The sequence below is a fragment of the Phragmites australis genome, chromosome 21, assembly GCF_958298935.1.
Source record: "Phragmites australis chromosome 21, lpPhrAust1.1, whole genome shotgun sequence".
NCBI classification, from domain to species: Eukaryota; Viridiplantae; Streptophyta; class Magnoliopsida; order Poales; family Poaceae; genus Phragmites; species Phragmites australis.
Window position 1 is genome coordinate 2,727,782 of NC_084941.1, and position 72,089 is coordinate 2,799,870.

Here is a 72,089-nt window from a genome sequence, read left to right on the forward strand (position 1 = left end):
CGGTTTAGTTGGTGAGATTATAGTGTATATGATGATCCATTTATATTTATATGCATTTCATAAGTATTTAGATGAATTTGTGTATGTTTGAATTGGTTTAAATTCAAATTGAATTAAAAAGAAAATATCACATGAAATGATAAAAATACATATAAATGGAGCATTACAAAAGAACTTACTTTTCATCAAATAGTATAGGGTTGAAAATATTTTTATAAATTAGTACATCACATGAGAAGATTATTTAAGATATTAAAAATTATTAAAAGTTATAAAAGTATGATTTTTTTCAAAAATGTTAATTAAATAATGATGTGTGTTTTTTTTATCAAACTAATTAAAACAAGTTAGTGAACTCTAGTTTTCTCATGCAAATATTTAAAAATTTTAAACCACTTTTATATTTTAAATAAAATTAAGAGTTAAATAAAAATCACAAACTCACACGCACGGACACTAGTGTGGGAGCGAGCTGGATGGCTAGCTCCAACCGTTTTGCCGGATCGCTCCATCCCACGTCCCCAGCTAATATTCTATTTTGCCCGGATCGCTTTATCCGCATCCCACAACCAAACACCACGCTTCCGTGGATAGCCATCTCGCGGATGGATTCATCCATCGAACCAAACGGAGCCGAAAAGGACGAGCGCCGCGCTCCGCACGGCGCCGCGTGCCCGCGCGGGAGTGGTGCCCCAGCCGCGCCGCGCGGGGATGCCCCGAGCCCCAACGGTGGCGCGCGTCGGTAAGCTGCTGCCGGCTCGTAACACGGCGCGTACGGAGACACGAGCCTGGCAAGAAATCGTTGCGCCGCGATGCCGGTCCATGGAGGTTCCTAGGCCCGCCAGTGCGCTCCACGACCACGAGATGCAGTTCTGACTCGGCCCTACTGTGGTGGGCCTGATAAAACCCAGGAGTGCTACTGGCCCTCGGCAAGGATTCTGGTCGGGCTGGAAATGCGCATCTAACTCACCAAGCAAGTTTTGAGAAAAACGGGTTGGATATTATATATATAGTGAAATTACATCTAGCCCCTTAGCCAGGGGACCTTAAAAACAAAAATTACATTGAAGTCCTAGGAGGATCCGCCAGGCCATCTTCGTCGCCGCTAGTTGGACCCACCGCTGCTTGACGTCTCGCCACACCAAAGATTGGTGAATAGGAACGTCAAAGTTAAAGCCCCGAGTCAAATCTCGTCCCGACGAATAAGCTATAAATTTTTTCGCCGCCAACTGCAACACGTCGAACAAGTCGACACGGTCTTGAACCACTGAACGCCCCAACATCACTTCATGGCCAACGGTCGTATCTTCGTTGCTAGGGATTGGATCTAGCATCTCGAGCTCCAAGGGCAGATCCAAGCCGACGAACGCCAAAGAACCCCAAAAAGGGACAAAACCGCCGAAGCGGAAACCAAAAAACTCCAACTCGAGATACAAGAGATACAAGCGGAGTAGAACAAACCTCACCTTCGATCCACTAGGGAAACCGTTGTCACCAGCGTCGTCACCGAGGAAGAAAGGAAGGGAGCAGTATAACCCATACTACATACATGCCATGAGGATCCCTAACCTAACCTAACTATTAAGCTACAAAAACAAAATACTAACCTAGACACTGGATGATCGAGCCACCCTCCTTCTCCGGTGACTGAGGACAGATGGAGGCAAGGGGGCTGGCCAAATCGCCTCAGAGTCACCGAACGCTCACCTCTGGAGTCGCCTCTAGAACACCCCCCAGCACGGCTCCTCCCACGTGGTTCGTGACGCAAGACCCCATTACCCTATCTGTCCATAGCAAGACCCCACTACCCTATCTGCCCATGTCATCACCCATTCATCTACACCATCAACGCCAACGCCGTCATCGTGCAGGACACCATCAGCGAGAAGCTCGACAACCTCATCCACTACATGACCACCTTTGTCGCAGGCTTCGTCGTTGGACTCACCACCGCCTGGCAGCTCACGCTCATCACGCTCGTCGTCGTGCCGCTCATCGCCGTCATCGGCGGCCTTAGCGTAGCCGTGCTCGTCAAGCTCTCCTCCAGGACCACAGGAGCGAACTGGTAAGCTAGCAAGAAGGATAGGATATACTTGCATCGTTTTGTATGTTTGTGTTCTTTTTTACTTAACTTTTGATTTTTAAAATTCAAACCATGATAAAAAAAAACTATATGAATTTTTTTATAATACTTGGTGTGTTCAACAACTTGTTGCTAAATTTTGATGGCATCATCAGAGATGTGTTTCTGGTACGAAGGCCACCTCTTGCATCGCCACCACAAACAGCGGCCTCGTGGGTACGTAGGTATGCCCGTGGACAATGGATTTGGTATCCGCTCTTAGCACTAACCATATATGTCACATTTATTGCCATCTTAAGTAAGGGTGTTGTTATTTTATGGCCGCCTATTTTCTTTATTATGTATGTTGGTGTCACACTTATTGCCATCTTTAAGGGTGTTACTATTTTATGAACACCTATTTTCTTTATTGTATCGGTGATGGATCGTGACTGTTGGATGAAGATCAAAGATTGGGTTGTTTCTTCAACCTCCCAATGATCTCACGTTGCCCTGCCCTGCTCCTCCAACGGCATCTTCGGCGGCGTCGGATCGCGATGAAGGAAACCCATCTCATTTTCAGACGCATGATCATTAGCAGGCGTGGGGAAATAAACATTTCGCTTCGATCAATCCCGGGACCCTCGGCGTACGCGCACGATCACTACACGTGTCCGTGCGAGCACGACCGATCGGAGCATTTCGTCGCGGTTGCCGCGCACGCCAAAGGCACCATCATTTCGCACCGTACCTAATGAGCCAGGCCACTAGTGCCAACGAGCATCCCCGGGCATCACGGGCGCCTCTTCTCCGTTTGGCCATTTCTACCAGCCATTTTCCGCCCTCGTTCACTCCGTCGCCGACTCGCGAGGATTCATCGGTTCACCACTGGCTACAAACGACGTGCAGAGAAGAAAACGGGAAGTCTGGAAACAGCTTCGATAAGAAATAGCAGGACATTTGGAGGAGCCTTTCAGAAATCAACTCACACGAATGTCAGAATCTGATTTGATAAAGAAAATTTGAATATGTGAAATACAACTTAAAATCTAAATTCGATTTGAATTCAGAGTGTCTGATTTAGTAAAAGAAATTAGATAGAGGTGTTCAGATAACACTGATCGTTTGTACACAAAGCTGATGAAAGTATGGAACCAATATAGTGCGTGAAGAAATCAACAAAATCAAACCCTAGTAGCTAGAAACATTCTTCTCTCTCGTCCCATGAAGAAGAAAACGACGGCTGGGATGGACGGGAGCAACAAACGAATCAACCGCCACGCCTTGTGAGGTGCTTCTTCTTGCGGTGGGAGACGAGCAAGTCCGGCGTGCGCTCGTACCCGGCGAAGACCTCCTCCCAGATCTCGGCGAAGGCGCGGAGGATGAGGTGGTGGTGGTGCGGCGAGTTGAGGGACAGGAACCGGTGCAGCAGCTCCCGGAGCTCCGCGCCGCCCACGATCTCCTTCTCCACGATCATCTGCAGCATGGACCGCCGGAAGTCGGCCAGCGGGTCCGCCGACTCCTTCACCACCGCCACGCTCTCCTCCACCCGCCCGGACCCGCCGCCGACTCCCTCGCTCACGGTCCGACGGTGCCGCCTGCCCCCGCCGCCGACGCCATCGGGAGCCGCGGCATGCAGCAAGCGGACGCTGCGCTCGAGCTCGCCGAGCTGTCGCAGGAGCGCGGATAGGCTGGGCGTGCTCTCCATGCTGCTGCGGGCGTCGTCGGTGTCCGCGCAGTAGGACGAGGCCGAGAACGAGGAGGGCGCCTCCGCCGCCCGGTTTCCCGCTCTTCCCGCTGCCTTGGACGTCGTCGTCATCGTGGTCGAGGACATGGTGGCAGTAGGAGTGGTTGACACCGCGGTGGGCGGCGTGGCCATGGGGGACCTGTCGGAGCCGTCTGAGATGGAGACGGCCTTGGTGCCGCCGCAGCCGCACATGAGCCCGCGGGCCTTCTTCTTGATGCGCAGCCCGCCGGCCGCGCCGCGGCGGCGCGACATCAACGCCTTCATGGAAGGCTAGCTTCCGGTCTGGCGGGAACGTGCACGGTGCGGAGAGGCAGCCGGAGGCTGTGCTCGTGTGTGCGTTGGCAAGGAAAAGGCTGTGGAGATGGAGTGGTGTGTGCGGAGGCCTTAAAAAGAGCGACGACAGGATCAGCAGCCATGCAAAGTCAAACGGCTCTATTACTTTCGTCTTCTGCAATCAGGTGCTGGTGAAAAACGGTTAGATATATGAAGACTCGCCGCAAATTTATCTAAGAAAACGAATTGGTAAAATCCAGTGCTATAGTATCCGCTAAGTTCATACTACCTTAATAAGCAAATAAACATGCCAGAATCTGATAAATCTACACCGTCAGCCCTAAAAATTCGTCTTCCATGCTGGCCCTGGCGCCGGTGACCCCCTCAAGCGAGCGATGAATATGATGTCTATATAACATATATGTTCCAAAATTACAATGCACTCGATTTTATATTGTGAAATTTTATTTAAAGAGTAGTTCCAACACTCACACAATGGCATAAGCGCCTCCAAAAGAGCATCGGACCTCGGACCTCGAACCCAGATTGAGAACCCGAGAGGTGCCTCCGATTTTGCATTGTGAATTAAAGGTTGATCCGCATGTCAAATGAAGAGCCCGGCAAGACTCATGTTTTTTTTCTTCTTTTCTATGAATCTGCTCGTACTTAATCGTGTATTTTTATTGATGTCATGGGCTCTCACCGATTGACACGCCACACAAGTGTTGACATCTTGTATCGCAATTTTATATCCTAGTTTGCATCGGAAACGAAGACAAGTGACTGAAAGATGGCAAAAAATATATATTAAAAATACAGAGATTTCGGAATCGGAAGGCCCTACGAACATCTTGTTTAATTTGATCCGTGAATGGGAGATACCTTTTTGGAAAAAAAAACAACATATGAAGGAGCGTACATGGGCTACCTAGAGCGGCTTTGTCCCATTGCATCTGTTGACACATTTCCATCGCTTTAGGTAGGGTGTCATTAGGCCCTTTTGAAAAGATAACAGGTGAAAAGATAGCAACATGAAGGATCATCTGTTGAGAAGACAAGTGACATAAAATTCATACTCCATTTAAACACGCATTTATCCTAATGCTGCATGAACAGGTGCCCCTAAATATCGAAAATCCAGTTCTGAATGGGCGCGCTAGTGTACCGAGCGAGACAGCCTATCTTGATACAAAACTTTTTTTGTTATTTTTTAAAATAATTTCTCGCTAACTTTTTTTTAAAGAGAGGAAAGTGGATACGGGTCATCACATGACAGAGAGTTTTTTTTAAAAAACTAGGTCCTATAAAATTTGCTTAAATTTGCTTTCCGTGAATTAGCAGCGTCCCCTAAATATGTGGTAACGCCACCACTACGTTGCCCTATGTCTTGTTTTATGTTAAGTTGCATGATTTCATGCTAATTTAGGACGGCAAGTAACAACTCGTTAAGGAAAAGAAAGGTCAAAACTGAGTAGCGCATGAGCTAGCGCAACAATGCTATGTATACGTTTTACTAGCACGGCTGTTTGGTTAGTTGGTGGTCCTTGTATTAAGCATGGCATGCTCAAAGATTGTAATGTGCCTAATGGTTAGTTGATAAATCTCTTTTCCGATCCCTCTGGGAAAAAATATCGACATGATTTTCCTATAACATATAGTGATATTGTCACATCATATTTCCAATCATAACATCTCAAAATGGATTATCCATGCCAATATATTTGCACATCAATAATTTCTACGTAATTAAGCTAGCTCTACTAGTAATTAATTAATAACTTTGGTATGGGTCATCATCAACCCTTGTCTGTTTATTTAACGAGATGGTTTGGAGGCCGGGATCAGCTATACTTTGTACATATTGTACTGGTACCGGTGTCATCGTTGGATGGACAGGCTTGGAAATCATGTCGATCGAGCTGGGTCGTCCAATCAATCGTCCGGAAACCAATAAACAAACGAAAAGAAGGTGCCGCAGTGATAACAAGTGTCGCCTACAGAGGTTACAGGAGTGCTTAAATTATGTACTTGCGGTGGCGGACGTAGATCCAATTAGCAGGAGCACTCATTTTTTTTTTTCTTTTAGACTATCCTTAAGTATATTCTTTTCGTTTCATTTATTTTCCGATTCATCTTTCCGTTCTTATTCTTTTTATTTTCTCTCATCTTTAATAGCTTTTTTTCGAAAAGATTTATAAAGTGTAAGAAGAGAGAATTCCGTTCTAAAAGAAATAATCTCAAAAATCCTTTCATAACGAGAACCGTAAAAAAAACCTTTAAAACACTAAAATAAATAAAAATCTTTTTATAAAGGGATTTTAAATCCTAACAAATATCGATTAGAAATGATCTTACCTCTCCTCTCTTTCACCTCTAATCTTCCAACCCGTAGGGGTTGATGACTTGAAGCCCCATGTAGATCCGCCCCTGCGTATACGAACGGATTGCTTGTAGTAGTTTGTCTACTCTCTGTGCCGCTCTGACCCTGACCTGACCAGGTGGCTCAAACTAAAACCAACACTATTTCAAAACGGGATATGATGTACGGTTGTTAAACTTTATAATATACGGATTTGATTTCCATCTATATAAAAATACGTGTGGTATCGAGTTGGTTAAAAACGATTAACACTTTGTGTATAATATAGCTATCCATAGACAATTTTTATTAATATCTATCAATATCTCATGATTATCCTAGACAATTTTTTAATATCTGTTTGTGATACAATTTTTAGAAAAATAATATTTTAGAGGTAGAAAAAATAATAATAAAAATTTCATACCTAGGTCACGTTGTCACGCGACTCATGACATGTCATCACATAAGTCTTTTTCGCACGAAATACATGTGGATATGGTTTGAGGGCATCCAACTTGCGACCTCCATCTCGTGTGTAGATTCCTTATCATCTCACATATATATCATTGCCAATGACAATAGGATATTTTATCTTTTGACCATTATTATTCGCAGTTTTGGATAATTATTTAGGCATGACTTCAAATAAAAAGGTTATAAATTGTAAAGTTGTAGATCTCGTCGAGAGCTATAATTTTTAGATATTTTTTCATTTAACATAATTTAAAAATTCATAAAATATTTGTCCTATATTTACGTACTCTTTTCTTAATATTTATCTGTGTCTTATAAGTTATAACACATAACAAACGATTTTTCCTAATCATATATAAGATGGATTTCTTAATGCTCGTCTGTATCTTATAACGCATCACATACAATTTTTGTTAATATCCGCATATATCTTATGAAATATCGCATATGATTTTTCTTAATGTATTTGTATCTTCACATCACAAATAGTTTTTTTCTTAATGTCTATCTGTATAGCATCTAGATCTATAGGTAATTGTTTCAGTGATTAATAACAATCATATCATTATGACTAATAAATTTGTTTTGAAGGGCAATTAAATATTAGTTTACAATATTGTTAAATGATCTTAGTCCCTTAATTGAATGGTTGAGAGATCAATGGATATGAGCATCAAGATTAAGAACCTTCTAGTTCTAAGTGTCACAAGGAGATGAAGAAAATTTAGAGTAGCATAGAATTTCTTTTGTTCTTCGATCGTACTATAAAGATGGGCTAATAGTAGTAGCTTAATCTAGAGCCTGTTTGGTAGAACTCTTCCTGATTCAAATTCTCTGTAGGGAGTGATTCTCTGGAGGAAGTGATTCTGTGGCTGAAAGTGATTCTCTCGTAATTCTCTAAAATAAAATATATGAAGGAAGTGATTATCTGCGGAAAGTGAATCAAGGGAAGCTGCTTTTTTCAGCCCCCCAACTTCTAGTTTATTTCAGATAATCACTCCCACGGATTCTACTCAGGGAGCTAAAAGCTGAAAGCTGCTGTTTGGCAGAGTTCCCCCTGATTCCAGCCGGGAAGCTGCTCTGGGAGCTCTGCCAAACATGCCCCTAGTTGAGTCTAAATTTGGTTGGATATACACTCGTGAAATTTTAGCACTAGTTAGCTCAGAAAAACTCATGGATGAGTTGAAATGAAGATAAGATTTAAAGAAGTTTGAATTTGATAAATTCTGAAAACTCTATATACGCTGGATGATCCGGCGGTGAAGACGTTATACACATTGGAGCTTTTATCTTAGTGCTCTTATATACGTAGGATGATCTGTCAAAGAGAAGTTGACAATGCCGGGGTATTTTTCAAAAGAGAGATTTCAAGTTGAACACATCAGATGGTCTGATGTTCACTACAGATTCTTTTTGTTCATTGGAGGACGAACTTATACATACCGAATGGTCTAGCGCATATATTTGATGCTTCATTAGAGTAAAATCCAGAGGTTATGTTCACAGAAAAAATAGACTTATACACGTTGGATGGTTTGGTGTATGCATCAGAAGCTTCGCCAAAGCATTTAGAGCAGTAACGGCTAGTTTTGGGTAAACAATTCATACCGGATGGTCTGATGTTTAGAGCATGTGCATGCCGGATCATCTGGTGTTCACGAAAACGGTGGTTAATTGGGCAACAACTAGTTTAGGACCTCTAGCCTATATATACCCTTATTTCGTCTCTTTAGTAACCTTGCAATTCAGAAGAGTTGAAATACTTAATGTGTGATCAAGAGGTAAGAGAGTGCACTATAGTGATTTGTAAAGTTCTTAATTAAAGATTAAGGACATCATTAGTATAAAGAGAGTAGCAAGTGCGTATCTAGTTGTAGTTTAGGCTTTATTTGGGTTAAGTGAAGCTATTGGCTTGTTACTCTTGGTGGTTGTAAACACCTAGCCGGTCTTGATGATTGGAGGTGTGTTGGTGAGCTTTTGAAGTTTTTGTGGGAACGCCAAAAGAAAGCTTTGTGCTTGATTTGAAGCCCGCCAATTCAGAGATAGAAAAAATGGCTATCATTAGTGAGCACTTTGACTTCTGGTGACTCAAGTGTGAGTGATATTCTTGGTGAATGCTCCAATACGAATTATGGGAAATATCAAATCCTTGATACATTGGAAAAAAATTTGTGTGTTCTTGCTCATCATTTTACTTTCCCGCATTTACTTTCTTGCAAGCTAATATTTCACAATTCTCTTTTTATTGTAGCTTGCATGTTATCTTATTTAGTATTATATCAAATTTGATCATTGTAGTTGCTTTACTATTCATCTAGGATAATATTATTACTTGTTCTAGAGTTCGATTTAGTTTTAATTATGGTCCAATTCACCCCTCTCTTGAACCATTATTCGATCCTTTCAGTATGTGTCTTTCTATCATAGATGATTTTTTTAATGTCCGTCTGTGCCTCCACATCACAGATGGTTTTTTTAACATTTGTCTGTGTCTTCAAATCATAGGCGGTTTTTCTTAATATCCGTCTATATTTTATGATATATCATAGACATATTTTTTTAAATGTCTGTACGTGTCTTATGACATATCACAGACGATTTTTTTAATATCGGTCTGTAGCTTATCATAGACGGTTTCTATCGAAAATCGGTTTTGACTTCTGACAGACTAAGACGACCGGCTATGTTATAGACATATTTATTTTAGCAACCGTCTCTGAATAATTTATTAATATCGAATCTTACAAAACCGTATATGACAGCAAAATCATATTCTGTCTGCTTTTGCTGTTTGCTGTTTTTTTAGTGCGACTACTAAAGAGCCGCCTCCATTTGGACGATGCATGATGAGGCGACCAGCGCAGGCGCAGCCGCAGCCGACAGCCATCATTCGGTCTCGGTTCTCCTCGCTACGTTTGGCCGGCGGGGAGCGGCGTTCTCCTCGGTGCCCACGCTTTTTCGGTTCTTGACCGGCGTGTTGGCGACCTCGGCGGCTCGGCAGGCGCTTTTTCTCGCTGCCGCGCAGGCGCTTTTTGTGGCGCTAGTCTTCGGTTTGCTTTCTGGTCGCACTTGATTGAGTAGCCAGGCGGACCCGAGTGCCGATCCTAGTGTTTCCACTAGTGCAGTGGCCGCCAATCATACCGGCCGGTGAACAGAAGTGTTAGAGTGAAGCCTCAGCAGCTCAGTTCTGGAGGATTTGACATACGGAATAACGATGTGAACCAAAAATGGGAGGGCACTTCGCTATTTTATGGTTTTTGCTCGGTTCTTTTAATTAACCGAGCATTTAGCCCGTCAGGTTTTTCTATTAATGTAACAGGTAACTCTCTTGCTGTTTCGGTTTTAAAAAATGGTTGCGAAGCGCGAACACATGCGATCACTGCAATCATATTTGTAATGTCATTTTGCGTGGAAGCCTTGTACATGGTTGGTGTAAAGGTGCTTGCATTAGCCATTGGGCCCTCAAACTGGACTAGTGTGAAGCAAGTGTAAAGAAGCCCAAGTGCAAATTTTGCCCAAGTAGCATGAGGAACGTTGGAGCACTCAATTGCTCTTACTATGATCTCTGATCAGCCCAGTATATGAACCGTCTCCATGCAAATTTACTTGTCTAAAAGATCTAATACTGTACCTGTGATCTGCTGGAGATGTTTGATCTAATATGATCGCGTGGGATGTGTCGATGCCCCCCTTCTTACTTTATTTGTTTACTGTAGTTCGCAATTTTACAAGTGATAATTATTGTTGTCGGGTTGTTCAGATAGATTTCCACAAAAGGGAATACGTGTGCTGTAGTAGTACATAATTAATTTATTATATTATTTGTAATATATAGCTTGGATTGTGGTCTGAGAACGTATGGATTATACATGCGTTTCTTGGAACGTGTACGCATAAAAACTACATATATTGCTTGGTCATATATGCGGTGAGCAGAAGTATGTGTTTGCATGGTTCAAAAAAAAGAAGAATTATTCATGGTTTTAAAAAAGTAGTATTTGTTTGCATGCGTTTTACGAGTGATGGCCGGATGCCAGGGCGGTTTAAAAAAACTACTTCTACATTTTTTCCAAAGGGGAGGAGGTAGATGAAGAAAAGGACACGGACGTCAAGCCCCTTCTTCATTTTTTTCTTGAAGGTTCTAGTAAAATGGAGCGGAGTTACTCGATGCAATTTTCACCTTTTGATGGTCACTTTGCTGTCTTTTGTGCCCTTCATCTGAAATGATGCGTGCTTTGCTCCTAACACTCCCTATCTGACGTGAAAGGTAGAAGTAGTGCAATGTCACCGTCCACGTTAGAGTCACTGCATGCCTGCAGATCCTCAGCGTACATCTTTGCCTGCCTTGCTTCTCCACGTTCTCTCGCCTCGTGCTCCTACTCGACGACGGAAAACGATGCGCACGTACACGAGAAGGGAGGTGCACTGACCACTGAGGCACTGAGTGGAGCGATGTGCGACTGAGAGGCTCGCGTCCTAGCTGCTGAAGCAATTCTTACTGGGTTTTATATGTATCTTTCACAAGGATTTGCCATCCAGACTCGTGTTTGTTTGACGACGTGTTTGACAGGGATTATAGAGAGTTCTTCACGATACGGGTTCGCATACAATACTTGCGAGGTACCAAGATACGGTGTTAATTTTGGTACAATATCAAACAAACAAAATGAGAGTTATAGGTTGTGAGAAATGGCGGATAAGCGTGAGAATCCTGTAAAAACAAATGTAAAACAGTGGGAAGCACTAGGGAACTAGTGAAGTTGCACATAGACTCGTTCATTTTGCTTTACCAATTTGCACAGAGATGGAAGCTTAATTTCTTTCAACAAAAGGTGAAAGGACATTCAAAATCGTCAATCTAGCTAGACTATAAACTGCTCATATAGGTTGGTGTTTTTTCATCATTCGGGGTTGAAATGCAAGCAGACATAAATAATAGTGTATCAGAAAGGGGAGAGAGCTCGAGGCCACCGCCACCGCCATCGCCGCCACCAGCACCGCCGTAGCCGCCATCACCACCGTTACCGCCACTCCAACTGCCTCGTCCACGCGTGTTGGCGTTGCCGGCCTCTGCTCACGCGTCAGACGGAAGTGGGCTCGTGCACCGGTGGGGGCTGGGCCACGCCACAAGGAGTTAGGTGAGAGGATCGATGGGTGTGCGGCCATTGATGCACCTTCTCAGCACAGGGTTGGGGGCCCAAAAAATAGCCTGGCCAGCCCCGTCCAGCCTAGCTTCGCTCATGGCACGAGTATAAATGACATCTACAACCACACATGGTCCAACCCCACCGGGTACTGAGTCTGGGTGCGAAAGGGGAGAGAGCTCGAGGCGGCAAAGTTAGGATTTTAGGCGACTCAAGTGGAGATTCGAGGATTTGGCTCATCGGCGAAGAGAATCGTGAGAACAACCTCGCGTAGAGTGGATTCCCGCTCCTTTGCGTATGTGGTCCAAGGTACGATGAGTAGGGAGCAGATCAAGGAGACGGTGTCTGAGGGTTTGTCCTATCAATCTGGTGTTAGAGTGGATCCAGATCGCTGGGAGGGACACTAGGGTGGTAGAGATGGTGGTGGAGGGGGTGGCGACCGACGTTGTTTTGGAGGTCAACAATAGGGTAGAGATGGATCTCTACAACAGTATAGAGGAGGTGGATCTAACTTTAGCAGGGATGTAGGGATTGGCTTCAACAGAGAGAACAACCCCAACCTTACTAGAGATGCTCATGTCAATTCCAGTAATAGAGAGGCTGTCCTATGAAATGTAAATAGAGATGGTGGAAGAACTTTTGGAAGAGACAACTTTAGAAGCACTGCTCCCACAGATACAAGTTATGACCAAGGAAGCTAAAACTAGGGAGACATACAAAGCAACAAGAGAAGTCATGATGATAGAGATGGAGTGACCATAGAACAAGATCTCTGATGTAAATTGAGGAGAGAACAAGAGGAGAAAAAATAAATAGAGAGCAATGACAAGAGTATTAGAAAAGATGTTTATGAGAAGAGAGGAATGAAAGTATGTGGATTTGGTTTTCCTGGGATGGACTTTTATAGCATACATATTCCTTTAGCTAAGAAAGGTAGAGCTAAGAAAGAAGTTCTGGGTATGATGACTATAGAAAGAGGCAAAGCTACTGCATAGATCATTGATCAGAAAATGGTACATCTTTTTAGAGGTAAAAAGTATTGAAAGATCAGACATATGTCTGACAGAGAGTTCATGAACACTTTCCCTGATGAGGATAAGAGATATCAGCTGACTAGATTTGCTAGTTTTGAGTTCCAAACTATTGGCAAGGAGATTGTTAAGGCCAAAGTGTTACCTATTGAGATGTTTGCTGAGGCTACCAATATGTTAGAGGTGGTTTGGGTGAAGGCTGTTGGAATTCTCTCATTTGCTAGAACAGAAGAAGCAATTTCTGAAATTGCTTATTTAGCTGAAGACCTAAAAGTGATTGATGAGAAGTCTTTGAGTGGACTTGGACCAGTGGGGATCAAATTGTCTTGAAGAGACTCGTCACAGATTAAACGTGATACCGAAATCTTTATTAATGGGGAAGGACATAAAATTTCTTGGTGGGTAGAGGCTGCTGATAAGGGAAAGCCACCTCCTCTAGATACTTCTTCATCTAAATTTGACAGACATAAAGAAGATAATGAGGTAGAGGAAGGGGATGATTCTGGAGGGCCTTCTGATGGCAATCATGATTCTGGGTTTGCCAAACTTTTGCAGATGCAACAACAGAAAGATTCTATAGATAAAAAAAAATTGAAGGAGGTCCCAAAACCAGTAGAAAACACCAGGCCATGGAGAGTGACCCTACAAAAGAGGTGACTATTGAAGAGATGATAGAATCACAGGAAATCCAATCTGTGGATGATTATACTGCCTCCCAAGAAACCTAACTCGTGACTGATGCTTCTCAGGACACAATCACAGAGCCTAAAGAGACTTTTTCCTAGAGGCCTGATGAGGAACAAGAGGAACATATAGACTATGAGATGGATCCTATAGAGAAGGAAAAGGAGGAAATGCAATTGTTGGAGGCTAAAATTGATGAAAAATAAAACAATTGGCTCCATTAATGAATCTTGACCGTATAAAGGATAGTCAAATGATCCAAGTAGAGAAAGAAGTTGAGAAAGAGATAGCCAAGGAAATGAACTGGACTTCACATCTTAGGGTGGAGAACACAACACCTTTGACATCCATAGCAGATCAGAATCGAGATAGGGCTTCATTACAATGAAATCCAAAAATAGGAAGGATCCTATTGTGGCAAAAAAGGAAGAGGTCAAGAATTCATGTTGACATCAAAGCTGAGAGCATCAGGCAACAAAAGAATGACATCTCAAGTAATAAACATGTTTCTTTTCTGTTTTTAATTCTTTTGATCATCTTCATTTAGCTAGAGTAGCTAGTTCTTGCAAAATAAATGTAGGATCTAAAGAAGCTAAGATTATACATAACATATTCACTTTACAAGTAGAGAAAGTGGCTAGAGCAACTCTAGTAGTTGCCAGAGTTAGATTAGAAAATGCTAAAAAACAAATGTTAAATGTTGATGACCCAGATGCCACAAAGAGTGAAGTTGTGTTAGATGTCATGACAAATGGGTCTGAACTCCATCATGAAGTAGAAGATTTAGATGAACATTCCTCTCCTGACTCATATTCAAATATAGTCATGAAGAACAGGAAAATTGTGTGCAAGAAAAATGTGAGGGTGAGGAAAAAGGGTAAATCATGATAGTGCTTTTGTGGAACATTAGAGGTTTAGGGGACAAGGATAGGAAGAGATAGCTTAAAGATTTGATCTCTTCAAATAAAGTGGATATTATTTGTCTTCAAGAAAGCATTAAAGATGACTTCACTATTAGAGAGCTTCAAGAGTTAGTTAATGATTATCATTTCTCTTGGAATTGGACTGCAGCTAAGGGTCACTCTGGAGGGACTCTGGTTGGTGTTAGACAGGGTGATTTAGATGCTCTTGCAATGTACTGTGGAGAATTTTTCTCTAGTATCACTATATATAGTAGAAAAAATAAATCTCAATGGGAAGTTGTTAATGTGTATGGTCATGTTCAATATGAAAGAAAGTCTTCCTTATTACAGGAACTGTACAGGAAAGTAATCAATACTGAACATGATTTGTTGGTGGGTGGAGACTTTAATTTCATTAGATATGCTCATGAGAAATCATCAGACAATATAATTTTTTTCCTAGATGGACATGTTTAATAGCTTTATAGATGATGCCTCTCTTAGATAAATGCATAGAGGGGGGAGTAGATTTACCTGGACTAATAAACAAAGTAATCATGTTAGATGTAACCTTGACAGAGTTCTTACTACAAATGGATGAGACCAGCTATACCCTTTAGCTACCTGTAATGTTTTGACTAGAGTGGGATCAGATCATAGCCCTATTTTGGTAAATTCTGGAGAAGACAAGCTGGATAAACATCACATTTTTAGGTTTGAGAGTGCATGGTTGACACAAGAAGGCTTTAAGGAACAACTTATACTGAAGATTCCAGATAGAGGTGAACTAAATATCAAAGATTATTGGAAGTTGATGAAAAACACTTTGAGGAAATTTTGTAAAGGTTGGGGGACCAACTTAAGAAGTCAATTGAGGAAACGAAAAGATGAGTTGCTCATGCAGATCAAAGATTTTGATGTGAAAGATGATTAAGAGGATTTAAGGTCAGATGAATGGAATGAGAGATATTAGCTAGAGGAAGAGTTAGAGAAGATATATCAGTATGAAGAAATCTTATGGAAAGAAAGATGTGGAGAAAAGAGGTGTCTCAAAGGAGATGCTAATACTGGGTACTTTCTCTCTAGAAGATGGTGATAGAGAAATCACAGAGCTACAAGAACTGAAGGATCGTATAGAAAATTATTACAAGGGTTTATTTGGTAGTGAAGAGAGGGGTGGCCTAACTTTAAGTGAGGATATTTGGAGTGAATCTGGGTCATTGATAGATGGGGCAGCAACTTCTGCAACTTCTCATATACAACCTTTTACAAGTGAGGAAATTAGTAAAACTTTGAAGGAGATGAAAACAAATACTGCTCCTGACCCTGATAGCTTCTCTGTCTCTTTCTATAAAGAATTATGGAAAAGTTTAAGATCTCTCTTTCTAGAAATGTTTGAGCTCTTTCATAGAGATAAGCTCAACTTGAGCATGCTTAACTATGGTTTAATTACTCTCATTTCAAAACTCAAGGAAGCAAATAATATCAAGCAATTTTGACCAATTTACCTATTGGTTATGGATTATAAACTATTCACTAAAGCTATGACTATTAGATTGACACCTTTTGTTGACAAGTTGATCAGCAAAATTCAAACATCTTTTATACCCAGGAGACACATTTTAGATGGAGTGGTGATTTTACATGAAATTCTACATGAACTTAGAGTAAAAAATAGACTGGTGTGATTCTTAAACTAGACTTTGAAAAAGCTTATGATAAAATTTAATAGAGTTTTTTAGAGGAGATCCTGAGAAGAAAGAATTTCCCTGAGAAATGGATCTGTTGGGTTAAACAGGCTATGAAAGGAGGTAAAGTGGGGATAAACATCAATGGTTCTCCTAGGAATTTTTTAGAACCTATAAGGGCTTAGACAAGGGATCCTTTATCACCACTTCTGTTTAATTTGATTGGAGATGCCTTAGATGCTTTACTTACCAATGCAAAGAGAGAAGGGTGATTCCACATTAATCCCTGGTGGAATCACTCATTTACAGTATGTCGATGACACTATCATTTTTTTGGAATTAGATGATTAATCCATCGCATATACAAAATTCATCCTCTATTGTTTTGAGAGCGTGTTAGGCTTAAAAAGTAATTACCAAAAGAGTTATGTGATTGTTTTGGGATCTTCCAAATTGGAACAAAATAGATTAGTCAACATGTTCAATTGCAAAGTGGGTCTCTCCCCATTAAGTACTTCGGGATTCTTGTCAGTGATTGTAAGCTATATACAAAAGATCTGATGTTTGTTGGTCACAAAGTGGAGAAAAATAGGTACATGACAGTGTGCTCATTTATCTACTGGTGGGAAATCAATCTTGATAGAACCCAGTTTGAGTTCAATACCTACTTATACAATAGGGCTTTATCTTTTACCAGAAGCTGTCCACCAAAAAATGGAATCTGCAAGGTCTAATTTTTACTGGCATAGTCTAGGTAACAAGAAAAGGTACCATATGGTCAACTGGGAGACTTTGATTAAACCAAAGGAGTTTGGTGGTATAGGTTTCACAGAAACTAAAGTGATGAATGTTTGCTTGCTATCCAAGTGGATTATAAAATTAGAGAGAGGTGACTCCGACCCTTGCTATGATTTACTTCGAAGCAAATATTTTGGTGATGGAGGTTTCTATAATATTACAAGTATTGGTGGATCACAATTCTGAAAAGGTCTCCATTCCATCAAGGACTATACTGTTTTGGGCTTGGTGTATGTGTTGGGGGATGGGAAAAAATCAGATTCTGGTTCGATGTTTGGCTTGACCAATGTCCTCTGAAGATTAGATTTGAACAAATCTACAATGTCTATTATGAACAACATGCGACAGTTCACCAAGTTTTAGGGGTGGTAATATCAATCTATCTTTTTGTAGATCTTTTGGACCACAAGAGGTGTTGGAATGGGAATATTTGAATAACCTGCTTGAGATGGTGTCCCTAACTAATGGTTCAGACACTGTTAGATGGGTTTTTGAAAGAACATGAATGTTTTCAACCTCCTCCTTATATAGACATATTACTTTACCTGGTGTTAGAGATTTTAGAATGATGGAAATTTGGGATGTTAAAATTCCTCTAAAGATCAAAAACTTTCTCTAGTTTTTACATAAAAATAGAATCTCATCTGCTGACCAGTTAATAAAGAAGAATTGGAAAGGAAGTGAATGGTGTAAGCTATGTGGTATGAAAGAAACACCTCATCATATCATTTTTCAATATCCTTTAGCTAAGTTTTTATGTTGTGTAATTAGAGATGTTTTTCAATGGTGCCATGCACAAAATTCTTTGAGACTTTGTAGAGATGGTTCTTGTTCCAAATAGAGATAATAATTTAAATTTTAATAGGAGCTATGTGTTGGTCCCTCTGGTTAACTAGAAATAAATACATTGTTCATAATAAAATTTGCTTTTCTCCTAGGCTGTTATTTACAAGATGATCTCTTTCGTGTGGTGGTGGAAGCTTCTTAGCACAACAAGGATGCATGATGAAGTCGAGATGATGGCGCTTAAGGTCAAGGGGGCAGTGGATGTTCATCAGCACTCTCATATTCCTCCAAGTCTCCCTGTTGGGATTGGATGATTTTGCAGTTCATTGATGTGTGTTGAGTCGCTTATGTTCTTTTATATGTTTTGGTGCTTATTTAGATAAACCTGGTATTGAGATTAGCTGTAAATCACCCCCTTGCTCTTCTGCTTGGTTGGTGATTTGAACTTTTTATGTATGCTGGTAATCCCAGCAAAACACACTCTGTTGCTTTCTATAAAAAGCAAGGCCAAGCCTTTGGTCTAGAAACCCGCACTTTTATCCCTTTTTTAAATGATTTCAAGCATATTTCCGGAACGGATGAAGCCCTAAGAGAAAAAGAGAGACGTGAAAGTGGGACTGATATATATATACACACTCAATGCCCACTGTCCTGAATACAAAAAGGCTATAGCTAGGTGTAGTTGGTAGATATGTGTGCAGGATATACGCGAATCTTAGGACAATTCTAGAAAGTTGGCCAAAGTTGTCTCGTATCGCAAATGTCGTTTTCTTCCAAATTTAGTCTAGTGCCACGATAGATATCTGATTTCACTCTAACTGTAGAACTGCAGAGCTCGATAGTTCGATACTAATTTTACCTCGATCTCTTACTAGGATTATGTATTCAGATCACATAATGTATTATGTGCTAAAGTGTTACATCAAGCACGTCGTCATGAACAAAGAAATGTGCTAAAGCTTAGCATATATACAACCACTGGCTTACAGTCATGAACAAAGAAATGGACCTAGAAGGTTCTCTGCTGCGTGATCCAAACCTGACGGATTTCTTGGCCTAGCTTCCTCCTCCTTTCTGCACCACCTGACGCAGCCGTGCAGCACGTACAAGGAGTCGAGGAGCATGCAGCGGCCAGGACCGAATCCAGCAGCCCATCAGGCAGCGGCTGCGTGGCTGCTGGCTGCGAGGAGGGCCGAATCGGCGCGACGCGAGGTGCACCACCCATCGTGCAGGCGCACCTTTCACGGTTCAGGCTTCCATGGGATTGCCGAGAAAACGTACGCGATGACGGGCGGCCGAGAGCGACGCCGCGCCGGTGTCCAGCTTAGCTGCCGGCTGCGTCGGCAGCCGGCGGCCTCGCCACTAATGGTTCACCGGGAAAGTTTCGTCGATTGCTGAGGTTGATTGGTTCTCTAAGAGCTTGATCGCATGGTTTCTCTTTCCTCCTCTTGTTTTGAGAGCAGCAGTTGCAGATGTTACAGCCTTATCCCTTCATTCCGAATTCAATTAGGCAACTCCCAAGGGGTCGCAAGATGCGTCAAGGAGGATATTGAGCAGCTTAGGCGAGCATTCTGACTGCTCTAGAGCCATCCCCCGCCCGGCGTTATTGGGTTCCCTGTGTATTTCTGGTTGTGTGTTTAGTAAAGTCTAGAGTGAGGATAACTGTGGCTTCGGCCCATCATACTATACAAATTCTTCTCCTCTTCTTAAATGAAAGACAGTGCTCTTGCCAATTACGTTTCAAAAAAAATTTAGGTAACCCCCAATGGTCTAATTTGACTTATTTCTTAGATATTAAATGATTATGTCACATATGATTTTTTTATGATGTGGCAAAAAATTAAAGAAAAAAGAGGGGGAGTTAGTGTCTTCCACAAGAGACATAAATATAATCTAAGCACAAAATCCAACACAAAAATTTAGCTTTTTTTAATAATAAAAGTACAACTTCTAGCCTCTACACCAATAAGACGTCCAAACGTCCATGATGCACAATCATTTTTTGAAAATAGACATTTAAATTCGTATCTAAAAGGACTCAAACTTGGTAGTATAAATATACATATACACCATCAACTAACTAAATTAGACTCAGTTCCTATAGATAATAGAAGTATAATTTTTAGCCTCCGCACCAACAAGATATCAAAATATTCAAGATGCGCACATTTTTTTTTAAAAAATAAACACTCAAATTTGTATTCAAGAGAACTAGTATCTGAGTGACATCAACGAGACAAATGACAAATAAAAGAGGGATCGATAGGGAGGATAGACCAAGAAAGGAAAGGAAACCTCAGCTCTCCCCTTCAACTCGGCTCTCAATTTTTCTATTCATCCGTCGAGAACAAATCAGCAGGGAGGACACATGCGCCGTCATGCCATGGCTGTGTAAGTATAGAGACCCCTAATTCGAATTTTTGTTAATTAATAATAACATAATCATCGTGACTAACTTATTTTATGAATGTTTATTGAAAGTTAGGTTCCGGTTTATATTGGTTTTTGGATATTTTGACCCCTATATTGGTTATTATGGTGATTGTTAAAGGATATGCGTGAAGATTAAGGACTATTTAGTCCCAAGTGTCACGAGGGTTTAAAGATAGTGGTTTGATCTAGTTAAGTCTTAATATCCTTTGAAATATATTAACATCACTTAATATACACTAATCATATTATTAGCTGGGCAGCTCTAAAGAAACACCTAAATTCTATGTTTATGTAGAGCCAAATTGAAAGACCCCTTTGCATCTAAGTGCTATTATTAAGGTGGTATGTAAGCAACCAAACAACTCCTGTCTGCATTCCATATGAGCCAAACTGAACCATATATAAACAACCAAATACACTCAAACAAACCATTTCTGAAGCAGTGAACAGGATACATCAGCTGCGATAAAGCGCCCTGCTAAGATCTCACTCTAAGATGAAAAAAAGGATTTGTGGGATGGAAGGAATTTCGCAAGAAAACGTATATTTCGTATATAATTCGTGGCAAATTATATTGTTCCACACCCTGCTGAGTGCTGACTCCTCTCGTTTGAATTGTAAAATAGCTCCACAAGACACAAGTGGCCACTGGCCACAACGTGCGTACACGTAAGCTCAGTCCAAGGTCTTTTGCTCACCCCATGTCACAACGGCTGTGCCAGTGGGTGCAGGAATGACAAGAATCTGATGCTCCCGGCACACTAGAACCTACAAATGGCAGCATAAAATGGCGACCGTGCACTACACGGCTGCATTTCATTGCATGGTCAATTGATGGAGATTCCATTGGCCTTCTAGCCCCCGGCGGGCCGGATCCAAACATCACATAAGGTTGCAAACGAGTGCAGCCAATCCCTCCACCTCAGCTTTATCATGCAACATTAGGAAAGGGTAGGGAGAGAGACAGGGGAAAAAGGTGCACAAAAAGGGAGCAAATAGCCTAGCATCGGTATCATGCTCATCAAGAAGCACTGATCCCTAGGTTTAGCTTCTGTTTGGGAACCACTAAGTTCGAAGAATTTTTTTTTTCACTAGAGGAGGGCAGGAGGCTACAGAGGAAGAAAAATAATTTATTTTTCGTAGGAATAAGTGAAAAATACCCGTGTTCTGAACTGACCGTTTGAACAAACTTGGCAAAAGTAAACCGAAAAAGTTATCGGGCAAATGCTAGGATTTAGATTACAACAAAGGTGGGCACAAATAACTTATTATAACTTATGTAAGCATTGAGTTACATGCACCAATCAATTAATCTCAACGTATAAATTGTTGAGTAAAGGTAGGTTGGCAATATACTTCGTCGCCTCTCTTTCATGTTGATCTCCAACTCAAGACCTCATATCTGGTATATAACACACACACACACACACACACACACACACACACACACACACACACACACACACACACACACACACACACACACACACACACACACACACACACACACACACACACACACACACACACACATATATATATACATATATATACATATACATATATATAGTTTGCATTATGGGAGTATACTTCCGGCTCGACTTATAGTTGATCTTATTATAACTGAAATATATATACTACTCCCTCTAATTATAAATGTAGGTCGTTTTAGTCTCCTCAACTATTCTCTAAATATAAATCATTCTTGAACTTCTATGTACTTTTTTCTCTTTTGTTCCCTTCTTGCACTTGTTCAATGAATGCTACTACTCTCACAAATTAATGAGTTATCTTTTCCAATACAGAATAAATAAAGGGCAACAAGGTCATTTGATCTACTTTCTTAATCCTTGTGCACAAATCTAAAACGACCTACATTTACAATCGGAGGGAGTACTATTTTTTTGAGATGTATATATATTACTTTTTAAGATATACATACTCCTTTCTGAACATCCATTAGAGGGGGACACCCGGAATTACAGAAAATGCTTATATATATACACACACACACACATACGCACCTCCTAAATTTTAGATGTCTAAAATTTGCTTGTGTTTTAGGCGATGGATTAGCGGCGGTGGGTTTAGGAATTCGAGTTGCTGGCGGCGACAGGTTTAGGGGAAGCTCCGGGGGAGACAGACCAGCCCAGCAAGGAGACGGGCAAGGCGGCAGGGGCGCTACCAGCCGTGAGTAGGGCTGGAAACGAGCCGAGCCAGCTCGTAGAAGTTCTGTGAACTGCAGGCTCGGCTTGGCTCGGCCCGGTTCGTTTGCTAGCTCGAGCTGGCTCGCGAGGGCTCACAAGCCTGCCAGACTCGCTAGGAGCAGGGATGACATCCTCGATGGCGCTCCAGAGCCTGGGGATGAGAGAAAGCAACCGGTGGAGATGAGGAAGATGATGGATGAGCTGGACGCCGCAGGGGATGAGGTAGTGCCGACGGTGTTCATCTACCTAATCTCGCCGGAGCCCATGGTGGATCCGGTGACGCTGTGCATGGGGCAGACGTACAAGCGGGCCAACATCTCCCGGTGGCTGGCATTGGGCTACCGGACATGCCTGGCCACGATGCGGGAGCTTTGGGACGAACTCACCCCCAACGCCATGCTCCGCTAGCTCATCCCCGCTTGGTTCTCCCGCCGCTACAACTGATTCAAGAAACACTCCACTAACTTCCATGGTCGCGCCACCGAACTTGTCCATGGTCTCCGGGGTACGACAGTCCCCAAAAGGTAGCCCCTTAAGGGCCAGGCTGGAGCTACAGGGGCCCTCGCCTTCCCCACGGCAGGGGAGATCAAGACAAAGTTCTTTCGGGAGGACCGGTGCTCGTCCATCATATTCGAGAAGTTCGGCTTCTCCCAGTCCGGCACGGTCAGGATCATCGTCTCCGGCACCACCGTATCTTCCCCCATCGCGTGGGCGGACCCCAAGCAGCTAGGATCTTTCCTCCTATCTAACTAGTCCCTCGTCCACTCCATCTACGAGCTGCGATGCTGGAGGCCTAGAGCTGGAGTGCTGGACTGCTGCCTGTTGGATGCTTGGCCAAGCCAGGGGTCCACGGGCTCGGTCTAGCTCACGAGCTAGCTCGAGCTCGGCTTGATTTAGAAATGAGCCAGTAAGGTGGTTCAGGCTCGACTCGTTTGGACAAGGAGCCGAGCCGAGCTGAGCCGAGCCTCCACGAGCTGAGCCGAGCCTCCACGAGCTTGAGCTAGCTTGTGAGCCTCGAGCTTTTTGTCCAGCCCTACCCACGGGCGGCGGAGGACGACCGATGGGCTAGGGCAGTGCGGGGGAGCGTGAATCCGTCGAGTTAGCACGACGGGGGTGATGGGTGTGGATCCGGTGACGGGAACACCGTTAGAGATGGCTGGAGGTGGGCAGGGGAGCGAGTGCAGCGGGGCGACAAGGCAGGCGGGGGCGTCACTGTGCGAGTGGGATCCGGAGGTTGAAGAAAGGATACGAGCCATTGGATGCCTATATATATATATATAAGTTTAAACTTTTGAGGAAAGACAGACATTATGCTAAATGCACACTAGACAGACCGGAATGGGAGGAAGAGAACAAAGATTTGCTCTTCACCTCCAATTCCCTTTCCCCCTTTTCCTTTCTCTGATACGTGATACACACCCGGCAGCTGCTGCTTTATTTACAGCTCCTCCTCCTAGTATTTCCTCCGCCCTCTCCACCATTGCTTTTCCTGCCGTTCTGACCCCTACACCTCCTCGTCCTCGGCGCCATTATTCCCTCCTATCCATTCTCGTCTTGCCTGCCGGCTGCCGGTGCTCGCGCTCCGGCGACATGTCGAAGGTAAGACGTGCTCGTGCTACTTTGATCGATCGTTGTCTGATTTCTTTGTGCCGTACCTGCGCACAAAGCTGGTCGCCTTTCCAGGGGCATCGGGATCTTCTCGTTAGGATCTTGCTTTGGGATCCGAGAATGACCCATTTGCTTTCTCTTTTAGGCGCCTCTGCTTTTGCTAGCTCTTTGCTCGTCTGTGCTTCCCCTGTTCGTGTTCTGGCCGGCACAAAAGCCACTGATCACACTATTCTGTTTTCTACGTGCTTCGATTCTGCTGCAGAAAATTGTGGTGAAGCTGGACCTGCACGACAACCGGGAGAAGCAGAAGGCCATGAAGGCCGTCTCGGCGCTCATCGGTAGGCCAGTTGCTTCTTCTTCTACTTCTTGTTCATCATGTACATCCAAGAAACCAGGAGCAGCAAGCAACCACGTACTGTTCATGTGCCTGCAGGCATAGACGCGATATCCATGGACATGGCGTCGCAGAAGATGACGGTGATTGGCATGGTCGACCCCGTGGACGTGGTGAGCAAGCTGCGCAAGGCGTGGGCGGCGTCCATCGATTCTGTCGGCCCGGCCAAGGAGCCGGAGAAGGAGGAGAAGAAGGACGGCGAGGGCAAGAAGGACGGCGATGGCAAGAAGGACGGCGACGCGGCCAAGAAGGACGGCGAAGAGAAGGACGACTCCAAGAAGGACGGCGACGGCAAGAAGGCGCCGCCGACGGAGCAGCAGATCATCGCCGAGCTTATGAACCAGTACCGAGCGTACAACAACCACAACCCATACATGACCACCCACTACTTCGTGCAGAGCATGGAGGAGGACCCCAACTCCTGTGCCATCTGCTAAGCGTGCCGCGTGAGGTAATTAAGCACGATTTATAACTAAGTGCATGCATATATCTGCGTGTATATACAGTACACGTATGGCAGTATGTGTAAGCAGGGATGTCACCGCTGAAACTTTGCTTTCAGGGATACTAGAGCTGTAATGATATGTAGCTAAAATTTTGGTTTTGTATATAATACTGGATGCTCATGCATGTGTGTGAATCTGTCAATCAATTGATATGCAATTTGTGGTTGAAGGTTAGCTCAGTCACACCATGTATGATTTGGAAAATAATGTCCATTGTGAGACTGACAAGTGGGTCCCGAGAGGCTAAGACCATATGCTAATGTCATGTCGATGTTACTTTTCCAACAGGGAAGTGATATTTGCAATGTGTGCAATTTTCCCCAAGTTCAAAATCACTGTTTTTTTTCTTCTTGAGAGCAGTTCAGAATCACAGTTAAGTTTATTTGCAATATACTGCAAACATGCATAGGCATGATTTGAAGCTTGTGAAGTTGTTTTTTTTTCCTCTGTAATGAGAGTTAGGACTAAGGAGGTTGCCTTTTCACTTCTTTGAAAATCCGTATAAGAAAACTACTCAGGTCATGATATTCATGGCCACCCAACAATTGGAGAACAGAATCTTGAAATGCCACGTAATGCCAACCAATGAAGATTTCTCACTGACCCCTTTATCTATGACAAGTTGAACAAGAATTGCAAGCTTGTAATCAAGACAAGGAAAAAACACAGATATGTTAAAAGATAACACTCGGAACAAATTGCCAAGCCGACAACTCACACATACACTCATGGATAAGCAAACCTAGCCATCTAAACTAATATTTCTCTCAAAATTGCAATTACATCACACAGTGATCAAACATTTTGGACGGCATGACGCCGGGCAGCATCTTTTGTCCAGAATATAATTAACCATATCCAAGTAGTATGATACTATCAATCAGTGAACTATGCATTATTGCTTCATTTAGCACACTCATTTGGAGCCAAATCCACATTTCAGAGGCAAGGTTTGCCCAAAGTTTTCAGCAACAAAACTCACTCAAAGTCTCAAACAGCGTCGCACACAGACATTCTTATTTGCAATCTACTCATAATTTACTCTAAAATCTTTGTCCATTTATAAGTCCATAACCGTAGTTTAAACCAAAAAATCAAGGGTTTTCAGCAATAAGCTGATAAATACTGCAACTCGCAAACCTACTGCTATAATCCTTACAGAGGAAACGACAGGAAGCTATGAGCTCACCGGGTCTCGAGACGTCAGGTCCAGCACATACATCTGAAGAAAGGAATGAAGTTTTTTTTTTTTTTCAAATACCCAACTTGGCAACACCAAAGAGACGAAATGGATGGGGATGTTTGCCTACACGGATGTGGCTAATTGCATCCACGAAATGGAGTGCAGGTGTGGCAAGTGACGACCAAAAATTTGGATGGTTTCAACCAAAACCACCTGTCCTCTTGTCTGAAACATTTGGGTGCCGGTGAGTCGGATGACCACGACGTTTCAGGCTTGTTTGGCCTGGTTTTCAGCTTTCATTTATGAGATCATAAGATAAAGCTCGACATGCAGTTAAGCTCTCACTTGCCTCTTTTATCCAGCTGGAGCAGGTGACCACTGAAATTATCTGAAAAGAAGGAAGGATGCTCACAAACTTAGACTGTTCCTGCTGTAGATCCTAAAACTAGCTCACTGTCAGGATTTCAGATTTCAGAACGCTTTGAACCTACAAATGATGATTGTGCAAGACTATACGCATGCCTTTAGTAATCCAGCATACATGCCACTGACAGAGTGTCTTCTATCAAGATGTCCCCTACATAGCATCTGTTTGATGTAACAGAAGTAGGACAACATCCTGTTTGTCTCCAACATTTTCTTTTTCGACTACCTCTCCAACAGTTAATTGATCAACGTTGCACTGATGCTTCTTCAGGATAGGCGATAGGCATCAAGGGCTATATGTAGGTTAGCATGGATTATTTCTGGATTGATCATTTCTTCATCTTCCTCATGATAAGGTGCCTACTACTCACCTTAGGCATGCTATAGAAATTATCTTAAAAATCAAGGCCATTTGTATAATTTCCTTTCATTTTTTTAGAATGAGCCCATAATTGGTTAGGTCAGCTTAGCCCACGGTTTGTTCAAGTAAGGGAGCTGCTTGAACCTTGTTCTGATCACAGTGTTAGGCCCGTTGGCCCAACAAGGAACAATTTCCGCCGCCATGTAAGAGCATCTTCAAGATATGCCAAAAAAACCCATTTTTAATATCATTATATAATGAGATCTCTTAATAAAAGTTACTCCCTATATTTTCTTCATCTCCAACAGACTCTCAATACCACATTCTCTATACTTCAATAGATCAGAGTTTCTTCCCTATCTTGTATCACCAATGGTAGACCCTAGATGTCATATCTTTCCCCCTCTCCCTTTCATTTTGTAACACCATGAACACCTCCTCACGAACGCACCACCACTACTAAGCAGACCATCCTTCTATGAGATCCCTTCTTTTGCAAGTCGACTCGATCACCCAACTATATCCGACCCCCACATGTGGCCGCAAACCCGCGGCCGTGCATGCGTGCCACCATGTCACCACACGACAGCACCTAACCCCCTTCGCCACGGCTCAACCGAGGGCACCAGCCGTCCTTCTCTGCCGTTCTCCTCGACGCCATCTACCACTCCCTCGAAGCCAACGCCAGCACCGACATGCGTGCACCCACTAACGCTACTCGCCGAACGCCAGTGTCCCCGGCGTAGCGGACGCTGATTTCAAGTCATCATCGTCCTACACCAATCTTATTGTCGTCCGTTTCTTCTGTCCGATCGCTGCGACTGCAGAGGTCGTCGCAATCATGTCTTATTCGGCCTGACTCGTAGCCTTCGTTTCTCTCCCGCCACCATCGCCTCATGGGTCAACAGGTGACCCACAGCACCCGGCGAGCGGATGAGGGGGCGAGCCTGGGGCAGTCAGGCGTTTTGGGAGCGAGAAGCGCTCCCCACAATTAGCTAGCGATAGAGGCGATTTTGGGTATCGGTAAACATTGGAAGTGAGATTAAAAAGCTGTTGGAGCTGAAATTTATGATGAAATTCTCTAAATTTGACTATAGAGAGTGAGATTGAAAGACTGTGGAGATGCTCTAACACAACCGCCTCCTTCATTCTTTCATTCCTTGTTCTTAGCTGTTTGTTTCCTTTTTTTTTAACACCAACTAGCACATATAGCTCGTTCTAGCTAACCTTGTACAATCACCACCATTATCTTCTGCACACCATTCTACATCAGCCAATCCAACTATGGCTACTAAGACCCATCCTGCATAACCATCATCATCTGGTACTTTCTTTCTTTCTTTTTTGAGGGGTTCCATTACCATCTACTTTTGTTAAGGACCGTTACCATCCACTTCCTCCATCAAAAAATGCAATACGTATTTTATTTTCACCTGGTCTCTTAATTCAGAGTTTGACCATAGTACAAAAATTATGTGAGAAAATAGTCAATGTCTCCATGATGTGCTGACCATGCTGTGTACGGTGTCAAAGTACAACAATGGTGGACGCCACCCCTGGAGATTGCCCAGAGCGCACACATTCGAGACACCCACTAGGTCCCAGACTTGTCGCGCGTGTTGGCACCGCAAGAGCAGGTGCTCCTGGTCTTTGTCGGCGGGGCAGAAGGGGCGGCGTCTCGTCTGAGAGACGTTCCTGTGCCGGAGAAGTGCTCTCGTGGGGAGCCGCCTGCGGTGGGCAAGCCGGAGGAAATGTTTGCACCGTGGCGGGGCGAAGGAAGACCATATGCGATTGACCTCGTAGTCGTCCGGGTGCGTCGCCATGGTGAGCACGTACGCGTTGGCCAACGTGAATGAAATTACTTTCTATATATCACTAATAAATTTAAGTAGGGCGCCCTCGTCCCTATAGTTTTATTTTAAAAATAAAAAACCCCTAAAAGTCACTTAAATTTTAAATTTTCCTCAAAAAGTTGTTTGGTTGCGAAAAAAACTCTCCAAAAGTTTAATTTTGTTGCAAAAAACCCTCTAAAAATTCAAAACAATAAAAAAAATCATAAAAAATTCTAAAAAAACTAGAGACAATTCTAAGAACTTCTGTGAAATTTGTTTTCAAAAATAATATCCTTTGCATTATATTTTATGGAGAGGAAGTTTGAAAAAAAAAAGAAAAATGTGCAGCTCATTTATTAACTTATGTTATTTTAACTTTGTCATGTCTACCATTATTTTTCCTACACAAATAATTGTTTAAGTAAACTAATAAAAGTGGTTTCACTAATTTTGGGGGTGTTATGGATTAGTTATGAATTAATCTATCTGCAATATATTTACTCAATCCTGCATGTTACCATAACTATTTTAAGATTTCATGTATTTTTAGAAGATAGAGGATTATGTAAGAAGACTAAAAAAAATTGTTTCATGATTTTTAGATTAGTAAGTAATTAACTATGCATTTAACTTGAATTAATAAATGAGTTGTACGCTTTTTTTTTTCAAACTTACTCTCCATGAACTATGATGCAAAGGATATTATTTTTAAAAAAAAAAATATCACAAAAGGTATTAGAATTGTCTCTAGTTTTTTTTATAGATTTTTTTTGATTTTTTTAATTTTTTTAATTTTTGGGGATGTTTTTGCAATAAAATCAAATTTTTAGGGATTTTTTTTCAACAAAATAATTTTTGGAGGAAAAGTCAAAATCCAAATGACTTTTTGGGGGTTTTACATTTTTCCCCATTATAATCTCTCCAGCTGCATGGCGTGCCGCGTGCTTCACGTGTAGCGCTGCGGAAACTAGCACAGCATAGCGTCCTAGGTGCCGCCGTGCCGAGGTGTTGTATTTTGAAACAGACAGCGGATGAGTACCGGCGCAAGATGCCAGCCCATTTAGCTCCTGTTTATTTCAGCTGTAGATTTTGAAAAGCAGTTTTTAGATTGTGGATTGTGAAAAACTGGATTGTTACAATTTAGATTGTAAGAATTGATAACTGTTTGGTAACCTGGATTCTGAGGTGGGTGGATTGCTGTATTTAGATGTCAATAGTCTGTAATGCTCTTGACTGTTTGGGTGGCATGTTAATTCTTTTGTGACATATTTATTTTGAAATACGAAAATACATAAATAAAATTTAAAAGATACATAATTAATACAAAAATAAATATTTGTTCATAAATAAAAATGCATAAATTAAATTTAAGAGATACATAATTCATACAAACTTGAGTATTTGTCCATTGAAATAGTCTCTCACAATCATTCTAATCTCACATAGCAAACAAATCATTAGCAAGGTTATCACGAAAGACATTCATATCTCCCTTTTTATCACCAAATTCACCATTGCCCCCCACTTCCTTGAGATGAAGATGCTACGGGTATTGACATGTAATTTTCATCTTGATCACACAGGTCAAAATCTTCATCGCTCGTAGCACCATCTCGAATGAAATTATAAAGAGCCATGCATGCAAGTATAATTGCTATTGATTCGAATGCTCCTCTTCTGCGTTAAGCGTTTCCAGAAGACGCAGAGTTGATCAACAAAGAAATCCCACACTTCTTGACAATACATATGCTCTTCGGCGGAGGTGTGATACTTGGTTCGCATAGAAGACGACAAAAATCCGCGAACCTAAGGAGTACAAGAGCTGATGATGATTTCATGCTACCAATGCCTCGACGTTTCACCAGCCATACAGGAGAAGGTTCAACGAACACTACAAGAGAAAGTTCACACATCACATTGACATGGTGTCCAATCAACAATGAAATAGGACGTGATCGTACCGTGATACCTCAAGACGACGATGACGACGATTTTATGCCACCTCGACCTCTCCCTCCGAGGACTCCATCTCTGGAGGACCGTGATGACCGTGAAGATGATGCTGGATTTTCTTGTACCCGTCCTCCTAATTTCCAACCACCACCTCGAAGACGACAACCATCTTATCTTGATAGTCTTGACTGGCACAATTGATATTCTTTCGCTAATATACGTCGTCACTTTTCGCCGTCATCTTGAGATGATCAATGATACAAGGGTTAATATTATGCATGTTCAAACATACCTAAGTGTTAAGACTGCTCGCCGCCTTAGAGACTACATGCTTTCTTTCTCATGCATTTTGAAATGTACAGTTAAATTAGCAAATAATTTCTAATTTTATTGAAAGTTACTAATTACATGAAATAACAACATACCGATACATAAAATGAAGTGCCAACTCACCGAGATAAAATGACAGTTAAATTAACAACTCATTTCAAATTTAGTTGAAAGTTATCAATTACATGAAATAACAAAATACCGGTATCAGATAACAGAAGCGAACCGCAGTCGACCACAACCATATTTGCCACATGCGAAAAAATCAGGTATTTCGGCACACTGTGTGCCGAATACATGTGATTTTTGGCACACCGTGTGCCGAATACAGATGTTAGATTCGTAAATACAGAAAAATATTATCTATTTTAGTAAATACGCTCAAATATATTGTATATATTTGTATTTTTGCCCATGTTCTTGTGCAATGCTCTCAGCACTTCACAATGCATGCTGGAGAGGTAAAGATACGATCAAACTATCTACTGAAAAACAAAATTAAGCTGTTCATTTGAATGAAGAGAGCATCGGATGTTTTTCATGAAAGGGTACATCATGGGTATTAATGTCTAAAGTTGATGAGTGGAGTCTTTCATTCTTTTTATGTAAGCTTTTTTAGCAGCATCAGAAAGAAAGTTTCGAATGTAAGGTGAAGCAGATTTGGTTTATTTTTGGCTAACTATTCATCATGATCCCACGGCCATTTAGACAAGCATCCACATATTATCTATAACAATCAGACATCCATCTAACAGTGCACAGATAAAGCACTATGCTCTCATTAATGTCACATTGTTGTCGGACGTCAGAAAGACCTGGCCAGGGAGCTGGAGGAGATCTGGGACAGGAAACGGTGACATTGCCGAGTAATACATAGGATATATCACAGAGAGAGTTAAGATGGGTGGGTCTTCGAAGAAGACCATGGCTGCAACGAGCAACAGGTTTCTGAATGAAGGCAACAGGAAGTGTAAGGGCAGGTCTCAAGAGAAATGTGAAGGTTTCCTAATTACATTAACCTTTTTCTTTTCATTTTTTCCTTCTCATTCTCAAGTTTTGTAGGCTGAGAAAATTCTTGCTCGGTCCTGTGTATAATTATGATAAATGATGAGTCGTTTCGGTTGTAATCTATGTCAGAATGTGAGATGATCAATTTGTTGAGCTTGTACCTTCCCTGTTTTCTGGCCCATTCTTCCTCCTTTTCCCCATACGTTCCTGCGCTCGATGCGATTCAATATTATATACTCTACAACACAAAATACCATTCATATACGGAGACACAAGGACTGTGAATTACCGAAATAGTAGCAGAATTGAAGAGCCATTTCTTACATGTTCGATGCTTTCCCCTGCCGCCCATCCCAGTACCATTTCTACGAAAGAATCTAATCAATGTGAAGCGGATGCAAAAACGTTCACTTCATGCCCATTCCGTGACTGCAACTGTGTGTGGTCGAACTCAAATCTGGACTCTGGAAGATAAACTCTACATCAACCTGCAGAAATTCAAAGCAATGGTCACCACACCATACCTTGCTGTACCCTGCGCATGCATGCATACATTATCATGTCTCAGCAATGTCGTCTCACAATGTCCATGGACCCAACATTCTCACGGCGTAGCGAAATCAATCCCTGCGCACTATCCAATTCCCATCAACTGTTCAATCGGCTTAGCTTTTTCTAATGCTAATAAGGAGCTGCTACAGGAGGAGGACGATAAAGATACAGATACACTGTCCCCAGCTAGAGCCACAGCTGCCTGCCTGCCTGGACAACAGAGCGGATCAAATCTAACAGCAACCATTCACTCCAGCTCAAGATTCTTGTTTGAAACATCACAAAAGTAAATCTATTTTCGGCTTCTTTACTATGTAATCAGTGTGCTATTTAGGGTTCCTACTGTTCAATAACTGCACAAAGCGAGCCTGCACAAGAGCAAACATGCAAGTGAGAAACGCTGTAGCCACGTCCCAACCGGCCAGTTCCTCTTAAAATTTAGATCCGTTTATGCCACTTGCTACTATACCTCAGTATAGATGTTGTCGCACAACTGCACAGGGGCACGGTGGATGCTTGTGCTATTTAGGGTTCCTACTGTTCATGAATTTTGCATCCTGCACAACATCCTGCACAAGAGTTCAGATGGCAATGTTAAGGAAATACTAATATCAGTTGCAGGAGGAGAAACACCTTGGATTGGATCTGGAGATCGACAGGAATACCTGGAATTATTGGCATCTCTATGGGGGCGGATTATAAGTGAGCCCTCAAAGACATTTCGTCATTTCCTACTGGGTATCCCTGCTCCAGCAGGAAGAGCACCGAAAACTGTAGCAACATTTAACCAATGAAGAGCACAAGATACATGTGAGGCAGAAATTACCACAATAATAAAGAATAATACAACAAGAGAGGTAACATCTGCCTCTGCAGAGTAATGAAGCAAGTCAAAAGAAAGCACTGAACGAAACACAAGTGTCAACTCTGAAAGATTATGCTTCAGAGGTCTTGTCAGAGCAGAACTCAAGACAAGAATAAGGAATGATCTTTAGTATTAAATGCACAAGAGTTTGCAGGATGGCATGGGAAAACAACATGTATAGCGTATTTGATGAACAATAAGGTAGACATAAAAATAGCTCATGTAGCTACTGAAATCTGCTGCATGCTGTAGCAACCAACCTAGACTTGCATATTTGAAGCACGGAGCCTTTTTTGTTGCAAGTAAATATTGAGGAGAGTAAATTAAAGCTCTAGCGTCAGAGCTCCAGATACAGAATATAAACGAATAAAAACATGCTGCGTTACTATATAAAAGGATACATGAAGTATATTGGAACATCATGGCAGTGTAGTACTGGCTTCTGTCTCCCATGATTCCATGTAAAAGCTCAGGCAAAACTAGAACCAGCAGGGGGAGACGAATGGAATTAATCGTACAGTCATACCAAAACATACATGTGGAGAAGAGTAGAAAGCAATAAGAGAACTTCGGAGGTACAACATAATTTTCTTTCGCAATCATTTAGCATTCAACAATCATGGAAGGAGGAGCATTATAAGCAGCAAAGGATATACAAAGGGCTGCAAATCTCAACCTTCTCTGCCAAACTGCAGCCTATTTTAACTGGAGAGACTAGCCTATAAATTAGATGCCTGTTAAAAACTGCAAAAGAACTATACAACAGAGAGAAGGAAAGGATCTACTTTGGTGTAACTCTGAACAACCAATGGTGTAAGTTAACTCTGAACAACGAATGGTGTAAGTTAACTCTGAACAACGAACAGGATTAATCCGCTACGCTGGACTGAACTACCGTCATGTAAGGCACACGAGCCCTCATTGCATGAGACTACCCTGAATCCCGGATCTTCGTATGCCACTTCATCAAGCCACAGAATTCAACTTGGCATCCGAGCTTACTGCATGCACAACATGCTTGACGAGTGCACACTGCAGAGGGCTAAACCTTTGACTGACCTAGAGCTACGATTAAGGAAATGATGCCTAACTAAATACAAAGTAAATGTGCTGATCTGGGCCATGTTCTGGGCAACCATCCTGATAGTCTGAGTAATAGTCGTCCTGCTGATCTTGTCTGGTGTCTGCAACACTGATGAAACCATGCGCATTTCCAAACTGAAGTTTTAGTCCATTTGGAGCCACGGCCACTGAGTAACAGCTTGGTGTTTTAAAAGAGAAATTTGCTTCCCTCGCACATAACACCTTCCTGCATATGTGAACGTTATGGTTTGGCAGGTTTTCTAACCACATGCAAATGCCTTTCAACCAACTTGTCCACAAATGATTCAATCTGCATTCAAAGCGCACATTATTGCATTAGTAAAGGAATTATCAGAAGACATTATTAAGTCATAGAATGGCTCCTCCTGAGGTCAAAAGGCCAAGACATCAGAGAGAAGTAAAAAAAAAAAAAACAGAATAATGCACCTCATTGATAGAAAGCTATGCAGTATTAGTAAGGCAGGGTCTGGATAAAAGTTAAAACTCTGGTAAGACGTGAATATCATGTGCACCTTATTTTTCCTTTTAACATCAAGAAACTCATGAGAAGTCATCAATTTCTCTCCTTCTGTGCATGTCTCGACGATCTGTTGAGGCCAGAAAAAAACAGAGACTACAGTCAGTATTATTACTATCATGACCAAATGCACCCAGCAAGTGTGCCCAAATATATCACGAAAGACTAATGAAAATAACATGGTAAGAGAATAGAGCAACACAAGCAACATTACATGGAAAACAAACATTTTAAAGTATGAACCAACTACCAATCTACCATAAAACAATAGCAAAACAAAGTCTGTCAATATACTTTTCAAGTTGATAATTCAAATACTATATGATTGGATATAATACCTTGTTAACAGCTTTCCGCATAATTGTTTTGTACCCGTCCCTGTCGATTTTTTTCCCTCTGTATAATGGCATCAGCAGCGAGGCTATGAAATTCACGAGACCCTGTTTTATATGTTCCGCACCTTTTGATTGCCCTTCTGATGCAGGCTTGCTCTCAACAACCTGTGAGGCAGAACTACGGAATGTCTGCTTCTGACTACTTGAATCTTCTTCATCGGGTATCCGTATCTGACTGTAGAATTCTTTATCAGCTTCCATTGCCTGTGCTTGCCACCTCTCAATGGCTAGAGGGTCCTTGACACCATCAATGCAGATTGTATCAGTGTCAACCCATGCCCTCGTAAACCGACTGTCTACAGCACAGCTATCTGTAGAATGATCCCTAGTATTTGTTAGGCACGCTTTCTCGCTTGAATGGCTCCTCTGTGTACGGTTATCGCCAGTCATTTTCGAGCTGTCCACATCAGCGCAGTTGGTATTGTCAGCTGATGAGTCCTTAGCTTTACCATTCCTAGAATCAATTTCTGATATGCACTCAAGTCTCCCAAAATTATCCTTCAACACTTTTTTTCTTGTATCAGCTTCATCCAAATAGTGATCACGTATTGCAAAAGAATGGAATGATGGTATCTTTGGAAGCTCACGAGGCACACTTATCTCTGCCTCTACAGATGCATATGCCTATGAATAAACCAACACACAAAAAACCGACAGAGTTAGATGAGTTTCCTTTTCTTCTGTAAAACACTGCAAAAGTTCACTTATTTTGGACCGACATCACCAACTGCAATATTTGTATATACCACTATAATACTGTTTCGAACCTTAATTACCGCAGTTGACCATTGACCGCCTTAAATTTTGTCAAATTTATATTTTTTTTATCTGAATTATTCAATCTAAACTATCAAAAGTCGGATTTGAATCTCCTTACAATTTTCAAATTTCTAAGCATCCAACTTTCCATGTTGAATTTTTAAAAATTCCATTTTTAGAGAATGTTTGATGTTACATGTGTACACGACGATCAACACTTAACAGTGGTAAACAAAACTTGCTCCAATAATTGCACAATACAAGGCATGTCTCAAACAAACAAACACACTAAGGAGGTCATCAGTTCAAGAAAATAACATGGAAATGACCAAACTAGCCTCTTGTAAATGTATTGGAAAGAAGTGTTTGCACTCAGTAATAAATAAAAAGAAAGAAGGGCAATGGATAAGGGGGAAAATTGAAACATCTCAGTAATTTTGCATAGACAGCTACACCGTATATTATGCATCAAGACTAGTAGAAAAATATATGCCATAGGTTTTGCAATAGAGGAAATAAAACTTAATGTACATAAAATTTCCAACTTTCAGGGTCAGGTGTTAAAATTGTGATAATATTGAGCGGTGCATAACAAATTCATTTTTTTATGTATAATGTTCATATCAGAGCTGATAAGGATGGTGAAGATAAAAACAAGGATTCGGACAAATCTTAATCAAAAGAAAACTGTAGTCACCGACCTGTGCAGCTGCTATGGCAGCAGCTCGAGCAGCCTCGGCAGCAGCGAATGCAGCAGCTTCTTCCTCAGACATAGGAACGCTATGCTCCACCTTAGGTTCAGTACCATGATATTTCTTTTGGGAAAGTGAGCTGCCATCGAACTTTGTAGCTGTCACAGTTTCCAATTTTGTGTCCTTGTTCTCAGACTTCTTGTTTATTTTGGGAGGTGAATGGCTACTGGCAGATCTTGCACGCAGGCGCTGGGAAGCCACTTTATGATTGTCCAAAGTTCCATTAGGCACTCGTAAAGTAGGCTTTCCTGATTGCAGATCCTTACTCTTGGTCTTACTCGATTCAATTGATGGTATTTGACGCAGCAATTTGAGTCCACCATTGGTTGTCTTTTCTTTACGAAAAACTTCAATCCACACACTGACCAACTGACGAGCTATAGCACGAATATCTCGGCTTGTGTGCATACAAACTTTTTCCTTTACAGTCCTCCCAATTCCTGCATGAAGTTCAAAGAGAAGAATCAAGCTTGTCGGCAGGCTGCAATAACAAACAATTTAGACAAGCATCCACATATTATCTATAACAATCAGACATCCATCTAGCAGAGCACAGATAAAGCACTATGCTCTCATTAATGTCAGATATTTGCTTATTTGTTTTCCTATTGATATTCTAGCGTTATATAAAAAGTGAAAAGGGAAGGAGTTTGCTTAATTAGTAAGGTTAATTAAATTCCTATGAATGTAATAAATAATAACCCAATATGGTTTCCCTTCCAAAGGACCGAAGGAACATGAAACTCCTGCCATGTCAACATGCATTCCCTAACAAATGCCACTTTAAGGGATTATGGAGATATGTACATACCTGACAAACGCACAGCTACCAGATCAGTTGAAACAAGCACAAGCAAGCGCACACAGTGCCGCAGTAGTTGAGTAGCATTTTTTCCTAGTGAATCCTGCCAAAATTAGAATGCAAACATGATGAGCTTAAATATAGGAAAAGTACCAGTATCCCACAATGCATAAAGAAACAACTCATTAATCTACTTACAAGTATCCAAGAGTTCAGTGTACTTAGTCCTTCTTTAGACCCAGCAAATGATTTAAGAACATCTGGAGGAAGCTTCAATAACTCCTTAGCCAAATGTAGGCGCCCTGATGTGGTTTTTGCACTGAAGAACATTTCTTGCAGTAAAGATTCCTTGCTAACAATTGGATACATTGCATCAGATGAGTTTTTACTTAGAGCAGTTGAAAGTTCACATGCTTCGAGTCTATTTGACATGTCTCCAACTTCATTTCTTTCACTGTCTGACTGCATTTGGTAAGTTTGTAGAGCTTCGACCTCAGCGATATAGTCGTTTCCAGTGTTTACTAAGTCAATGATGCGAACAGCTTCTCGCAAACCACTCAAAATTGCACCACCAACAGTATCTGGATGCTCTTTGCATGTTGCTTCACCAGCAAAAAATAAATAATTTGCAACTGGCCTTCCAAGAATATCATAATCTCGCCCAGATGCTCCAACTGCAACATAAGAGTAAGCACCTCTACTAAAGGGATCAAGGCCCCAATTTGTCACAACAGATGCAACTGGATCAGGTACAGAAGCATCCCTAAAGAGCTTCCGGAGAACCATCATAGCATTGTTGACATGATCACCAGAACTGATGCTTTGTCCATCTATAGCAGCCTTCCCAACAACTAGAGCTATCAGAACTGGTGCCCCAACTGTCTTTCTGAGATTCCAAAACATAAAGCACCGTCCTCTTAAATCTGTTTCTTCTGCAGTTGCACCAAAGTAATCCACATTATCATCCCAAAATACCTCAGGGAACTCCAATACTATTTTGTTTAGAACACCAAACCCAAGCCTGTTTATAGAAGATAGTTTCCATTCTGGCAAGGAAGGAGAAAATTTAATTGTTTGTGCTTTCAAGCAACCAAGAGGAACAGTGATTAACACAGCATCTCCAATAAATTCACTTCCATTTGAAGTGGAAACCTTGACATGCTTCCCATCCTTACAACTAGCACCTAATTCCTCGGATCCATACAGTACTTCAGTTACAACATGGTTTAACCGAATATCAAGTCCTTCTGCAAGGCTCTGTAGAACAGTGTCATAGCCACCTTTGATCATGCAATGAGCACCTCCGAAGCCTCCATATACATCATCCTGGTTCCAGTATGGAAGGGATACAGATTTGAGCGTTGCAGCACAACCATACTCTAAATGCGCAAAGTGCCAGTTCATAACTCTTCTCTCAAGAGGGTTGAGAACGTCTATCTTATCATCCTTTCCACAATGAGCTGTCTCCTTTTCTGTTGACACACTTTTGGAAATGTCTACAGCACCGGAATTGGCCATACTTCTCAAGTGATCATCCTGCTCCGCAGAGGCCATAGGTTGAGCTGCACGATGCTTCCTAAGAGCATACTCCAATCCATCCTCAAGGGATAAACCCATTGCACTCTCACCATTTTGTGCAAAAGGCAGCGCCATCTCATCAAGAAGGCCATTGTATTCATCTTCTAAATCTTCATCCAAATCATCAGGAACCTTGTCACCAGTGACTACATCATAGAGAGGGCAAGAACTGTTTAACACAGTCAGCTCAAGACCAAGCTGAGAACAAATCAAAGAGGATGGATCAGCCCGTCTTTCAGTAGCTATATCAGCCTTGACCCCTGTAATAATGCTAGCACCCAAATCCACAGGAACTGAAAGTGATGTGCGATCTGTATAAACACGACCACCAATCCTATCTCGTGCCTCAAGAACAGTGACCGAAAAACCTTGTCTTTGCAAATGGCGCGCAGCAGTTAAACCAGCAGGACCAGCTCCCACAATGATTATTGTTTTGCGATACACACCAGATTCAACTCTATCACTTATTGGATGGTTGTTTCCACAATTTTCAATATCAGCTGTTTCTGGTTGATGAGGGACTTCAACATTTCCAACAGAACTGTCCAAATATGACCTGCAGTGGATATTTAAATTGTTGGATGGCAGTGACGCATCTCTAGCTTCAGTTGACACGTCTAGACTCTTTTCTTCAATAGGCTGTTCTTCAGACTTCAAGTGAGGTAGCAACTCTAGAGCATCACAGGGAACAGTGGGGCAATTATTTTCATTTGATGCTTCTGTCAAAACACATTCAGTATTTTCAACCCTTACAGTTCTGCAGCATTCAATGCCTGTGCCATACTCAGGGTCCATATTCTGGAGTGATACAGTGACAATGCCATCTCGAATGCTGACTGATTCCATTTCATGTGATTCATTTATCTTGGGTACTTCCACAATTTCAGAACAAGGAGTGTTGTGCCCCTTTGCCACCTTATCTGATGCAATGCCAGCATTTATGTAGCCCTGGAAATTGATGAAAAATGGGGTGTTATCATTCAGGCACTTTTGTAATTTAGCAAACATATTAACTAAAAGACAGCTTTTAACAAGACAAGAAGGTTACTAGTTATTTGGAGATCTGAAAGTTGATTCATGTAAAAGGAATAAAAATGTTCAATAACTCAGAAAATCATTGAGCAAGTCTTCAAAGAGGTACAATAGCTGCAGCTAACGCAGAGTGGAAGTTCACGGCTTAATTTGGTAAGTTAATTTGGAAAATAATAGAACATCTGATATGGCACCTGACCAAGACCGAATGTGGAAGTTAAGGCACCTCAACTTACATTTTGGTCTAAGAATAAATACACATCACGGATAAGTGCTTGGTGAGGCAACTCATCTTTCAAAGGAACGTCAGAAACACCACAGTCTGCAAGATCCAATAAATGTTTAACATCCTTGCTCCAGCGACTTAGTATCACATTCCTGGAATGCAAAAAGAAACAGACAAAGAAAATGTCACAAGCGTGACCATTGGCTGGACTTTCAGGCTGGATGACAGGCCGGACCTAGGGCCCAGTTGGATGAGATGGAGGACTCTAAATAAACAAGCCACCAGCAGTTAACAAGGGAATCGACAAATAATGTACAGGCGTTTGCCTCAGCTCTCTCCTTCCCCACTGCTATCCCTACCCCAAACTCTAATGATGTGATCTCCATCCAGATTCTTGCTACCTACCTCCAATTCTATGCTTTCCTCATCCTAAATTCCCTTCCAAATCAGTTTGTATCTTCTAAATACATGTCTCAAGTAATTTGACTGCAAGTTTATCTCTCGTTCATCTGTTGAACTGGTTGGAATTGGTGTGAATCGCGTGGGTACGTGATAAAAAAAATTCATGATGCAGAGTTAATTCCACCAATCACATAAATTTGAGATAAATATGGTAAAAAGGGAATTAGGGTACATAGCAATGGTTAAAGCAACAAAAAAAAGAACTACCTGCACTCTAGGTACTCCTGAAGGCCACCCTTGCGCTTCAAGACTTCCTTGAACTTTATCTTCTCAAGTGGTGTAATAGCCTTCGCCTTTAGCCCAGCACGTACTGCAGCAACACCATTATCACCTCCACTCTCGTAAACTTCTGGAGTTCTAATTTTATCTTTCGATTTGACAGATTGATCCGCAAAACCTGCTGAGGGGTTCGAGAACAGCCCGTTCTCTTGCATTAGAGTTTCCCAATCAACATCGCCCTCATATGCCATGTCACCATGTTTGCGTTTTCTAGAACTTCGCGTGACACGTTTCACCTTTGATGCATTCTCCATGTCTCCAAAATCCAATGGTGCTGCCACGTCAACCATATCCACATCTTTTGCAGGCTCCATCATGTTACAAGGAGGACAAGAAATCTTGGCTCCAAAAGCAGCCAGCTGATCTAAATTTTCTTCTGTAAGTACAGCTGCATTTGGTCCAATCTTGCCATCTTTACGGCCACCTGTATACCCTGCCACATTGGTTGTCAACGGCATATCAATTGATTTTGACAACAGAACCTCACTTTTGAGTCGGTGCTTAGATAAAACATCATTTTCTTCTGTCTCAGCTGGTTTATTATCAGCATCAACAGATGGTAGTGCCTCCTTTTGTCGAACAGGTTTCCTGGGTACCTGTTTTGGTTTTAGACCAGTTTTCCTTTTAATGGTTGATGCTGGTGGCTTGCCTTGAGAACAATCTACATCGTCACTTCTGACCTTCCCTAATATTTGGGAACATGTGTGTGCATCAGAACCACCAACAGTGATTGCATTTGCCGCAATGCAAGATGCTTTTTCAACAAGTTCTCCTGAACAGGGTTTCAACCCAGGGCGATTGCTTGCCCAAGCTGAAACTTCAAATTGATGACTGGCCCCATCGAAAGAGTTTCTAGATCCATCCCTCGATATATTGTTGGCTTCCACATCTTGTAGAAGCACTTCTCCAAATGGTTGGCGACATAATCCATTATCTGCAGCCTTCTCTTTCCCATCAGACTTTTTTTCCAGTTCAGGAGAAACGGAAGACAATTCGCCCAGAGCTTGGCGAGCACCAACCTTAGAGCGTCTATCAGAATTGCTAGTATTTGCCTTCCTGGGCAATGAGTGTTTCCAATCATGCGCACCAGCATTCTTCATCTCCTCCTTTGTGCACCGCCTCATCCTTTTAATGCCCTTTGAAGCTGTATCCAGAGCCAAACCAGATCCCTTGTCAAGACCTTCCTCGTCATGTGGACAAGCAACTTCCACACCTTCTGCCTCCTTCTCTGATACTTGCCGACACTTCCGACCAGATTTTGTAAATAGCACCGACAGGGAGTCTTCAAACCCCAAATCATCCAAACCCTGCACGCCATCCCCAGCCACTTCACCATCCCCTACTTTCATGCCATCATAACTGCTTTTCTCATCAACAACACCCTGCGCAACTTCTTGTTGAGCCAATACCTCATCATCGACACCACATTCGGCCACTGCGCCAACATCAGCGCCTTCCTTGCCCTTCTTCCGCTTCTTCAACTTCTTCCTTATAATAGCCAAGGTATCATCCATCTCCCTTGCAACCAGGGGCGGATCTACCACCCCGGCGAGCTCTGGTGGCCGCCAGAGGTGGTCGGCGGCGGAGCAACAACCACCACCCTCCGGTGGCAGATCTACGACCCCGAGCGAAGCAACGGCGAGTGAGAAAACCATCAGAAAGGCAGTCTCCCTCGATCAGCATTAGGGGGCATAGAAGGGGAGCGCTGACATACCGTTGCGATGGGAAGGCCGCGTGCGCAAGGCGGAAGCCGAGACCGAGAGCTCCGGCCGTCGAACGGGCGACGACGCGTGTGCGGAAGGCAGTGACCGAGATAGGAATTATGCCACGGGATTATGCCCAAAAATCTAGGGCTTCTTCAATATGAAGAAGAGATAAAGAGAAAGGTGTTTTTTTTTTTCAAATCCATATCTCTTGATTCTTTTCTTACAAAGAAAAGAGTTTTTTATATTGAAAGATGGGTCATAATTTATTTTTAGGATAAAAAATTGCGATATACTAGTTACGCTATTTTTATTGTCCTCACATATCTTATATGGATATGTAGTATATGATTCATCTATGTTTTATAGTACAAGAGACAAATATAATCTTTTTATAGTTGAATTTAAAAATAGGTATGTTATTCACCCCGTAGGATTGTAGTTCAATTGATCATGATAAAGTAATAAAGACAAGATACGTTTTGATCAGAAAAACCTATATTCAATTATTTCGAGCACATGCTTCTTTGGTAAAGAGGAATCAGATAATTCAAGTGGAGTTTTTTTTAACGTATTAATAAGATAGAGCCAGCTTGTGGGTTATTTTAGGCCCCAAATAAACATGGACATATAAAAAATATGCTGTGCAAGAGGATTCACATCTCTTACAACCCACATAATCTTTGGTTCTTGGTGTAGAAACAATTTTCTTGGCTTTACATCCATCACAAGATATCATTTCTGATACACCCTTTGGACAAGCTCATACACATTGAGTGCATCCTATACATGTACCATTTTTTTTTTTTACAAAATATGACATTAGATCTATAAATTTTCCTTTTAAACATAAATAAAAATTTTGATCCGGTAAAAATGAAATTAGTAGTAACTAAGTTAAATGTATTGTAGACACCCAAAGAAGCAATGGTTTATCCAAACTTTAACAAATAATTCTTAATCTATTTGTGAGAAAGGTGAAAAGAACCAAAAGACTTGAGTTTAAGGCTTCAACAGTCATAATTTTACAACCGGTGATGGACCAGCCAATTTCTTGAGCCATCAATATGCTAACCATGGATCAGATCTGTCAATGCATTAGCTAATTGATCCCTAAATGCAAACAAACAAATGCAAGAAAGGTCTTCATTCATGCAAACCAAAATGTGCTACAAAATTAGTATTAATTAATGGTCGATTATATAGGACCCTTTACACGCATATGCTGCAATTCTGATATGGTGTTGTCTCGAGTGGTGTCACGTCTCTGATGGACATAAAGTAAAAACTTTAGGCCATGTTGACACCTATCGATATATCGCACTAGTGTTTGTCGCTGAAACACAGCTATTCTCTTGTCTAGCTCCAATGCTACCCAGGTAGCTAGGGCAACTGCTGCACCCTTCCGAGGCGGTCTACCATAGTACGTATTTTTGATAAATAGTACGATTTAAATTACAATCCATATGATTCTTCTTTTCCTTAAATACTCAAGGTTATTTAAAAAAAATAGCAAACTAATACAACTTACAATTCAGCTTTCAAAGCACAAGTAACACTTGCTATATATTAGAAACTTCACTAATTACTTCATTTATTTCATTAATTAAGCAGTGGATCATTGACTTGCACGTACGCATACCAATTCAAGTCCACATGGATTTATAGATATGTGACTTATTTCAGTTATCTATCTATCATATTTAATACTCATCCATCAGTTGATTTTCCTTATCTACCCCATGATTCTTTCCACCTACTCTCCAGTACGCATTTCAACGCAAACGAACGGTTCTAATAAGCTATATGTGCACAAGGGCTAGTGAAAATCTCTCATTCCACATACGCACTATGATATAATGGTTTTACTATTCTTTAGACACTTGGAACCAATTGATTTTTCGGCATTGATCCATTCCGACTCACTATTGTCATCTTCCTCTCCTTGTATGGGCTTCAAATTTGACTTCCTTTGTGGTGACTAAGAGATTTTTCTGACGTCAATTTTTTCTTTCTCTTATAGCTTTACCTAGTATGTTTTATAGTATATATGAAACATAATATATATAAAATACGAATTGCTAGACTTCTCCCTACACTGCATTGGATCTTATATTTCCTTAGAATATACTAGATATAATTTTATCATGGCAATATGCCATCATCTAGTAGATAAATATTTGTAGGGAAATTTATATATAAATGATATTTGTAAGATGGTATGGCAAGGACTCTCGCGGAAGAAAAATAAGGTAAAACTAGGAGCTTGACAAGTGGCAAGCATGTCATAGCCTCTTCCAATAGAAAAATATTTTATAACTTTTTTATGCCTATAAGAAGGAAGGCGGCGAGGGTTACATGGGATGGAGGAGAGCGTGAAGATTGCGATCTTTAGTTTGTATATAAATAGTTAATGCGTTTAGTACTTATTCAATCATAAATATTTGATGTTTCGGAAAATATCCAGTGAAACATTGAAAATGTTTATATGAGAAATATACAAATCATATGTATAGATTTTTTTTTAATAATTTGTGTGTAGAATCCAAGAAATTATAAGATTATGAAAGTATTTTTGAAGATAGACTATGTAATATCTAAACGTCGTGTATTTTTTACTGAAGAAAGTAACATAGACCAACTCCTCTGCCATAGGTTAATTTTAGTCCTAGATCCTCCACTACTTGCAACACAAAACCCTTAGCCACCACAGGTTCCACCAAGAGAGGACTTCACTTGGGTCACGGGGGTTTAGCTCAACCCTAGAAAATTTTGGAAAACCGACTGCACCCTCACCATAATCAGGTACTGAAAAGTTATATGGTGTCAACTAACGTTGGTCTTGCTCGCTGATAAAGAAGAATAACCTAATCGAACCATGGATGGATTGGGTTAGTAGGGCATCATATAGCTACATGAATCCATAAATAACTAAATGGAGAACAAGACAAGCTCTTAGAGCAAAGGAATTTGTCGAAGCAAGCATCACTCACCAATTCCAGAAGGAAATCAGTCGAGGGGAGGTAGTAGACTGTGAAGCGATGGGAGGAGGATCATGCATAGAGAGATAGAGGGATAGAGTGAGTGATCGGTGGTATTGTGCTCGGCGGTGACTCATTCGAAGCTAAAGCCGCATAGGGCTGGGCGATGGTACACACCTATTTCAGCAGGTTCGTCCGGTCCTAGAGCCCACCGCGCGGGTGGCAAGCTGCGGCCAGGCACAAAGCGAGGTGACTACAACGACGGCTCGATGAGGACCTAATGTTTGCTTGGTGAGGGGAGGGGGAGGGGAGGGAGGTCGGGAGAAGAAGGGGAGGGGGATTACTACAATTTTAGGCCAGGCTGACTGTTCTGTATTTTTGTGCTATTGGGCGTGCAAACACAATTGTTTACTTACAGTTCTACTGGCGGTCGAACAAAACATATGAGTGATTTTACATATACTGAAATTATGTGAATATATATGTATGGGCCACTAATATTGTGTATTTTCTTGGTTAAAATCTATGGTAAATAAGGAAGCGTTCTATCGTTTTGGTGCCATGGCATCAACAAGATTGTTCTTCCTTTTGCGAGGATGTGTCAACATAGACGTTGATTGGCCCTGATGTGTGTAGTGTACTTCTAAGATGTTGATAGAGCTTGTTTTACTATTTTGCATGGGCATGTAGTAAAGCGGGGGAAAAGGCGATGACAAGCATTACAGTCTAGCGGTGAAGTCCATTTAATTCCACAAACCAACATACACTAAATTACAAATATGTCCATTGTTATTCTACAGTAACCAAGAGTGTATTAATAGTCACAAAAGGCGTGATATAAATGCCAGAAGAAATGGTAGGCAGACACATCTTGTCGGAGCATCAATCGAGAAAATTGAGGTAGCATAGCAAGCTAGGCTAACTAACCTTAAGGTTATATTTTGTAGATATTAAATGATGATACGGAATTAGGATTATTGCCAAATGTAATACATGACATTGAATAAAATAATTATAACTTTTTTCTATTGTTTCTATGTTGCGATATGTTTCAGTTATTAATGTCATAGAAACCACGACTTAAAAGAATGAGGACCAGGTTACAAATTTATACCAAGATCATCGGGGGCATTTGTATACAATTTCTTCGATCTAGGAAAGACGCAAAAGCATTACACAATGAATATCAGAACAAAATGGTTATTAAAAAATGTAGTTTACTAGTTGTTGTTTTGTGATGCCGGACACATACATAAATAGAGGTCATTTGTATCTTTGGCGATCTTTAAAAACAAATCACAGTGTTTATAGGTGGAGATAGACTATAAAAATAATCAAGCTAGCTAATTGTAAGCATTGTCATGTATATAATTTTTTTTCTAGCATACTTATCAATTGTGCATGAAAACTTAAAATCAAGGAATAAATTAACTTGAACTCCCATCAAGGGCACAATCTATGGTAGTATCAAAATAAGCATCCTATAGTATGACATGCGCATTAATGTTTAGTTATTTGAATTGAAATCAAGGAGTGAATTAACTTGAAATTCTATGAAATGCACTATATATAATAGTACCAAAAAATGCATCCTATAGTATGATCTACACATTAATGTTCAGTTACTTGAATTGCAGAACCACCCAAATCAAATCTTGGTTGCAGTGAGTAGATGTATGCGTATCAATGTGATGCACAAAAGCCTTAACCAATTATTTTGAAATTCAACTCATAGCCATAATCTTTTATACCAATGTAGCATCTAAAATAAAATATCAATATTAGATATGCTCTATCTATATTAATAGCCATATTAGAAAGGCTGGGCTGGTTGTTTTGTGTTGTTTGCTATCGTGCGTACGAATATAGTTGTTTACTTACAATTCTACGGGCGTTCGAACAAAAAATGTGAGTGGTTTTACATATACTAAATTTGTGTGAAAAAATATATATGACTTTAAAAGGTCCACTAATATTGTGTATTTTCTAGGTTAAAATATATGGTAAATAAGGTAGCATTATATTATTTTGGTGCCATGGTACCAACAAGATTGTTCTTCATTTTGCAAGGAGTGTGTCAACATAGATGTTGATTGGCTCTGATGTGTGTATTGTAATTCGAAGATGTTGATAGAGCTTGTTTTACTATTTTGCATGGTCATGTAGTAAAGCGCGGGAAAAAACAGTGGCAAGCGTTACAGTCTAGTGATCAAGTCTGTTTAATTCCACAAACCAACATACACTAAATTACAAATATATCCATTGTGGTTCTATAGTAACTGAGAGCGTATTAGTAGTTACAAGAGGAGTCTAGTAACTGCTAGAAGAAATTGTAGGCATACACATCTTGTCAAAGTATAAACCAACAAAATTGAGGTAGCAAGCTAGACCAACTAACCTTGGGGTTATATTTTGTTGATATTAAATGAATGACATGGTATTAGGATTATTACCAAATGGAATACATGATGATGGATACAATAATTGTAACTTTTTGTATTGTTTCTATGGTGCGATATGTTTTACTTATTAATGTCAAAAAACGATGACTAAAAGGAATGCGGATTAGGTTGCAAATTTATACTAAGATCATGGGGGCATTTGTATACAATTTCTTGGATCTAGTAAAGAGGAGAAAGAATTACACAATGAGCCACTGCACAAAATTGTCATTAAAATTGCAGTTTGCTACTTTTTGTTTTGTGATGCCAGACACAATAGAGGTCATTTGTGTCTTTGGTGATCTTTTAAATAAAAATCCTAATGTTTATAGGTGATGATAGACTGCAAAAATAATCAAGTTAGCTAATTGTAAGCATTAGCATGTATATAAAAGATTTTTTTAGTATGCTTATCAATTGTGCATGAAAGGTGGAAGGTTCTTCTATTGAATCAAAGAATGTTAAAAGTTAGTGGAAGTTTCATTTACGATGACATGTAGCAGTAAAAACTTTAAACTGAGGACTAAATTAACTTGAACTTCTATTTAAGGCACAATTTATGGTAGTATCAAAAAGTACATCCTATAGAATGACCTGCACATTAATGTTTAGTTACTTGAATTGCAAAACTACCTAAATCAAATCTTTATAGCAGTGAGTACCGATTATAAGATAGGTGCAAAAGCCTTAAACATTTGTTTTGAGGTGGAAAAGACTATAAATCAAGGAGTGGATTAACTTGAAATTCTATGAGAGGCACTATATAAAGTAGTACCAAAAAATGCATCATGTGATGTGATCTGTACATTAATGTTAATTACTTGAATTGCAGACCCATCCAAATCAAATGTTAGTAGCAATGAATAGATATATGAACATTAATGTGAGCAAAAAAAATGCCTTAAAGAATTTTTTTGCAATTCACTCATAGCCATGATCTTTCATACCAATCTAGCACCTAAAAAAATGAGCACTGAGAGGGATGATGTCCCCTTGGGATTTCATTAAGAGGATGCCACACCTCGAACCTAGATCGGCTCAGTGAGAACGTGCTTGATTGACCGTTAGCACCGTGAGAGACTTGACGTACTAATGTAGCATCTAAAAGAAAAAAAGAATCAATATCGGATATGCTCTATGAAAGGATCGAATAGCCCAAGAGGGGGGGGTGAATTGGGATATTAATTAAAACTTCTACCGCTTTAGCAAATAAAACTAAAAGGAAATGTGACTAAGGGATTTAACTAGAACTAGATAGCTAATCAAGCAAGAATTAACTAAGAAAGATAATCACTAAGAAGAACTTGCAATAATAACAAAACTCAAAATAAGATGCAAGAAAGTAAGGAGTTGGAGAAGACAACATCGATTTTTTTCCGAGGTTTCGAGAAGTTGGCACTTCCCCCTAGTCCTCGTTGGAGCATCCACCAAGGATGTCGCTCCCCCTTGAGTCACTAAGGCTCAAGTGCTCTCTCTTGATTACCCCTTCTCCATCTCCGGATTGGCGGGTATCAAACCAAGTACATCCTCCTTCTCCCGAGGCTCCCACAATTCCTCCAAGAGCTCACCGAGAAATCCTTCGATCACCAAGACCGTCTAGGTGTTGCCAACCACCAAGAGTAACAAGCCTCAAGCTTCGCTTGACAAAGACAAAGCCTAGACAACAACTAGATGCACACTTGCTACTCTTCAAGCACTTAAAGAAGTCCTTAATCCTCAACTAAGAACTTGGAATGGACACAAGTGCTCTCTCTCTTGCTTTTAAATGACACACCAAGTGTATGAGCTGCTACAGAGTCGCAAGAGCTACTGTTGAAACCATCTGAGTGGGTATTTATAGCCTAGAGATAAAAATTAGCCGTTGGCTAACCACTCCCATTTTTCTGTAATCACCGGATAATCCGCTGGCTATATCCTTAAGATCACCGGATAATCCGGTGGGTTCAAACCCAGAGTCAGCTGTCACTAGCCGTTGCACGGCAACATTTGTCCGGTGATAAACTTCCGTGAACAACAGTCATCACCGGATAATCCGGTGAGTACAACTTACCCGACTCTTTAGATTTCAGAACCTTCTGCAAGAAATACTCCGGTGATATTTTTTGCTCTCACCGGATAATCCGGTGAGTTCAATTTGTCTGAGTTTCTTCGCAACATTTCTCCGGTGTTCTGCCAGCTAAGTCACCAGATAGTCCGGTGACTGTAATTTTCCACTGTGGCCCCAAGCAATGCTCTCTGCAAGAAATAGTCCGATGTTCATATTATGGGGCATCGGATAATCCGGTGAATACAAAGTTGTTTTTCTCCCAAAATTTTCTCTGCTGGAAAAGCTCCGGTGGTCACCGGACATTCCGGTGTGACACTTCTGAAATTTTTCATATAATTCAGATGCCTCAATTAATGTTTATCCGGTGAGTATTAGACATCTATCAGAGGATAATCCGGTGAATAAATTTTTTGTGAGCTCGTCCAATTCAAATCTCTTTGAGCTCTAATTCCTTGACAGCTTCACCATGGACTTGTATGCTTTACCTAGTGCTAGAATTTAACAAGTGTGCATCATCTATGTCTAGACTCACTAAGTCAAGCTACTACTTTTAGCCCCCCTTTATAGTACGGTCAAAAAACTAAAAGAAAAAAAGACCTATACTACTCTAAGTATCTTCCATCTCCTTTGTGACACTTAGAACTAGAAGATCCTTAGTCTTAAAGCATATGTCCTTTGATTGTCCATATAAGCACTTTAGGGACCAAGATTACCCAAATGTCATTGTATACTGAATTTTTTATTCCCTTCAAAACAAATTGTTAGTCACAGTAATATGGTTGTCATTAATCACCGAAACACTTACCACTTACCTAGGGGCCTAGATGCTACACTCTATCTATAGCTGTTCCAATTAATGCAGCACAAACTCCAATCTCTCTCTCTCTCGGACTGCCAACAGTCGCTCGTATCTATGTAGCATCAAAATACAGAAATTAATATCCTCCATCTATAACATTTACAATCATGAGGGTTGATAGCATGAAAATTTCTCAGTCTAAGTAGTTTTAAAGGGTTAAAATTCTCAAATTGTTATTTAGACATCCAATATGTAACAGACCAAAAATTTAACTCAACATAAATAAGGATTAGGGAATATTTTTTCTTCTGGTTTCTTCTTGGATTTTCCTGATGATTTCTGGATTTTTTTTACATATTGAAAAGTGCATTTAACAATTTCCTTGAGCATACAAATAAATAATGCACCCAACTGGTAAATATTAAAATAGCCCCAAATTTGGCACCAGTCTTCTGGAACACCCTAGTAATTATGGTGAATATTACAGAATTTTTGGATCAAGACTGAATGTGATACAAAGTCATTTGAATTTATGAAAATAAATTAAAAAGAAAATCAATTGGAAATTCGTCAGCACAGTTTTGGTCTGAGCCCATCGTGGCCCATGATATCACCATGTGTGTGCACTCACCTTGCAAAATGGCCGCAACACACTACCGTCCGTGCCTCAAACCCTCACCAACCTCTCAAAATCATAGTTAATTGTGTCACTCACGGTAGTGTGAGGCGTTGCTGCGGCTATGGCGATCCAGCGCATGGTTGGAGCAGCATTGTTAGCCTGTCTTCTGCTGCCGATGGTGAGAAACTAAATGGAGGAATGCCTTAGTTTATATGTGATGAAGTATTGATAACAGTTGATGTATCTTGAACTTAGTTAGCATGTGTTTGTAGATGTTTGTTTTTGTTCATATCTAACTTGAAGGTGATATACCCTAGAGGCAATCATAGAGATGATTATATCACACGTCTATGTTCATGTATTACCGAATAATGTGTTATTCCAAGAATGACTATCATTTATATTGATTAACAAGTATGTGACTTGTTCATGAAACTCTTTGTTTATTTCATGATGTTATTCTTATGTGATCCCTGGTCGTATATCATTGTGATGATACATAAGATCAGCACATGTATTGATTGATGATCATATTTTATGGATCATAGGTATAGAGATATATATCAATAATGTGGACATTTCTGTTAGAGAATATGATGTTAGATAGACCCACCTTGATATACTGTTGGGATTGTTATTTATGATGTGTCATCAGTTGTTATCTCAAATGGTGTACCTGCAGGATACTTAGACCTGAGATCATCATTGAATCCCAGAATGTGTAGTGGTATACTTTAAGGCTGTCAACGCTATTCCGTAACTAAGTAGACATAAAGGTAGTTTTCAGGTTTGTCATGAAACATGTCATGGGGTATGAGCGATCAAGATGGAATTTACCCCTCCTTGATAACGGGAGAGATATCTCTGGGCCTCTCGAGGTAGTTGAATTAAGAAAGTGCATGGCCATACCAATATGGTTAAAGAGTTAATCATGATGAATCCACTACTTGATCGAGTGAATGGTCAGGCTATTACAAGGGTGGCACGTATCTCGCCTTAAGCTTGATTGGTATAGTGAGACGAAGAGATCGGTGCATGTGTATATCAAGGTTTAGCCGATATGATCTTTTATGTATACTCAAGAGTCAACATGTCCTGCTAGGGACCGCTATTTATTTCGGTTTGGAAATGGTTTCTGAGTCGTAGCCGTTTGTACATGAACCTAACGGGTCACACACTTAATGAGTTGGAACAAAACATGCAAATTGGATTCATATATGAGTTTTGATTGGATTGTGATCCATTAGAAGTTAGAGTCCTAAATGGTTTCCAACGTGGGAGCCCATTGGCGAGCTCTATATAAGGAAAGGCATGGGTAGGGCATGCAAAAGTTGAGTCACTCTAAAACCCTAGCCACAGCCTTCCACATGATCTCCCAAAACCCTAACCGTGCGTGCGGTACTAGCACATCGGTGCTAGGCCTTTCTTCCCAGTATGTGTGGATACCATAGAGGCGATGTTGCTATTGCGGCGCTGATCCTCTCGGCGAGTTGAACGTGATGTGTTTGAGACTGAGCACGACCACTCAAAACTGGTCGAGGAGCATGACCACCTGCTCGGAGTTGGTTGAGGAGCACGACCACCTGCTTGGAGTTGGTTGAGGAGCACGATCACCTGCTCAGAGTTGGTCGAGGAGCGTGACCACCTGCGCGGGGCTGGTCACGGATCTGATCGAGAAGCTGCTCGAGGAGTTTGACGCGCACGACGTTGGATCGGTCTAGTCAAACTCTTCTTCCGCTGCATTGCGCATCGAGTAGTAACGATCTATGATCTCCTACTAGTATGATTTCTTGGGTGAATGTGTAGAATTTTTTTATTTTAGGCTAGTGTAGCCTGCCCGTTCCCCAATAGTAGTATCAAAGGCATCTTGCGTAGTTTTTGATCTGGATCGATCACATATATGTGATATATGGTAGTAATATATTGGATCTATTATTTAGTGATCAGTTCATGTGATGGATCGCCCGCTGCACATTTTGGTGTAATTGGGATCGGATGAGGTGCGAGTTGATGGAACCATACGATCAAAAAGATTAGCTCGATCTCCCACCTGGCCGCGTGTGCAACTTACCCCTATCGGCTGGAATCACCATCGGGGCTGACAGCGCGCGCTGCTTAGTGGTCGGGAGAACAACAGATCGAAGTTGTATGTGTTGTCGTCGTTTCCAGGAAACCTCACGCGACGATCAATATGATTGATCCAATGAAAATTGAGGCATTATGAATGACTCGAAATTGGCTTGATATGATCAATCCAATGAGATTTTCATTGCAATTTCATAGATACGATCTATAAATTTCTGAGAGGTTTTCAGGGCGTTGCCCTGAAACCCGCGGGGGGCGACTTCCCCCTCAACCCCCACCCGCTAACCGGCTAGCTGGACCGCCGTGCTGTCCGAGCCTAAGGCTTATAATGATAACATGTTGATGTTGCGTCATTTGAATTCGATTCCATGCTTAACTCATTTTTTGCAGAGAATATTGTGACTAGTATGGTCTTATTATGTATGGGATGCATGTTTGTAATTTTTATGACCTACGTGTCATATTTAATTGCGGCATAAGGCTGTCATGTTATTAGATAACGGTCTGTGTGCCGACATGTGATGCTTTATATTCTCATGTAGTTTGTCTAGTGCTATTAGGTATAATAGACTAATACATAACTATGAAGACTCAAAGCATGATGAATCGGAGGACAGGGACCATGGCGATAGAGATCACTATGTGAAGAGGTCATACTATATCATAGTTAATATGATTGCCTGTGATGCTTATTTATGTTCCTGTCATGCTGTTTTATTCATGTTTTCTATAAGATGGATATGTTTACATGATAGAATAGCTTCTCTCAGAATAATTGATGCCCTTTCAATAGCTACACCTACTTAGATTGTGATCATTATTTGCTAGGTCTGTCAAAGCAGGCTGCCATCTTTTATCTTAACCAGTTAGGGTGGATGTCGGACATCCACACGCATAGTATTGGTTTACTTAACAAAGCTATCAAAACAGTTTTAGGCTTTGGGGCATAGTGTTAGGGCCGGAACATTCGATGCCACCCAATAAATAAGAGTCACATAAGGATGTCATTAGCAAGATGTTACTTACCTATGTTACATAAGTTTCTAGCAGTGATGCCAAAGCTCACTAGAACTTAGTTGAACATAGATCTTGTTCCACTATATATTGTTAGAGGGAAACGGTTTCAAAATATATAGTGGGAGTATCTTTTGTTAAATTGTTTAATGAAAGGTTTACATAAATATAGTCTAAACTTTGCATATTTATTTTTGTTGTAAATCATGGCACCTACTGTTAATGCCAATTCCAGTTTTAATTTGTGTTTGATTCTTGAAAAAGAAAAGCTATCTGGAACAAACTTTATTAATTGGTATAGAAATCTGATAATTGTTCCGAAACAAGAGAAAAATGAGTATGTTATAGAGGTTCCCTATCCTGATGAACCAGCTGATAATGCATATGCCATTGATCGGAGGGCTTACGAGAAGCATACCAATGATTCACTCGATGTTTGATGTCTCATGCTTGCCACTATGTCCTCTGAGCTTCAGAAGCAATATGAGAACGCGGATGCTCATGATATGATTGTGGGACTTCGAGGCATGTTTGAGAACCAAGCTAGGGCCGAGAGGTTTAACACCTCCAAGTCCTTGTTTGCGTGTAGATTGACAGAAGGCAGTCTAGTTAGTCCTCATGTGATCAAGATGATTGGTTACATTGAGAGCCTGGAAAAAACTTGGTTTCCCCCTTAGTCCTGAGTTGGCTACGGATGTAATTCTCCAGTCGCTTCGTGCGAGCTTCGAGCCGTTCATTTTAAATTTTCATATGAATAGCATGGAGAAGAGTATAGCTGAATTGCATGGGATGCTTAAGACTGCTGAGGAAGTATTAAGAAAAGCTCTAGTCAAGTGATGTTGGTTCAGAAAGATAGCAAGACGAGAAAGCGCAAGGCCAAGGTTAAAGCGTCAGATGAGATCTCGAGCTCAAAGCCTGAACTTGTTGGAAAGTCTAAGACAGGTCCTGCTGCTTCTGATGCTTGCCACCATTGCCATAAGCCTGCCCATTAGCGGAGGAACAACAAGCTATACTTGAAAGAATTCAAGAAGAAGAAGGGAAGTAAGACTTCCACTTCAAGTATAAATGTTATTAAAATTAATCTTGCTACTCGTCCTAAAGATTCATAGGTATTTGATACCGGATCGATGATTCATATTTGCATATCATTGCAGGGACTGAAAAGGACTAGGAAGTGTGTGAGAGGCGAGATGTATGCTCGTATCGGCAATGGTGCAAAAGTTGCTGCATTGTCCGTCGGTGTTTATCCCTTATCGCTACCCTCAGGATTAGTTTTGGAATTAAATAATTGTTATTACATTTTTGCCTTGGACAAAACATTATCTCTTCTTCATGTTTAGAAGAAGATGGATATGATTTCATAATAAAGAACAAGTGTTGTTCAATTTATTTGAATGGTATACTCTATGGTAATTGTCCATTGGTGAATGGATTATATATTCTAGATCTTGAGGACGTCCCTGTCTATAACTTTAATACGAAGAAGCCTCAGCTTAATGATTTGAATCCCACTTTTATTTGGTATTGTCGCTTAGGTCATATAAATGAGAGACGCATGCAGAGGCTCTATAAACATGGTCTTCTTGATTCATTTGATTTTGAATCATTTGATACATGTGAATTTTGTTTATTTGGCAAGATGACTAAGGCGTCTTTCACCCGTCAAGGAGAGAGGTCGAGTGAGTTGTTGGCCCTTGTACATACTGATGTATGTGGACCAATGAGCTCTATCGCTAGATGTGGTTTTCAGTACTTCATTACTTTTACCGATAACTTTAGTAGATATGATTACATCTACCTAACAAGGCACAAGTCTGAGTCATTTGAAAAGTTCAAGGAGTTTCATAATAAAGCACAAAATCAACTTAGCAAGATAATTAAATTTCTACGATCTGATCGTGGAGGTGAATATTTGAGCTATGAGTTTGTTGATCATCTAAAGCAATATGGAATTGTTCCACAGTTGACTCCACCGGGGACGCCTCAGTGGAATGGAGTGTCCAAACAGAGGAACTGGAATTTGTTGGACATGGTCCAGTCCATGATGAGCCAATATGATCTTCCATTATACTTCTAGGGATATGCTCTAGAAACTGTTGTATTCACTTTAAATAGGGTTCCATCTAAAACTATAAAGAAGACGCCATATGAGATATGGACTGGGAAGCATCCCGGATTATCTTTCCTTAAGATCTAGGGTTGTGACGTCTATGTAAAATGTTTGACGTCAGATAAGCTCACTCCCAAATCACATAAATGCTTCTTTGTAGGGTATCCTAGGGAAACCAAAGGATATTACTTTTATAACCGGGAAGAAGGAAAAGTGTTTATCGCCCGAAATTGTGTTTTTCTGGAGAAAGAGTTTCTCTCAAGGAATATCAGTGGGAGCATGGTGCAACTTGAAGAGATTTGGGAACCATCAGAAAGTGTTTCAGCTCCTACTGAATCACAATTAGATGTTATAGAACATGTTGACGGTCGGAAAGGATCAGTCACGTACCTGAGAGGTTTATGTTCCTAACAACGGAGCAGCACGATATATTATTGTTAGACAATGATGAACCTAAGACTTACTCGGAAGCGATGGTGGGATCGAACTCTGAGATATGGCTTGGAGCCATAAGATCCGAGATAGAATCCATGCACGATAATCAAGTTTGGAACTTGGTTGATCCACCTGATGGTGTCAAAGCAGTTGAGTGCAAATGAGTTTTTAAGAAAAAGATAGACGTTGATGGAAATGTTCACATCTATAAGGCACGATTAGTGGCAAAAGGTTTCAGGCAGATTCAAGGTGTTGATTATGATGAAACATTTTCGTCCGTCGCAATACTAAAGTCTATCCAGATCATCCTAGCAATTGCCGCATATTATAACTATGAGATATGATAGATGGATGTCAAAGCGGCTTTCCTTAATAGAAACCTAAGTGAGGATGTGTACATAACATAACCTGAAGGTTTTATCGATCCAAAAAATGCTAGGAAGATATGCAAGCTGCAAAAGTTCATCTATGGGCTGAAGCAAGCTTCTCGGAGTTGGAATCTTCGTTTTGATGAAGTGGTCAAAGGGTTTGGTTTCATCAAGAATGAAGAAAAGCCTTGTGTTTACAAAAAGGCTAGTGGGAGCACACTTGTGTTTCTGGTCTTATATGTACATGACATATTATTATTTGGGAATGATATTCCGATGTTTGATGCTGACAAATCTTCATTGCAAAAGAGTTTTTCAATGAAAGATCTAGGAGAGGCAGCATACATATTGGACATAAAGATCTATAGAGATAGGTTGAGAAGGCTGATCGGATTAAGCCAGAGTACATACATCGATAAGGTATTGAAAAAGTTCAATATGCAGGATTCCAAGAAAGGTTTCTTGCCAATGTCACATGGCATTACTCTCAGCAAGAGTCATTGTCCTTTGACCACTGATGAGCTCGAGAGGATGAGTGTGATCCCTTATGCTTCCGCTATCGGGTCCATCGTGTATGCCATGCTTTGTACACGCCCAGATGTCTCCTATGCTCTAAGTGTTACAAGTAGATACCAATCAAACCCGGGTGAAGCTCATTGGGTAATAGTAAAGAATATCCTCAAGTACTTGAGAAGAACTATGGATATGTTCCTAGTCTATGGAGGTGAGGAAGAGCTCGTTGTAAATGGTTACACCGATGCTAGCTTCCAAACCGACAAGGATGATTCGAGATCATAATATGGTTTTGTGTTTTGCCTCAATGGAGGAGTAGTGAGTTGGAAGAGTTCCAAGCAAGAAACGGTGGCCGATTTCACGATGGAGATCGAGTATATTGCAGCTTCTGAAGCTGCAAAGGAGGCTGTTTGGATCAGAAAGTTTATTTCTGTGTTAGGTGTGGTGCATAGTACTTCTAGTCCAATGGATCTCTATTGTGACAATAGTGGAGCCGTCATTGCGCAAGCCAAAGAACCTAGATTGCATCAAAAGTTCAAGCACATACTACGGCGCTATAACCTTATTTGAGAGATTTTAGATTGGGGTGACGTGAAGATATGCAAGGTGCACACGGATTTGAATATTTCTGATTCGTTGATAAAGCCACTCCCACGACCAAAGCATGAGGCGCACATGAGAGCTATGGGTATTAGATACTTACATGATTGACTCTAATGCAAGTGAGAGATTGAAGGTGATATACCCTAGAGATAATCATACAGATGATTGTATGACACGTCTATGTTTATGTATTACGAAATAATGTGTTATTCCAAGAATGACTATCATTTATATTGATTGGCAAGTATGTGACTTGTTCATGAAACTTTTTGTTTATTTCATGATGTTATTCTTAGTCGATCCCTGGTCGCATATCACTGTGATGATACATAAGATCAGCATATGTATTGATTGATAATCATGTTTCATGGATTATAGGTATAGAGATACCATATCAATAATATGGATATTTATGTTAGAGAATATTATGTTGGATAGACCCACCTTGAGATATTGTTGAGATTATTATTTATGATGTGCCATCAATTATTATCCCAAATGGTGTACATGCAGGATCCTTAGATCTGAGATTGTTATTGAATCCCAGAATGTATAGTGGCATACTTTGAGGCTGCCAAATGCTATTTCGTAACTGGCATAAAGATAGTTTTTGAGTTTGTCATGAAACATGTCGTGGGGTATGAACGATCAAGATAGAATTTGCCCCTCCTCGATAACGGGAGAGATACCTCTGGGCCCCTCGAGGTAGTTGGATTAAGAAAGTGCATGGCCATGTCAATATGATTAAAGATTTAATCATGATGAATCCACTACTTGATCGAGTGAATGGTCGACCTATCACAAGGATGGCACGTATCTCACCTTGAGCTTAACTGGTATCGCGAGGCGAATGGATTGGTGCATCTGTATATCAAGGTTCAGCCGATATGATCTTTTGTGTATACCCGGGAGTCAACATGTCCTGCTAGGGACCGCTATTGATTTCGGTTTGGAAAGGGTTTTCAGTCATAGCTGTTTGTACATGAACCTAACGGCTCACACACTTAATGGGTTGGAACAAAACATGCGAATTGGATTCGTATATGGGTTTTGATTGGATTGTGATCCATGAGAAGTTAGAGTCCTAAAGGATTTTCAATGTGGGAGCCTATTGATGAGCTCTATATAAGGAGAGACGTGGGTAGGGCGTGCAGAGGGTTGAGCCACTCCGAAACCCAAGCCACAGCCTTCGACATGATCTCCCAAAACCCTAGCCGCGTGTGCGGTGCTAGCACATCGGCGCTCGGTGTTTCTGCCCAGTATGCGTGGATACCACAGAGGCGCTACTGCTATTGTGGCGTTGATATTTTCGACGAGTTGAACGCGATGTGTTCGGGACTGGTCGCCAACCGTGATGAACTGGTCGACGTACTTGCTCGCTTGGTCGCGCAGCATGACACGACCACTTAAAACTGGTTGATGAGTACGACCACCTGCTCGGAGTTGATCAAGGAGCACGACCACCTGCTCGGAGTTGATCAAGGAGCACGACCACCTGCTCGGAGTTGGTCGAGGAGCGTGACCACCTGTATGGGGTTGATCGCGGATCTGATCGAGAAGCTACTCAAGGAGTTTGATATGCACGACGTTGGATTGGTCTACTTCAACTCTTCTTCCACTGCATTGTGCGTCGAGCGGTAACGATCTATGATCTCATACTAGCATGGTTTTCTGGGTGAATGTGATAGAAATTTTTTGTTTTATGCTAGCGTAACCTGCCCGTTTCCCAACAGACAGTGGGTAGCCCTAGCATGGCACCCCTTGGGATGCCATGGCCAAGGGCTTGGACCACCACAACTCCTTCCGCCTTCCACTGTCTATCACCTCCTCTTACAATAAAGCTAGAGATATGGCACTATCGAGTTGTTGAGACCAATGCAAAACTATTACAGCTCTCACTTCGTCCTTTAGACCATCCACAAATCATGACACAAAAACCAATGGATCCCAGTGAGAATTATGCGCCATCAACGAGTACATCATTTCCCCAAAGTTCTCCACATAGTCTGCCACCGATCCGGTTTGCCGAAAATGGAAGAACTGTCTCAAGGTTTGGGTAAACTCCTCTCTACCAAATTTCTCCGTCACTGTCTCACAGAAATCATCCCGGGTAAATGACTCAAACGGAAAATTGGTGTTCTCTACCCATCTCGCTGCCCCTCCAGTGAAGTGCATTGTTGCCATATTTACCCACGAATCTCTGTCCACACCAACCACTCTAAAGTATGATTCACACCTCTTCCTCCACAGCCTTGGCCAATCTCCACAAATTTGTGAAAAATTAAGCTTAGACAGGGACGTATGGTAATGTGGATGATGGCTCGGTTTCTCCCCCCAATTCTCTTCTTCACTCTGATGAGGAGCAGGCTTGGCTTGAGGAATCTTACCCTTGCCCGGGGAAGGCAACAAGGTGGTGACCACCCTGTTCCCAGATCCCCGGTGTTCATGATGTGCGTCATGGCCAGCGGGCCCGAGTTCCTCCTCCTGTGCAACTCGCTCCCTTCCGCCATGATTCCACCATGGCGCTCTTTGCTCGGCCGAGGCATAATCAGGGGCAGATCGACAGGGCGAATGTTGAGGACGGGGTTGCAGACGATCTGGTTCACTTGCATTCTTTGCTTAGGTATGGAAGAAAATGGAGGATTAAAACTAACATGAGCCGGTTAACCACAGTAGAGGTGATGCACACTGTTCCATCATCTTTCTTCTTTGTTATTAGTACTACTGTATAAAAACTTGACCGCCGGGGTTTCCATGTACATGTGATTCGGATGCTGATAATTTTTTCCCTGAGGTAAGCAATCAATCATCGTGAAGCAATGTATTTGTAAACTAAATATGTGAAATTTAAAATAGAATTAACTCGTGTTGTTTTGTTGTCGTGGCAGGACATCAGCTAGTGAAGACTACCATAACACAAATTTACTGGGTGAAAGGCTAAGGCTGGTAGGCCAGAAATGTAGACTGACTTGAATTAGGCTGCATGTATATGGTACCATAACACAAATTTACTGGGTGAAAGGCTAAGGCTGCTACCATAACACAAATTTACCATTACTTAGAACCAACGTAAAGTACTTGAAAGCCCCTTATTTTGTAATATCCTTTGTCCCTGTAGCTTGTTGGTTCTATATATGCTGAAATTGAAGAAGATCTAGAAATGGTCTTAATCTTGGAGTATTCTTGTCAAGTTTGTATTTTCAGGGTTTAGGTTGCATCAAGGTGTACACGGATTGGGACAATCCATGTATGAAAATCGTAGCGATTGACAAATCGACAACTCTCCGTTTTGCTCTTAACCATTTGAAGTCATGCCGATGCCCAAAATGTCACCTAAATATTAGGACAACAATGACGTCATAAGCGCATACGTTAGAGCACATGATTCATTTACAGTGAGATTATACCGATAAAGGATGAATAGGCGATACACTTTCGCGTATCATCCATCACGAAGCCAATCCTCAGCCTGGAGGAGCTGCTCTTCAGCACTAACAAAAGTATATATATATAGTGTGTCATCTACGGTTTGCTGTGGATATCATATCTTGCCTCATTCATGTGCAGGCACGCAGACAGTGAGGCCACGGAGCCCAGTAACCCGGCGTCCTCCTCCCGGACGCCGTCCACTAGCAGCAGCGCCGCCATGTCGGTCACGTCGTCATTGTCCCCGGCTTGCGCCCCTGGCGGATTATTGCATTCCTGCCGCAAGCCACGGCCGAAGTGGTCCTCCTCAGGGCTGAGCTGGGCGGCGACGAATCGGTCGAGCGCCCTCCAGTCCGTGGTCACCGCGGCGCCCTCCCTAGCGTCGGCGTCGTAGGATCCTTCGCCACCGGCCGAGGCTCCGTGGCTTACCTGGTTCGGCAGCGGCGGGCTCTCGAGCTGCGGGAGCTCGACGAGACGGCTGGAGTAGTGCAGGAGGGCGGCGGCGCCCAACTTGGGCGGCTCTTGCTTGAAGTGCGCCGCGCCGGTGAGGATGGGGTCGTGGTAAGAGTAGGAGTAGCTCGGGTCCCATGCTCCGGCGACGCTCCGTGGTGGGTTCATGGTTCGCTTCTTGAACGCTCGGCACACCACCCAGCCTTCTTCCTGCATTCACAAAACTCGCCTCAAAAATTGATGACAACTGTAAACGGTGACCAATTCAGCATAGTTTTCGTTTTCACGAACGCCAATCTTTGCGTTGCTAAACGGTCCGAGAATTTTACTCTAGCAAAAAAAATCATAATTCGATTTCCACCAACTATAGGTGTGTTACTTTTTCGAACTTTGCGTTTAGATTTTCCTGGTTGAAACACCAACTGAGAAAACACATTAATAAATATTGGGTCACATATTTTACAGGTTTGGGAAATCAACTGGCCCTGCAAGGATGTGTGTATTCGTCTATGTTTAGCAACTTAGCTAAGTTCAGAAATGATAGTAGTATGCTACTAAGGGTCTGTTTGTTTTAGGATACAGGTAGAAGCACAAATGAATCTACTAAAAAGTGATTTATAAAGAAATCAAAACTCTGTTTTTGAGAAAATAAACTAGAAGCTAAGAGTAGCTTTTCTGAGAAGTAGTGTCCTGAGAAAAAAAATATTATAAAATCTAACAGTTAAAATACAAAAGTAACTTTTAAAAAAACCAAAAGCACAATATTTTAAAGAAATCAAAAGTAAAAACCTAAACAAACATATTCCAAATGGACTAGCTAAGATGTGAACCCAACTAAGCCTGGATGGACAACCCAACAGCCCAACCCAGGGAGCAAGTCGGTCGAGGTCTTTGGTGGCGCCGTGGCGGCGCCTCGACCTGTAACTTTCCTACCGATCCAGCGCTCTCATCCTGCTCCCGTCGCCGGCGAACAGTGGCGGTGGCCGGCGCTGGAGAAGACACAGCAGCAGCATGCTATGTGGAAGGGCAGGTACCCACGCGCGTATGGAAGAACGCAACCTTTCAAGCCCCAGGCAAGCATGTATACAAGACACTGACCGCACACAGTACTAGCTGGAATGCATGCGCATATAGAACGAGAGTATGAAAAGAGAGACGGTGATTGGGAGGTGAGGGATGCGAGCTAGCCATGGTCTTGCCTGAGGCGTGGCGTTCTCGTCGGTCTCGAGCCGGTACTCGTAGATGATCCAGTCGGTCTTCCGGCCGTTGGGTGCCCTCCCCGTGTAGAACACGAGCGTCTTCCTCATGCCAATGAGGCCACGGCCCTGCTTGTCGCGCACAGCCTTGTCCCGACCTGTCGCCTTCCAGAACCCCGTCCGCGTCGCCCGGTTCGTCCGCGTCCCCGTCGGGTACTTGCGGTCCTTGTAGCTGAAGAAGTACCAGTCGCTCTGCTCCTCGTACCCGATCTTGCAGTGGTCTTCATGAGCCAGGCATCATGCACACACAGTGAGATCTAACGGTGGGATCGATGAGAATATTGCATCCATTAGTATGAGTGTTGCCATGAACCCTGCAGACCTTGGAGATCCCACGGCTCCGTGCGGTAGAGGTCGACGTCGCCGATGACGTCGAGGTCGATCTTCTGCGAGGCCACCTTCTTCCGGAGGTAGTAGCCGACGAGTTCCTCGTCTGTGGGGTGAAACCTAAAGCCAGGAGGCACACATGACTCCATGATCACCATACGTTTGCTTGATCACCAACAGTACGTCGTACAACCTGCATCAAATTCAGCAACGCCTCAATCTATCACACTATCTCCAAGCAGACACACACACACACACACACAAGTGGTCGAATGATTCAAATCTGTACTATGAGCTACGCATCATGGATGCAGGCCTGCTTTTTTATATGAGTTATAAGCTAGAGCTTTGAGAAATCAGTTGCAGAAGAAGCCGGTGTGCTTGACTACTGGTTGGTTGGGAACTATACAAGATGCAGGTTGGATGTGTAGATGAGTATGTATGGGTTTCAGTGCTTTTGGAAAAGTTTAATGCACGCACCATGCTGGGCTAATTCTTCTTTTCTGGTTTCTAGGCAGTCAGTACTCAGTACGGTGAAGCCTGAACATTAGTACTATTGGTACAGAGGACGGTAAAGCCTGAGCAGCAGGCCGGGCCAATACGCAGCAACGTTGCAGGCACTGAATGATAATGTCGAGGTCACGATCAGGAGCATATTGGCCGTAGTCAGCAGGGAATGATAGCTGCCACAGCGCCATGTACCAGTGTATAGTAATCTCCGGATGCATAAATCGATGCTATTTCCCAATTTTAAATCTATCAGAGATGGAGCTGCTTGCAGTTTAACAGATGCCTCATAGTTTTCTGCAGAAAAGTATACTACATTTTAAATAGGAGGATTTGCTAGAAATGCAATATATACCAGCAAACGCCATTTTGAAAATTATGCAATTGTTTGCATACCAGCACCAATTTTTTTTAAAAAAAAATGGATGATCGGTAGAGGCAAAAACCAAGGACGTTAGCAATGCGCCATGCAGAGAGCACGCGCTCTTGTTGTGGGGATGCATGGGAGTGAGAGAGAATATAAATGGAGATCAGCAGCAGCAGATGGGAACGAAAGCCATCTTTTGGATGACCAGGCTCTTGCTGCCTGCTGCACCGGAGACTGGAGGGGCTAGCTCTATAAAGTCAGTAGCTAGGGCACAACAATTGGCTCCTTGCACGGCCTCTGACCTCCTTGTCCCTCTGTCTAGGAATTCCATGGCAGAGCTTGCTTTGGTCCTTTTGTGGCCCTCGCGGGATGCAGAACTAACTTGTTGCATGTCTATTTACCTAGTTGTTCCATAGCCATACTGCATGAAGTCGTGTATGTTTATTGCAGACAAGACATGAACACCACTACACCGATTTCCTCTCTGCCTCTCTCAGATGCCCTCCCCATCTAATTTGTGGCCAATGTCAACGCTTCGTAACAATGCATGATAGATCTGGAGTCACAAGAACAAGCAATGGAGGGGGTTGATAATAAGACAAAAGGGATTGACATAATAGCCACAAATATAGGAAGTAGCACGTATCGGGAAGCTACGGCTTGAATTGGCTAGCAGTGACGACAACAATGTTGTTCTACACCGGCCATTGGCAGTGAGTGGCAACTGGCAACTACCATATCGGTGCCATGCATTCCCTCCAAGGTGAGGTTCTTAGTTTGGATACGTCCGCTAGCTTGGTAGCGGCTCTAGAAATGCTCTGTTGTTCCTCAGAGTTTCATTACCCCACACCCTAGTGAAGGGGGGAAAGGGTTTATGACAGAAACAAGGAGACTGAAAGGAAAGGAAACCAATTATTATTTCATTTTTGCGTAAAAAAGGCATATCTAATCATCACAAAGATTAACTTTATCATTTTTATCCAAATGTGAAGGATCACTCAAGAATGTACAAGAAAAACTTTTAAATAAAACTTGATTGCAAGAAATGATTTGCTGCATTAAATGTAAAGCAAACATCTCAACCGATCTTTTTTTTTTTGGATTTTGGCTCCTAATGTTGTCGAAGATTTGTTCTTGACAATGTGTCTGGGATTAGATTGGGTTACATTCGAGATCAGAGATCGAGCACAAAACGAAACACATGATGTAGACAGGTTCGGGTCCCCGGCTGGAGTAATACCCTACATCCTGCATGGAGATTGCTATATTTGTATTGTCTCGAGTACAAGCAAGGTGGCTAGATTTATTACAAGGAGTAGATCGGATCTAAACTACACTAGAGTTGAAGTCACCGAGTATCTCCTATGGTATTGGCGCTTTCATCGAGTTCAGTAATGTTGAAATGCTCTAGGTTGACGAAGTTGTGGTTCCGGTTGTAATTCTCGTTGTCCTCCTTTCAGGGGTCTAGGTCCCCATCTTATATAGGCCCTGACACTACCCTAAATCCTATCGTAATCGATAACCGTCTTGTCGATCAAGGCAAGACAACCAAATTCAGCCTGAATACTAGTTGTACTCGAGTCGGTTAACTCGATCAAGACCTTACTAGTACGTGCTTTCGTGATCTCCAAGTATACTAAGTCTGTAGATTCGGGTTTGCAATATCCGGGGTCGTTAAAGATATGAACAAAGTATCATGTACATATATGATGTACTTCTTATATGTATATACCATATAGTTAGATATTCGACAAATGTTATCACTAGATAAAATATTAAACACAAATTAACGTGGGAGTTATTTTTTAGTGGAATTATCGTGGGCGTTGCTCCAAGCACATATGAGCTCTCAACCGTACCCTTCCAAAAGAAAATTATCCCGGGAGATGAGTTTATCACTGTACGTTTGAATAATATAATTTGGAATTTTGGATCAGAAAGAGTTGCAGCTATCCTCCCATCTGCAAGCAAGAAAATCTACAATTTGTTTTACAAAACCATCTTAGCAACATATTAGTGCTTGAAATTTAATGATGTCTTGAAGCACATATTGTATTATGGGATATATAATTTTCATGATGAAATGTTTTTTAAGAAATATATTTTCATATATATCTATACTAAACTTGGAAGATATTTTCATGATAGACATACCAACATGAACATCAACGAAAGTAGACTCATTGGTATTACAAAAAAAAAAAACTCTTCGTGTGTGTGTATCCAATCAGTAAGAGATCAAACAAGAGAAGTGAAAAAGGGAAGGAACAACTAACTAGATCAGACGAGTATACAGTGCTAGCTCTCATCAATCATCTAATTAAAATGCAAAAAGATGTGACAGAAACGGACCAAAAAATCAAAAAATCTCCCATCTCCAAACCGGGGGTCAAACAGATGCACACAACCACCAAACAATTGCAAGAAGAATGGTTTCAAAAAAGAAAATGCAAAGAACAGATAAAAAAAATATGGATCCTACCACTTATTCGCTAAATCGATCGCAGACACTAGCAGTAACATCTACAACTCACCTCAGAAGATCAATAATACTCGCTACACAGACTATGTTCTTCAGGCTAACCAGTTTTGCTGGGACATGAAGAGGGTGAAGAGTACTGAGAGAGAGGGAGTGTGTGAGCTTGTATGGGAAAGGTGTAGAAGAGGAGAAGCAAAGGAGATAGAGAAAGGTGTTAAAAAAGAGGGGAGGCTTCCCTTTCCTTCGCGCGTGGGTTGGGGGAATGAAGCCCCCGGGCCCTAGGGGACCCTTTCGGCCACCTAGCTGATGTCACATTGTCTTCCCGGCCCCTTTTCTTTCCTTTGATTTTTTTCCTTCCCCAGTCTTCACTTATAAGCTACACTACTGTTACAACTCTATGTAGTTCTGAAGAAACTGTAGGGTCGCGTGCCATCGATCGATCGAGAATGTTTTACGGAAAGTATCCATCGATCAAGAAATCAACACTGTACGTAGTTTGTCTGGATGTAGGCATTCACGCATTGGGAATTTTAATTTCAATATGTGTTTGCTGCTAACAAGTATATATGACCACCTCCTTAGGGCACACAGCTAGAGCTAGATAGCCAATTCATTTATCATATGTAGAGTGGATTAATTTTTGGAGTCTTTCCACATATCATTGTAGGTCTCATCGCTTACAGTGATGCGAGAAAGAGTAAATGAACTTGAGAGATTAAGTACAGTTTGAGATGACTTCAACTACAAAATTTAAATTTGAGCTAAATTCATACAAGTTTTTGAACTCGGTGATTTTCCATACACTTGTTTAAGCAATCCATTACATGAGATGTTACAACGGGATTCGTCTTGCATAGTTGCATGTGCTGCCATTGCTATATAGCTCTGATAAAATACGAGTACACTTTCAGACAATCATGATGAGATGAGAGCAATGACTGATAAGTATAACTGGTGTAGTGTTAAGCACTCATATCATGTCACTGTAGTTGCTTTGAAATTTACTGTATGTGCACTCCATTAATAGCTTTATACACCAGAATCCAACTATAACTACCGGTATAATGAACATGTAGAGGAAAAGGTCACGAGGGGAAATAATGAACATAGAATAATAGTCGTATGACATGATTAAGCTCGGATGATTACTAGAAAAAAAATGCACCATTCAACATCCACCGAAATCACCACATATAACGTGCCTACCGTTTATTGGTCGAATTCTTGTGTAAGGCTGCACCCTTTTCCCCCTAAAATTGCAAATGAAATGCATTGTTTGTGAATTGCGACATGTAGAATTATCTGTTCTCGCGCATTGCTCTTGTTAAAATAATCAATTAATGGACTGAAAATTGAAATGTCATACAACCTGAAAGCTGCATTACATCCAAGAGTCACCACAGCACACGACAGATCAGCTCAGCTCAGCAGTGCACGGCCTATTCGCCTGGCGTGCGTCGTTCTCGTGGCCTTTTTCTGCTCACAACAACTGTTCTCAGGAGGTCAAAAGAGAAAGCTTTGCTCTCGATCAGCCAGTCTACAGCTGCTGCTGATGATCGTGTAACCTCGAGACAATTTCACGCGCACTGATCACGAGGCCTACTACTTTGTGCGGCCGGACGCACTGGAGCGCGACACTAATTACCCCCTCGGTCGCTTTTCTTATCCTAACGACACGACTCACTAGCTTAATGATCAAGATCCAGTGTCAGATATGTACTTCAGTGCCGTTCAAAAAGAAAAAAGATATGTACTTCAGTGTGCGTGAACAACATATGTCATTTGAACACTCGGCAGACCGCTTGCAACAGCACGCCAAGGCCATGCCCTTGGCTAAGCCTGACGAAGAATGCATGATTTTGTTCAGTAAAGCAAGCAATGTAGTTAAGTAAAGAGTATGGTAGCCACTAACTTATTTTGGATGTATATCTAGAACCGAACAAGCTTTCAGTCGTCGCGCTTCCAGCTCCACTCTTGGATCCATCTGATCTCAAACATCATGTAGTACCATGGTAGTGATCGAGCACGGAGCACCATAAGCAAAATGCTCTGTGTATACTCAATTAGGAGAAGGAATTGGAGTTCAGCTTTGATGTAGCCGAGTACATTGATCCAGCCATACCCAGGCCCCGAAGCCCACTAGTAGCTACGTGGCATTGTGTCGATAGTTAGTTGCCTTATAATATGAATGCAAGCTTGGCTGCGACGACCGGTGAGGTGACTACTGGAAAGAGCTGATCATAGGGCTATCTCGGGCTCGAAGCAGCTCGGCTTGGTTCAACTCGGCTCTATGGTCAAACAAGCCGAGCCCGAGTCACCTCCTCAACTTGGTGGCTTAATGAGCTGAGCCTAAGTTGGCTCACGAGCAGCTCATTGTCTCAGTCTAGCCCAGGCCACAGAGCTGAGCGCCCTCGAGCGCCGAGTGGATCTTGCTTTCCTCGAGACCTTGAGTCACCACCCAGTGCCAGTGCATCACCCTCGCTCGCAGTCGTAGAGACGCAGACAGTAGACTCCTACTGTTCGTCGTCGTCGAGGAGCCGACCACCGTGGCGCTGCCTCTCCGCCCTCCCGCCGTCACGAGGTCCTTCATCCTCCGTTATCACCGCACACCCCTTCATCCTCCCCTGTCATCGCAAGGCCTCGAGCTCCGACGCTAGCCAAGGCTCGAGTGCTCCTCCTTTGGGCACAGCAGCCCCGCGCGTGCACCTCTTCATCCTCAGTCGCCGTCACAGGGCCTCGCGCTCCGACGCCGGTCGAGGCCCTAGTGCGCCTCCTCCGGGCGCCGTCGCCCCGCGCACGCCCCTTCATCCTCCTTCCCCGCCGCGAGGCCCCGTGCTCTGATACCAGGAGAGTGGGCCACCTCCAGGTGTCGTCGCCATGCACGCCCATTCATTCTCTACTGCCGCTGGCTTCGAAGGCGATGGAGGAGAGCCGCTTCCTCTGGGTGATGGAGGAGAGCTGCTTCATCCTCTGCCATTGCCGCCACCTCCAGAGGCGATGGAGGAGTGCGCCTCCTCCAGGCGCTGTCGACGCGCGTCGGATGCGATGGAGGAGAGCTGCCTAGCTACCCCCCCCCCTCGACAAGTGTGACAAGCTCGATTTCGATCGGTTCCAGCTAAGGACCTAGGCTCGTGAGCCAACCGAGCCGGCTCGAGCCCAAGCCGAGCCCAAATTCCAGCTCGCTTTTTCTATCGAGCTGAGCCTAGCTTGGTTCGCCAGTCTCGACTCGACTCATTTCCACTCTTAGCTGATCAGTCATGTCTCCTGTGTATAACTAGGCGGCTTAGGCTTCCGAACCAGATTGCGTCCCCCATTCATCGTGTTTCGTGTCATGTTTGAATCAATCCACCAGAGAGAGAATATCTACAACGCTACGCGTCATGGACTCGTGGTCGCAAACTCGCAATGATAAAGTGTACATGCATCGATGGATGCAGCTACCTGCAACCCAGTCGATCCAGAGTAGTGGGGCGGCGACCGAACCGGCGAGGCACGAACGTCGACGTACGGCTCACCATACATGTCTGTCTCGGCGCCCGGCACGATCGGTGCAACACCCGGCAAATGGAGCGCTCGCTCGCGCGTTCCAGAGCCAGGCGCGCGCGGCATCGTTTCGGGCATCCGGCCGGTGAACGTTGGGCCCCGCCCGCGCGCCCACCACCGGCGCCGGCGGTGCACTGGGATACATGTTGGTGCATATGCAACCGGGTTAACTAAGGCAAGCAACAAGTCCACTTGGCACGTGCCTTTTCTGCTTTTTTCCTGACACAATGGAAGCCCTTTTCAGTCTCCTTTGTTTGGTGCAGAAAGCAGGGGCGTGGCAAGCATATGGAAGATCCTTGGCGTAAGCGGCAAAAAGGCTAGGAATCGAACCTTGTTTGAGCCTTGGCGCTATATGGGAGTGTACATGACAGTAACGGTGTGCTATCACCTTTTCCAGATGAAAAAGTTGCAGCTTTAGCGTACAGACTGTACGATTCCGTTCTTAAGTGATACTCCTGCTAGTGTAACAGGGTATAGGGTGCTATGAAATGCTTCAGTTGA

General features: G+C 42.0%; 4 protein-coding genes and 1 long non-coding RNA gene across 6 annotated transcripts; 1 reads left to right on the forward strand and 4 right to left on the reverse strand.

Moving 5' to 3' along the window:
- Positions 1–3,120: 3,120 nt before the first annotated feature.
- LOC133903054 (transcription repressor OFP8-like) lies at positions 3,121–4,161 on the reverse strand. Its single transcript, XM_062344396.1, has one exon. The coding sequence runs from the start codon at positions 4,071–4,073 to the stop codon at positions 3,333–3,335; it is 741 nt and encodes a 246-aa protein (XP_062200380.1). The 5' UTR covers positions 4,074–4,161; the 3' UTR covers positions 3,121–3,332.
- A 19,742-nt stretch (positions 4,162–23,903) lies between these two features.
- On the forward strand, positions 23,904–25,306 carry LOC133902922 (heavy metal-associated isoprenylated plant protein 39-like). The gene is made up of 3 exons (XM_062344246.1): positions 23,904–24,190; positions 24,462–24,537; positions 24,633–25,306. The coding sequence occupies exons 1-3, from the start codon at positions 23,909–23,911 to the stop codon at positions 25,028–25,030; spliced, it is 756 nt and encodes a 251-aa protein (XP_062200230.1). The 5' UTR covers positions 23,904–23,908; the 3' UTR covers positions 25,031–25,306.
- A 6,650-nt stretch (positions 25,307–31,956) lies between these two features.
- Positions 31,957–33,628, reverse strand: LOC133903789 (uncharacterized). 2 transcript variants are annotated; one of them, XR_009907344.1, is made up of 5 exons: positions 33,410–33,628; positions 33,214–33,313; positions 32,517–33,112; positions 32,354–32,430; positions 31,957–32,269 (listed from the first exon to the last, which is right to left on the reverse strand). It is a non-coding gene; the product is annotated as an uncharacterized LOC133903789 (long non-coding RNA). The 2 variants fall into 2 exon arrangements; XR_009907343.1 differs by having other exon boundaries at positions 32,354–33,112.
- Positions 33,629–34,174: 546 nt separating this feature from the next.
- Positions 34,175–43,355, reverse strand: LOC133904019 (lysine-specific histone demethylase 1 homolog 3-like). The gene is made up of 9 exons (XM_062345507.1): positions 43,230–43,355; positions 41,444–43,130; positions 40,785–40,926; positions 38,137–40,464; positions 37,948–38,041; positions 37,086–37,576; positions 35,569–36,249; positions 35,226–35,300; positions 34,175–35,002 (listed from the first exon to the last, which is right to left on the reverse strand). Exons 2-9 carry the CDS (start codon positions 43,027–43,029, stop codon positions 34,934–34,936), a joined length of 5,466 nt encoding a protein of 1,821 aa, XP_062201491.1. The 5' UTR covers positions 43,030–43,130; positions 43,230–43,355; the 3' UTR covers positions 34,175–34,933.
- A 19,396-nt stretch (positions 43,356–62,751) lies between these two features.
- Positions 62,752–64,901, reverse strand: LOC133903863 (NAC domain-containing protein 105-like). Its single transcript, XM_062345334.1, has 3 exons — positions 64,688–64,901; positions 64,309–64,586; positions 62,752–63,319 (listed from the first exon to the last, which is right to left on the reverse strand). The coding sequence occupies exons 1-3, from the start codon at positions 64,848–64,850 to the stop codon at positions 62,756–62,758; spliced, it is 1,005 nt and encodes a 334-aa protein (XP_062201318.1). The 5' UTR covers positions 64,851–64,901; the 3' UTR covers positions 62,752–62,755.
- Positions 64,902–72,089: the final 7,188 nt, after the last annotated feature.

Excerpts from the sequence above, each read along its gene's own strand:
- LOC133902922 (XM_062344246.1), top strand. The coding sequence starts at position 23,909 with ATGCACACTAGACAGACCGGAATGGGAGGAAGAGAACAAAGATTTGCT. Across the intron at positions 24,191-24,461 it reads GCTCCGGCGACATGTCGAAG|AAAATTGTGGTGAAGCTGGA; the intron begins GTAAGACGTGCT and ends ATTCTGCTGCAG. Across the intron at positions 24,538-24,632 it reads GGCCGTCTCGGCGCTCATCG|GCATAGACGCGATATCCATG; the intron begins GTAGGCCAGTTG and ends ATGTGCCTGCAG.
- LOC133904019 (XM_062345507.1), bottom strand. The coding sequence starts at position 43,029 with ATGGATGATACCTTGGCTATTATAAGGAAGAAGTTGAAGAAGCGGAAG. Across the intron at positions 40,927-41,443 it reads CAGGAGTACCTAGAGTGCAG|GAATGTGATACTAAGTCGCT; the intron begins GTAGTTCTTTTT and ends TTTGCATTCCAG. Across the intron at positions 38,042-38,136 it reads CACTGAACTCTTGGATACTT|GATTCACTAGGAAAAAATGC; the intron begins GTAAGTAGATTA and ends TAATTTTGGCAG.
- LOC133903863 (XM_062345334.1), bottom strand. The coding sequence starts at position 64,850 with ATGGTGATCATGGAGTCATGTGTGCCTCCTGGCTTTAGGTTTCACCCC. Across the intron at positions 64,587-64,687 it reads GGAGCCGTGGGATCTCCAAG|ACCACTGCAAGATCGGGTAC; the intron begins GTCTGCAGGGTT and ends TGGCTCATGAAG. Across the intron at positions 63,320-64,308 it reads ACGAGAACGCCACGCCTCAG|GAAGAAGGCTGGGTGGTGTG; the intron begins GCAAGACCATGG and ends TTGTGAATGCAG.
- LOC133903054 (XM_062344396.1), bottom strand. The coding sequence starts at position 4,073 with ATGAAGGCGTTGATGTCGCGCCGCCGCGGCGCGGCCGGCGGGCTGCGC.